The sequence below is a fragment of the Mauremys mutica genome, chromosome 15 (genome assembly GCF_020497125.1).
Source record: "Mauremys mutica isolate MM-2020 ecotype Southern chromosome 15, ASM2049712v1, whole genome shotgun sequence".
NCBI classification, from domain to species: domain Eukaryota; kingdom Metazoa; phylum Chordata; order Testudines; family Geoemydidae; genus Mauremys; species Mauremys mutica.
The window spans coordinates 26,690,110-26,762,198 of record NC_059086.1 but is presented as its reverse complement, the minus strand read 5'-3'; the positions used below and the strand labels follow the sequence as shown (position 1 = coordinate 26,762,198).

The following is a 72,089-nucleotide window of genomic DNA, read 5'->3' as shown; positions in this document are numbered from 1 at the left end:
CATGGGTTAGGCATCAAAACTGGTTTGCTGTTGTCACCTGGTTCTTAATCTCTCTCTGGAGCATTCACAGCCATCCAACTAATAATGTGTGTACCGTGACCTAGTGATTTATGACTCTGTTGTTGTGTCATAGGGATTGTATTGCACAATGAGCCAATCTCCAGCTGGTGGAAATCCATGCAGGCCCCCTGATGTCAGAGTGGTGTGGCATTTACACCAGTTGAGGTTCAGGTATTATATTGTTATATCTGTATTGACATTGGCCTCATTTGTGCAACAGTATCTACACAGCTGTGTGGGGTCCAATTGCAGGGTTAGGGCCAACTAAGTGACTGATCTTTTAATCAATCCACATGGATCCTATTGTGGGATCGGGACCTACGACTTTTGCCATATCCTTAATTTGGGATTAACTGTCAGTGTTAACACTGCCCCAGCATTGCCGTGTGTATTGTCAGAGCTGCTGTGTCTGCCACTCACCCCTCTCTTGCTGTCTGGTGCAGGTGCTGGGATCACAGGCCAGGAGCCCTGCAGCTCCCCAGGTGAGTGAGGGCACAAGCGATGTGGAAGAAGGGGAGACACAGAAAGGAGTGAAACCCCCAGACAATTGCAATGGGAGGTGTAGGAGGGGGATGCATGGGGAATGCCTCTTGAATGATTCCTGCCTAAAATCCTCTTAATCAAACAGTAACGTAACTTCTTACAGTGCCAGACCATAAACATTAATGAAAATTAAAGACACTTGGAACAGATCCTCTGCAAGTGTAAGCAGAGTCAGGATGAGCTCTACCCTGACATCTGGTGGTGAATTGTGGAGAGTTTTGGAAAAGAACTTCAGGGGCTGATCTTGTTTGCATAGGCACACCCACCTCACCTAGCATGAGCCCACAGCAGCACAAATGGTCACTTTGGCTGCTGTGGGATCCCCAGTTTCTCTGTTATTGGGGCAGGATGAATAAAATGTTGCTACCCTGATTATGTGAACCAAGGGCAGTGGAACTGTTTTATGACAGAGGGACTCACCATCATGGGTTCCAAAATCCAGTGACTTGAGAGAGGCTGGGGACAAGTACCTGATGGTACAGGCCCCTTTTGAAGGCCACGGCCACGGCATGTCAGAGCTAATTTTGATTCCATTAGGAATCTAGTTACAGGCTGCTGAGCTGAATTCACTTTGGGCCAATGGTACACCAGCACTGGGGCTCCCCTACTACAAGCTGAAATCACTAAAAAACTAAAATTGCTGAGTGCTGTGTGGGGCCCTGAAGATATATTGCTGAGTGGCTGGTGGAGCAGAGCTTGTTTGCGGGATGGCTGGAGCGGCTCACGGGATGGCTGGTGGAGTGGAACGGCTCATGGTGAAGGCTGCAGCAGAACTCCACAGAGAGGCAGGTCTGGGGCTGGATTGCCTAATAGGCAGATTAAGCACATGTTTAGGGCACCAGCAAAGCAGGGGGCAAAAAAAAAGAGATTTTTTGGGAGGGGAATTGATATTTGATATTTCAAAAATAGCATTGAAGTAGTCATCATGGGAAAAATCAGAACTTTGTTAGACTTCCTTAGACTCCACTACACACTCTTCCCCTGTTTTTCTGTTCTCTTTTTATTACTTATCCCCACCTAACCAGGGGGGCGTCCTACTAAAGTAGATCGAAATAATGCAAGGAAATCAAATCCTGTCATGTATTGCAATAAATTTATGTTTTATTATTGATATATTCTTCCGAGTTATACGTACTTGATTCCTTTTTTCTTTCTTATATATATATATATACATAAAAATAGTGTACGTTGTGTAATTTGTTGGTTTTTTTTTAGTTCAGATAACTGAGATAAGGGGCAGGATGAAACGTAATCAACTGAGTGGAGCACAGAAACATAAACTGGTGGAAGAAAAGAAATAAAAAGCTAGTTATAGTCAAGAGCAGAGGATGGAAGAGGATAATGTAAGGGCCGGATCAGATGATAAATAGTCACATAAAAAAGAATCTGGCACATCAGAAAAGGGCAGACAAATAAACAGGGACAAGTTTTTAAAGTGCTTGTACACAAATGCTAGAAGTCTAAATAATAAGATGGGTGAACTAGAGTGCCTTGTGATAAAGGAGGATAGTGATATAATAGGCATCACAGAAACCTGGTGGACTGAGAGCAATCAATGGGACACAATCATTCCGGGGTACAAAATATATCGAAAGGACAGAACAGGTCGTACAGGGGGAGGACTGGCACTATATGTGAAAGAAAATGTAGATTCAAATGAAGTAAAAATCTTAAGCAAATCCACATGTTCCATAGAATCTCTATGGATAGAAATTTCATGCTCTAATAAAAATATAACATTAGGGATCTATTATCGACCACCTGACCAGGACAGTAATAGTGATGATGAAATGCTAAGGGAAATTAGAGAGGCTATCAAAATTAAGAACCCAATAATAGTGGGGGATTTCAGTTATCCCCATATTGACTGGGAACATTTCACTTCAGGACAAAATGCAGAGATAAAATTTCTTGATACTTTAAATGACTGCTTCATGGACCAGCTGGTACGGGAACCCACAAGGGGAGAGGCAACTCTAGATTTAATCCTGAGTGGAGCGCAGGAGCTGGTCCAAGAGGTAACTATAGCAGGACCGCTTGGAAATAGTGACCATAATACAATAGCATTCAAGATCCCTGTGGTGGGAAGAACACCTCAACAGCCCAACACTGTGGCATTTAATTTTCAAAAATGAGGGGGTTAGTTAAACAAAAGTTAAAAGGTACAGTGACTAAAGTGAAATCCCTGCAAGTTGCATGAGCCCTTTTAAAAGACACCATAATAGAGGCCCAACTTCAATGTATACCCCAAATTAAGAAACACAGTAAAAGAACTAAAAAAGAGCCACCGTGGCTTAACAACCATGTAAAAGAAGCAGTGAGAGATAAAAAGACTTCCTTTAAAAAGTGGAAGTCAAATCCTAGGGAGGCAAATAGAAAGGAGCACAAACACTACCAACTTAAGTGCAAGAGTGTAATAAGAAAAGCCAAAGAGGAGTTTGAAGAACGGCTAGCCAAAAACTCCAAAGTTAATAACAAAATGTTTTTTAAGTACATCAGAAGCAGGAAGCCTGCTAAACAACCAGTGGGGCCCCTTGACGATCAAAATACAAAAGGAGCACTTAAAGACGATAAAGTCATTGTGGAGAAACTAAATGGATTCTTTGCTTCAGTCTTCACGGCTGAGGATGTTAGGGAGATTCCCAAACCTGAGCTGGTTTTGTACATGACAAATCTGAGGAACTGTCACAGATTGAAGTGTCACTAGAGGAGGTTTTGGAATTAGTTGATAAACTCAACATTAACAAGTCACCGGGACCAGATGGCATTCACCCAAGAGTTCTGAAAGAACTCAAATGTGAAGTTGCGGGACTATTAACTAAGGTTTGTAACCTGTCCTTTAAATCGGCTTCGGTATCCAATGACTGGAAGTTAGCTAATGTAACGCCAATATTTAAAAAGGGCTCTAGAGGTGATCCCGGCAATTACAGACCGGTAAGTCTAACGTTGGTACCGGGCAAATTAGTCGAAACAATAGTTAAAAATAAAATTGTCAGACACATAGAAAAACATAAACTGTTGAGCAATAGTCAACATGGTTTCTGTAAAGGGAAATCGTGTCTTACTAATCTATTAGAGTTCTTTGAAGGGGTCAACAAACATGTGGACAAGGGGGATCCGGTGGACATAGTGTACTTAGATTTCCAGAAAGCCCTTGACAAGGTCCCTCACCAAAGGTTCTTACGTAAGTTAAGCTGTCCTGGGATAAAAGGGAAGGTCCTTTCATGGACTGAGAACTGGTTAAAAGACAGGGAACAAAGGATAGGAATTAATGGTAAATTCTCAGAATGGAGAGGGGTAACTAGTGGTGTTCCCCAAGGGTCAGTCCTGGGACCAATCCTATTCAACTTATTTATAAATGATCTGGAGAAAGGGGTAAACAGTGAGATGGCAAAGTTTGCAGATGATACTAAATTACTCAAGATAGTTAAGACCAAAGCAGGCTGTGAAGAACTTCAAAAAGAGCTCACAAAACTAAGTGATTGGGCAACAAAATGGCAAATGAAATATAATGTGGATAAATGTAAAGTAATGCACATTGGAAAAAATAACCCCAACTATACATACGATATGATGGGGGCTAATTTAGCTACAATGAGTCAGGAAAAAGATCTTGGAGTCATCGTGGATAGTTCTCTGAAAATGTCCACGCAGTGTGCAGAGGCGGTCAAAAAAGCAAACAGGATGTTAGGAATCATTGAAAAGGGGATAGAAAATAAGACTGAGAATATATTATTGCCCTTATATAAATCCATGGTATGCCCACACCTCGAATACTGTGTACAGATGTGGTCTCCTCACCTCAAAAAAGATATTCTAGCACTAGAAAAGGTTCAGAAAAAGGCAACTAAAATCATTAGGGGTTTGGAGAGGGTCCCATACGAGGAAAGATTAAAGAGGCTAGGACTCTTCAGCTTGGAAAAGAGAAGACTAAGGGGGGATATGATAGAGGTATATAAAATCACGAGAGATGTTGAGAAAGTGGATAAGGAAAAGTTATTTACTTATTCCCATAATACAAGAACTAGGGGTCACCAAATGAAATTAATAGGCAGCAGGTTTAAAACAAATAAAAGGAAGTTCTTCTTCACGCAGCGCACAGTCAACTTGTGGAACTCCCTACCTGAGGAGGTTGTGAAGGCTAGGACTATAACAATGTTTAAAAGGGAACTGGATAAATTCATGGTGGCTAAGTCCATAAATGGCTATTAGTCAGGATGGGTAAGAATAGTGTCCCTAACCTCTGTTCATCAGAGGATGGAGATGGATGGCAGGAGAGAGATCACTTGATCATTGCTTGTTAGGTTCACTCCCTTTGGGGCACCTGGCATTGGCCACTGTCGGTAGACAGATACTTGGCTAGATGGACCTTTGGTCTGATCCGGTACGGCCATTCTTATGTTCTTAGTGACATTTTCCAAAATCTTCCAAAGCTGACATCATTTTTCAAAGCAAATCCATCAGAAGCAACATCTTCTTTCAGTAGCACAGACATCGTTCCAAAACCTCTAGGTGTTTCAGAGACTGACCTTTCTTCTATTGGTGAAACAAACACCGTTCCAGAACATGTGGATGTGTCAGACACTGTAACTGATCATCCTACTCCTGGTGGTAAACAGACATTGTTCTAGAAGGTGTGGCTGTGTCAGAAACTGAACCAGCTCATGCTGTAAATAATAGGAGAAAAGATCCTGGTATGTGGGTTGATTTCAGTACCGATGATGTAACTTACTGGATAGATTGTGGACCAAATGACTGTCGACACCACACTGGGCCATTTGAGAAAACACATCAGATTTTTACCAATGGCAAACAAACAAGATATTGTCCACAAAAAATATTTTTCAGCATGAAAGTGAATGGTAAGAAGTACACTCGAGAATGGCTACTGTATTCACCATCAACAGGGTCTGTGTACTGTTTTGTTTGCAAACTTTTTGCATATAAACCTTCAACATCCCAGTTTGCTGCAGATGGATTTAGTGACTAGCAGAATACTGTTTTAATTGAACAACATGAAAATAGCACTACTCACAGAGATTCAATGTTGACATATTTAAACCAAAGACAGGGCTTTGGATTGCCACAAAACTTGGAAGAACAAATTAAAGGGGAGTGTGAATACTGGCAACATGTCTTGCAGCGTGTTATAGCTTTATTCAAACATTTGCTGAACATGGTCTGCTTTTCCGGGGATCAAATGACACATTTGGATCACTGCAGAATGGAAATTTCTTGGGATTGTTGGAGCTTGTGGCTCAGTTTGACCCATTTTTGCAGGCCATATCTCAAAATATGGGAATGCTGGCAAAGGTAACCCATCATACTTATCCAAGACAATTTGTGATGAACTCATTGGTTTAACGAATGACAAAGTTCGTTCAGCTATTGTGGATGAAATAAGTACTGCTGGGTACTTCAGTTTATCTGTCGACTCTACCCCTGATCTTTCACATATTGATCAATTGAGTATTGTACTAAGATATGTGTCTCCCACAGATGGAAAACCAGTTGAACGATTTATAACATTCCTCAATTTGAAAAGCCACACTGGTGAAGAAATGGCAAATCAAGTACTGCATTATCTGTGCCAAGTTTGCAAATTAGATTTCTCAAAGTGCAGAGGTCAATCTTATGACAACACTGTCAACATGTCAGGGCGTTATCAAGGAATGCAGAAGAAGCTTTTAGAACAGAACAAATATGCTATATTCATACCATATGCTGTACACTCTCTCAATCTTGTTAACCGCAGTGTTGTTGATTGTTGTCTGGTGGCAGTAAAGTTTTTCTCAACAGTCCAGTTACTTTATACATTTTTCTCTGCCTCAGCACACCAATGGGTAGTTCTTAAAACATATTTGAGCAATGGTCGAGTGTTGAAATCTCTTTCTAATACTCGCTGGGAGGCACATGCAGTGGCAACAAGTGCAATTCTGGAGTCCTACTCAAAGATTGTGGATGCATTAGAAAGTATAGCTGAAGACCAATCACAAAGGGGAGAAACTATATGAGAGGCAGAAAACATTGCAAACAAGATGCAAGAACTAGAGTTTGTATTCATGTTGACCATGTGGAATGAATTTTTACAACACTTTTAGCACACAAGTCAAGCTCTCCAAGAAAAAGAATTGGATTTGAAAACATGTGCAGACCTCTGTCAATCATTAGCAGACCACTTACACACTTTGAGGAATAATTTTGAAAGATTTGAAGACATATAAAAAGATATCTTGCCTGATACTAACTACAAAGAAGCTCAGTCCTGCAAGCAAATCAGAAAAAAAACAAGCAAATGATGGCAGTGCAACAGAAACAGCATTGAATCCTAGAGACAAATTTCGCGTATCTACTTATTATGCTATAATTGATACACTTGAAGCTCATATGAAGAGGAGAGGTGAAGTGTACAAAGAAGTATCAAGTAGATTTTCTTTTCTAAACGATATGGACTTATCTGATGAGCAATATTCACAAGGTTCCCAAAAGCTAGTTGACTCATACCCTGTTGACTTGAACATGAATCTCTGTGCAAAGTTTAATGAAACAGGAAAAATGAAATTCAGTCATATTGATCTTCATGACACAATATTGAAAGATGGAATACAATGTGTATTTCCAAATGTAGAGATGATTACTAACTGCTCTGCAGAACGCTCTTTTTCTCAGCTGAAAAGAATAAAAAACCCTCAGAGAACAGCGTGTCAGGACAGACTTGATTCACTTTCCCTATTGTGTATGGAAGCGGACATGCTTCGTCAAGTCAGCTTCAATGAACTTATCCAGAATTTTGCAATCAGAAAATCTAGAAAGAAGCTATTTTAATTTCAGCATACATGTAAGTTTTGTGTCATTTCAGAAAATAAAATGTTATTTTATGGTATAGTATTGTTTTTATTTTGAATTACATACGGGGGGCACCATAATCTTTTCAGTGTTTAGGGCCTCTAAAGGTCTTAATATGACCCTGAGCAGGGCAGTCATCCTCACTGCAGTTAAGTTATCACACTCCAGGGATTCCTCTTGAGTTAGCCGAGCTTGCATGAAAACAGCCATGCCACTGTGCCCACACTGGCTCAGCACTGATTTGCGTGTGGGGCTACGGCTACTGGGGGCACATCCCATGGCTCTGAGAGTTGAATAGTGGGAGAACTCAAGCGGCACATGTCTGGATCCACACCACAGAGGGGTTGTGTTTACAATTGATGAGTTGTTCTCACTGAGTTTTAGCCTATGCCACCTCTTGGGCTGGCCAGCTCCAGTTAACAGCACCATTGCACCAGGAGTTGTATTGGGGTGGGACTTGAGCTAGGGGCAACATCTGAGTTATAACTCAAGTTAATGCTTCAGTGAAGACAAGCCCTTAGTCTCCTCTCAGAGATGTGTTTTAAACATTTCCTTTTTGTTGCAGGAGACTTCCCTTCTCCTGAATTGTCCCTGAGCTCCTCTTCAGCTCAGGTGGGGGATCTCGTTTCTGTTCAGTGTGCACTTCGTCCCAACATTTTAGCTGATGCAGTTATTTTCTGTCAGGATGGTAAGGAAATCTCAAGTCAGTTGGCCATGCCAGGCCAGTCACTGTATCAATATAACATCTCTGTGCGGAGCTCAGGCCGGTTTCGATGTATGTACCAGTACAGGATCAACCAGAACAAAGTGAACAATTCTTGTCTGAGTCTCCCCCGGACCTTGAATGCAACAGGTGAGTTGCTGGACTCCAACACAATGTGAGGAGGGGGAAGGGAACAGCTGGCTGGTGTCAGGCATTTTTAAACTATGTGGGCTTCAGCCATGGGAACCTGGTAATGATGAGGCAGCTAGTGGGCTGTGATTGCTGCTGAACTTGTGGAAGATTGTGCACATCAGATTAAATCTGAGGAACTGTCCCAGATTGAGATGTCAATAGAGGAGATTCTGGAACAAATTGATAAGTTAAACAGTAATAAGTCACCAGCAGCAGATGGTGTTCACCCAAGAGTTCTGAAGAAATTCAAATAAGAAATTGCAGAACTAATAACTGTGATATGTAACCTATTATTTAAATCAGACACTGTACCAGATGACTGGAGGACAGTGAACGTGACACCAATTTTTTACAAGAAAGGCTTTAGAGGCAATCCTGGCAATTACAGACCTGTAAGCCTAACGTCAGTATCAGGCAAATTGGTTTAAACTATAGTAAATAACAGAGTTATCAGACACATGGATGAATAGAATATATTGGGGGAGAGTCAATGTGGCTTTTGTAGAGGGAAATCATGCCACACTAATCTATTAGAATTCTTGGAGGGGTCAGCAAGCATATGGACTAGGATGATCCTGTCTATATAGTGTAGTTGGACTTTAAGAAAGCCTTTGACAAGCTCCCCCACCAAAGACTCTTAAGTAAAGCAAGCAGTCATGGGATAAGAAGGAAAGTCCTCTCATGGATCAGTATCTGGTTAAAACATAGGAAACAAAGGATAGGAATAAATTGTCAGTTTTCAGAATGGAAAAAGGTAAATACTGGTGTCCCCCAGAGATCTGTACTGGTACCGGTGCTGTTCCACATATTCACAAATGAGCTGGGGAAAGGTGTAAAAAAGATGATGAGGTAGCAAAGTTTGCAGATGATACAAAATTACTCAACATAGTTAAGTACAAAGTTGACTGCGAAGGGTTACAAAGGAATCTAACTAAACTGGGTGACCGAGCAACACGATGGTAGATTAAATTCAATGTTCATAGATGCAAAGTAATGCGTATTGGAAAATATGATCCTAACTTTACATACAAAACGATGGGGATCAAATTAGCTGGTACCATCAGAGAAAGAGATCTTGGATAGTTTTCTCAAAACATCTGCTCAATGTGCAGCAGCAGTCAAAAAATGAACAGAATGTTAGGAACCATTAGGAAAGAGATAGAAATGAGACAGCAAATATCATAATGCCACTATATAAATCATGGTACGCTCATGCCTTGAATACTATGTGCAGTTCTGGTTACTCCATCTCAAAAAAAGATATACTAGAATTGGAAAAAGTACAAAATAGGGCAACAAAAATTATTAGGGGTATGGAACCGCGATCGGCTGAACCTGTGGACGCGGCAGATAAACAAACCGGCCCGGCCCACCAGGGGCTTTCCATGAACAAGCAGCGGACTGGCTTTGAGAACCGCTGGTCTAGACAACAGGGGACGGATCATCTTCTAATTGTCCTGTTCTGTTCATTCCCTCTGAAACATCTGGCACTGGCCGTTTTTGGAAGACAGGATACTGGACTATGTGGTCTATTGGTCTGATGCAGTATGGCCACTCTTATTAGATATGTAATCCTATTTTCACCCCATTAACACCAATGAAGCTATGGCTGATTTACACCAACTGGGGATCTGGACCCATGGACTTCAGTGGAGCAGGGCTGATCTACACCAGCTGGGATCTGGCCCAGTGTGTTTGAAGCTCCTCTGGAAAGACATGATATAGGGATTCATAGCAGCTCTGTCTCTGGGATGATCTCTGTTTGGTCGGCCACTGAATGTCCCTGATATTGTCTGTCTTTAGTGCCCAGGCCAGAAGCTGATCACAAACACCATCCCCAGCCCTGAGGATCCAACATCTCAGGAAGGTAAGTGACTGTGTTCAGGCATGAATCCCACAATGCTCAGCATAGAATCATAGAATCATAGAATATCAGGGTTGGAAGGGATCTCAGGAGGTATCTAGTCCAACCCCCTGCTCAAAGCAGGACCAATCCCCAATTAAATCATCCCAGCCAGGGCTTTGTCAAGCATGACCTTCAAAACCTCGAAGGAAGGAGATTCCACCACCTCCCTAGGTAACCCATTCCAGTGCTTCACCACTCTCCGAGTGAAAAAGTTTTTCCTAATATCCAACCTAAACCTCCCCCACTGCAACTTGACACCATTACTCCTTGTTCTGTCATCAGGTACCACTGAGAACAGTCTAGATCCATCCTCTTTGGAACCCCCTTTCAGGTAGTTGAAAGCAGCTATCAAATCCCCCCTCATTCTTCTCTTCTGCAGACTAAACAATCCCAGTTTCCTCAGCCTCTCCTCATATGTCATGTGCTCCAGCCCCCTAATCATTTTTGTTGCCCTCCACTGGACTCTTTCCAATTTTTCCACATCCTTCTTGTAGTGCAGGGCCCAAAACTGGACACAGAACTCCAGATGAGGCCTCACCAATGTCGAATAGAGGGGAATGAACACGTCCCTTAATCTGCTGGCAATGCCCCTACTTATACAGCCCAAAATGCGTTAGTCTTCTTGGCAACAAGGGCACAAGGTTGACTCATATCCAGCTTCTCATCCACTGTAACCCCAAGTCCTTTTCTTATGTTCTTATATTACCCTCCTTTAATTCTAGCCACTCCATCAGACTGACAGGGCTATAATTATGTGGGGTCATCTGTATACACTTTTAAAATATTGGCACAACATTAGCTTTCTGATGCTAAGGTCCTGTGCCCAGCCAATCCCTGGCCTTTGTATGACCCCCAGCCAAAGGGAGTACTGTACAGAGACCACATCCTGGTGTTACTGGCGTAATCCCCATATTCTGCGTCATGCCAGTGTCCCAGGTTCCCTTCACTTGAACACCTGGGACATGCTGGGTTTTCATTCCTTCCCTCTCCATGTCTGGTTGTTCTACAGCTACAGCATCTGCCTGAGCCATATGCCTGCGCCGAGCAGGCCTGGGTCAGTGTGACAGGGTCACAGAGCCCCAGGAGGCATGGGCTGAGTGTGCGCAGTGAAGTGGCCAGTGGAGTGAAAGCTGACATTACCAGAGCAGGCGGGGAGCTCAGAACAGATGTTAACGACCCTTGTGCATCATTTTGTGATAAATTCACTCCCCCACACAACTCCCGCCCCGGCAGTGATGCATGTGGCGGGCTGTGGAGGGTGGAGATGCCAAGACAGACACTAGCTCATGTCAAGAACATTCCCTTTTGTCTCCTGTTCCAGGGGAGACCAGCAGCTGGAGCTAGTGGGAAAATGGTGGAAATTGTCACAAGGAATTTGCCCTTTTCCTGGGAACGGTTTAGAAATTCACTAGTTTTGGCTCAGTGGGACTGAGCCTGTCACAGGGAGGTTTCTGTGGGAAACCAGGGGGTCCAGCTCTCCCTGATGTAGAGACCAGACACGGGGGTGGTGGTGTTGAATAATGTTTCCATTCTCATCTCATGGGGGGAGGGTCCGTCTGGCCACAGACACATCAGGGCCTCTCTCAGACACACTACAAGAGCCCAGAGCCTGTCCGGGTCGGAAGAAGGAGGGGAAAAGGAGGGACCTGGGGCACAGAGTCCCGGTGGCTGCTCATCAGAGACCTAGACTAGATGCTGCTGTGGGATATTCAGGCTGAGTCGCCGGCTCTCAATCCCCTCATGATCCTGCTGTGGCTGCTCTGTGAGTGTGTAGTGAGCTGTCCGCCTAGGGGCTTGGGGGGGCGGCAGGTTTATGGCTCTGTCTGGGCTCTGGGGGATGTGGGGACTAGCCTGGTGGGAGGGGAATTTATGGTAAAAATGGTTTAAATGAACAGCTGCACGTGAATATTATACTGAGCTCTAAACAGTTATTTCATGTTGGGGTTAAAAGCTGGTTTGAAATTTGTGGGCCAAAGTTTCTTACCAATTTCTGAACATTGTTTTGATAACTAGCTATTCTACTTTATATATAATGTCCCTCTGTGTGTGTATTGTACTCACAGATATACTATACCCTGTGGTTGAGATTTTTAAAGCTGCCTAAGGGCAGGGGCGGCTCCAGACTCCAGCACACCAAGCGTGTGCTTGGGGCGGCATGCCGCGGGGGGTGCTCTGCCAGTCCCTGGGAGGGCGGCAGGCGGCTCCGGTGGACCTCCCGCAGGCGTGCCTGCAGAGGGTCCGCTGGAGCCGCGGGACCAGCGGACTGTCCGCAGGCACGCCTGCGAGAGGTCCACCGGAGCCGCGGGACTGGCGACTGGCAGAGCGCCCCCTGCGGCGTGCCACCCTGCTTGGGGTGGCAAAATGTCTAGAGCCGCCCCTGCCTAAGGGATTTGGACACCATGTTCAAATTCATGGCAACTGAGCATACAAATCACCTACAGAGCTTTGAAAGCTTGAGCCAGTGAGCAGATCTTTAATAGTACATAGAATGGACCTGCATTAAAAAGATGATATTGAGGGTACAAGTCAGGAAATGACTGGGTTAGGGTTCGCTGTGTGGAGCTCATTTCAGAGACAAGGAGAAAGAGTCAAAGCTGATTAGGAAAGTAGAGACAGTAAAAAAATGTTGTGAAGATCATTAATGTTTGTGTTCTATGTTTTCAGCAAGTTACATGGGTGAGGAGTGTTATACTATTAGAACAAATTTCTTAAACTTTAATGGAGACTTTAATCTGCCTTGCAAATATCCAAACTTTGTATGATTCCCAATTGGGGCCTTCCATCGATAGCCATGGTGAGACCCAGGGCACACAAATGGTGTCCCTGATGTAACCAGATATTTAATCAAGTCAGGGAAAAACACAGGACTGAGAGCTGCTCAAAATTTCCAGGAAATTTCAAAATTTACAAATAAAATCAGGATAATTTTCCCACTGAATTTCCCCACACTCCTGTTTTTTGATCAATTACAGAACTGGTTGAAATGTTTCAAATTTCCAAATTCTGAAGTAAAAAAATGAGGCTAATGATGAGCTAGGCAAGGAGGCTGATTTATTGATTTTACTTGCTTCAGCATTTCTCTTAGTAGCATCCACTGCAATCCAGGCAATAATGCAGATGACATGGGCTGGCAATGTATGCCGGTTTTGGTGTCATAGGAATCATGTGGTACAATGGGCCAGATCCTCAGCTGGTATAAAACAGCTCCACTGATGTCGGCGGAGAATTCCAACGTATGCCTGCTGAGGATCAGGCTCTATATTGTTATTGAGGTAGCCTGAGCCCTACAGCTGGATCTGCCTGGGCACCAGGAGTTCAGCTGCAGGACTAGAGCCAATGGCACTTATTCATGGCAGGTTTATTAACCCATTATAACCCTCAGACACTTGCTTTTGTCTTTGTCTTTAAAGCTCTAGACAATTCATATTATTTGCTTGATTGGGATATAAAAGCCTCAGTTTAGACTCCAGATGTGTTTGAAATAATAATAAATACTTTAGACACATACATTTCTCACTGAGGAACTTACATTAGGATTTGTTAGAACAAATAATGCAAATACTGGGTGAACTTTAAAACGTCAGACTTAGCATGTAGCTTAAGCCCATATGGAGCAGCAGTTCTGTTAGTTTGGAAGACAGACACCAAGAAATACTAAAGCTTTTTGCTGGCATAAAGTCCTATAACTCAAGTGAATTTAATGGAGCTATACCAATTTACACCAGCTCTGGCTATTCCCTTAAAATCCCAATCTTGTACATGCACAACTTTGCTCATGTGAGCTGAAACATTGAAGTCAACAGCGCTACTCTCACAAATACAGTTGTGTGTGTGTTTAATTGTTTGCAAGATCAGGATCTAAGGTTATACATTATTAAACACTCCATTTTGATCATGTAGAATACTGATATTACTATAAATTCCAGTTCAAACTCCTCCTTACGCAAGCCACGTTCCTTTCCATAGTGCAGACATTGCACAATATGTCCTCACTCCATCCAGTCACAGACAGAGCGTAACTCTGAGAACAGCAACATTTTATTATCTAATACAATATTTTTGTCAGAAATATGATGTTAGCATGGACTAAGTGGCTGTGGGTGGGATTTTCAAAACCGCCTGAGTGATGTAGGAGCAGAAAGGCCATTGAAAGTCCCTGGGGTTTATGTTCCAAAATGGAGCTGTATAAAAACACGCAAAAACACTGTTATGATACATTATTAAATTTCAGAGTTGTTGCCATTTCATGGGGTTCCAGATGAAAGGAATGTTTGCTTTTGTTAAAAAAAAAAAAGAAAGGAATATTTTTGAAAGCTTTTGAAATTTAGAATTTTTTTTTTAAAATTTTCATTTAACCCAGTTTTCCTTTTTTCTTCCCCCTGAATGCAACAAAATGAACAATGTCCCATTTATTATGTGCAACCCTGGTCACCCCACCTAGTTATGGTGTGTAGCCCCCTTCACCCCACCTGGGCACCATAGGCAGCCCTGGTCACCCCATCTGCAACAGAAGAAAGAGTGGCCAGGTTTTCCCCTCTTTTCTCATTTTTATATTTTTCATGTTTCCTTTGGCCACTCTGTAATTTTTCTGAGCTTTCTCAACATTGAGGATTAAATAACCAGGGCAGCACATGGTACCCAGGTGAGGTGACCAGGGCAGCACATGGCACCCAAGTGGGGTGATCGGGACTGCACGTGGTATCCAGGTGAGGTGACTCAGGCTACACAGTGACCAGGTGGGTGACCGGGGCTATACACGATACCCAGATGAAGCCTTACCATTGATACCAAAACTTTTCATTTTCTAAAATAAAGCTTTTTTTAAAAAAAAGAACACTTTTTTTCTTTCCAGTTCTGTCTCTTAGGCACTTACAAAAGTCCCGCCAGGCATTGCCACAGACACGCACTGGGGCAGTGCTCAGATTGTGCATTCCACTTTAGCCCCACATGCTCTGGGTCCAGGGTGACTGTGCAAGCTCCCGGGGGAAGGGGAGTGAACCCCGGCATTTGGAATCTTTAGAACACCTGGGGCTGAAAGCAGAGGCTGGTTTTGTGACTAAGGTGCTGGAATTGGTCTCAAAGGGCCCTAGCCCCAGTCCCAGTTCTGACTTCCAGAGGGACACCACTCAGTCTGTGCCTCGCTTCCCCACCTGGGAAATGGGGATAATAACCCTCCCCTGCCCTCTGGGAGCTCTGGAAGGCTAAATTCATGGCTGTGTGGGAGGTGCTCAGGTACCCCAGTAACGGGAATCTTACAAGGACCTATAAGATGATAAGAAGCACTAGAAAATATTCTGTGTTGGCGTGTCAGAGAGATGGGCTGATCTAATAGGGGATGTCTTGTAACTTCTGGGATTAGCATGGCACCTTGTAAATTGCACAGTAACTGATGGGTAGAGTGAAGGGTCTTGATCTTGGGCTTGAATCTACACAGATCCAATTGAGGGATCGGAGCCTAGGGCTCTTGCATTTACCCCTAACATGGGATTTCCTGGCTTGCTTTGGCTTAATTATCAAGGTTAATGTCACCCCGGTGTAGCTGTTTGTATAGTTAGAGCTGCTGTGTCTGCCACTCACCCCTCTCTTGCTGTCTGGTGCAGGTGCCGGTGTCACAGGCCAGGAGCCCTGCAGCTCCCCAGGTGAGTGAGAGCACAAGGAACATGGATGAAGAGGAGACACAGAAAGGAGTGAAACCCCCAGACAATGGCAATGGGAGGGTGGATGGGGAGGTGTAGGAGGGGGTTGGGTGGGGAATGCCTCTTGCATGATTCCTGCCTGAAATCCTAGTAATGACACTGTAAATGGAATTTCTCACAGTGACAGACCATAAACATTAATGAAAATTAAAGACACTTGGACAAGATCCTTTGCAAGTATAAATCAGCCTAGCTCTGTTGATTCTAATGGAGCAGGGCTGATTTACACGAGCCGGGGATCTGTCGCTGCGATAGATGTTTAACAAACTTTCCATGTGTGAATCTTGGCAGACTTGGTGCTAATACAGGAGTGTGTTAATGAGACCCGGGCACTGCACTAGAATGAATTTGTCTTAAATCTCCTGCATTGCACCGTATTTAGTTTTATTCCAACGTGAAGACAGATGGCTCGTTCCATCAGCCAAGTGTATTTCTCATTAATTCATCACTAATGCTTAGTTCCCTGCCTGGCTCTGCCTTCACTGCAGAACTAACTTGAGTTATCTGCACTTCAGTGACTCCTCTCGAGTTAGCCGAGCTCATGTGAGAACAGCCATGCTGGCACTGCTGTGCCCACGCTGGCCTGCGCTCCCCCAAGTGTGGGGCTAAGGCTTCTGGGGGCCTGTCCCATGGCTCTGAGAGATGAATAGTAGGAGAACTTGTCTGTCCTTTCTGAGCACACTAGGGGAACTGTGGGAAGGCACTGGAGGACTATTGGTACTTGAGTGCTAGCCTGTGTCCACACTACAGTGGTTGTGGTAACAGCTGAAGCTTTGTGCTCACTCACATTTTAGCATATACCCCTCTTGGGCTGGCCAGCTCCCGATAAGAGCATCACCACACTTGAGTTAAGGGATTTGTACGTGGACGGGACTCAAGTTAGGAGCAACCTTTGAGTCATAACTCGAGTTTAACGCTGCAGTGAAGAGAGGCTCTTAGTCTCCTCTCAGAGGCATGTTTTTAGAGCACATCTACACTGCAAAAAACTCCCACAACAGTGAGTCTCAGAGCCTAGCTCAACTGGCTCAGGCTTGTGGGCCTTGAGCTACGGGGCTAAAAAGAGCAGTGTAGATGTTCCCACTTTGGCTGGAGCCCAGGCTCTGAGGCCCTCCCCGCTTGCTGGGTCTCTGAGCCTGAGGTCCAGTCTAAGCGGAAATGTCTACACTGCAATTTTTAGACCCCTAACGTGTCCCCACCAGTCTGAGCCAGTTGACCTGGTCTCTGAGACTTGCTGCTGTGTCAGGGTTGTGTGGTGTAGTCGTACCCTTCGTCTCTCTTTCTTGTTGCAGGTGACTTTCCTTCTCCTACATTGTCCCTGAGCACCTCTTCAGCTCAGGTCGGGGACTCCGTTTCGGCTCAGTGTTCCCTTCGTCCCAACAGTTTAGCTGCTCTAGTTATTTTCTGTCAGGATGGCAAAGAAATCTCCAGCCAATTGACCACACCAGGCCAGTCACTGTATCAATATAAAATCTCTGTGCAGAACTCAGGCCAATTTAGATTTATGTACCAGTACAGGATCAACCAGAACCAGGTGAACAATTCTCGTCTGAGTCTCCCCTGGACCTTGAATGTAACAGGTGAGATGCTGGACTCCAACACAATGCAAGGATGGGGAAGGGAGCAGCTGGCTGGTGTCAGGCATTTTAAAATGATGTGGGTTTCAGCCATGGGAACCAGGTAATGATGAGGCAGGAGTGAGCCATGATCACAGCTGAAGCGGCTCAGGATTGTGCACAGCCTATTAGGTTCATTACCCCATTTTCCAATCCCATCCCTTGGCCCATTTGTCTGTCTGATCCACCATGATGTTTTCAGTTTGGAGCACGGACTGACATTTATCATGTCTGTAAAGCTCCCAACACAATGAGACCTAGAGTTGGCCTCCAGGTGCTAGTGCATTCTAATTGATTGTTATTATTATTACATCAGCTGGAATCTGGCCTATTGACTCCAGGGGAATGACATTGATTTACACCAGATCGGGATCAGGCCCATTGACACAAGTGCAGTGATGCTGATTTACACCAGCTCATTGATGTTAAAGTTCCACCAGACCCAGAGTGATCAGCTCTGGGAGTTATCGCATATCTGATGCACAGTGTCTGCAGATTTGGCTAAAAGGGGCTAACATGGTGTGATTCTTTGTGTGTTTATTTCCCAGACAGGAGTGTTCACTCTGGTGATGCTGATCACAGCAGTAGCGGCAGCTCTGAGAAAAAATCAATTCCTGATGGTAAATAATTTGTATTCACTAATGGCCAGATTCCCAACTCACAGGAGGAAGTGGGAAGATTTCCACTGAGTGCTTTGGGCTATGCATGAGGCACTAATTCAGTGTTTCTCCAACATGCTAAGCTAGAAAGGGGCATCCTTGAGGAGTCCCAGCTGAGCGTCTTCCTCCAACCTACCCCACTTCAGAGAGTTTGGGGGAGTCCAGGGCAAAGGCAGCTGGCCAAGGGTACAGGAGATTATCAGTTTGTCTCCCCACAGTTCATCTTGCAGCTCCCAGCTGGCATTATCTCCCAGGGCTGGCGTAAGGGGTGGGCTGCACAGGAGAACTATTAGGAATTCTGTCAACACTTTTTTCCAATGAAAAATTGAGGCTTTGATTAAATGAAGAGTTCTGTGGCAAAATTCAAATTTCCTTTGAAATTCAAAACCAAACTTTTTTTTTCATTTTCTTCACAATTTTCTGCAGAGAACAAAAATAAATAAATAACAATAAAAAATTTCTAACCAGCTTTGGGACCAAAGTTTTCAGGCCTGTTCCTACCCAGCTGATGTTTCCACCAGCCAGGGCAGCTCCGGAGCATGGCCCCCCTAAACACTCCTCATTATGGGGATATAGCAATGAGAGCTGGGTTAAGAGATGCATCAAGTGCTGCTCCAGCCCAGTCCCTCCCCCTACTAGCCACAGAAGACTTTATCGGGAATGTAATAACAGAGTCATAGAAATGTGGGGCTGGAAGGGACCTTGACAGGTCACCTTGTTCAGCCCCCAGCACTGAAGCAGGACTGAAACCATCCCTGACAGGGGTTTGTCTGACCTGTTCTTAATAACTTCCCATGAGGGGGATTCCACAACCTTCCTTGGAAGCCTGTTCCAGAGCTGAACTAGCCTTAGAGTGAGCAAGGAGGGTCTACCAACCCTGCCCGAAGAGCCATGGTCCAAGACCCAGAGTACGCAGCACTGGCCAGGGAAATGGGTCTGTCTGTATTGTCCAGACTCATATTCAGCATTCCTGCTCCCATATCCTCACACTCCCCTGCCCCCAGGGAGTAGTTCCTAGCTCCTTCCCATCTCCCCTCACTCTGTCCCTCCTGGAGAACAGCCAAGGGGCGCTGGTCCTGGGAACGACAGGCCCTGCTATGTAGTTCTGTAGGTCCCCATCCCAGTGCATTAGTTTCCCTGTCTGCTCTCTGCTGAATGTGCCCCGTGTCTCTGGAAGCCCCTAGCTCTCTCTGGGGATGGTTACTCTCAGGTCTCCATCACTCCCTGGCTAGCTCTTGCAATGACTTTGCTGTCAAGAGTTGGCCTGGGCAGGAGCAGGGAGCACAGACAGGCCCGTGTGGGCCCAGCCATGGCTGGGACTGTCTTAGCCATAATCCAGGAGTGACACACAGCCAGCATGACCCCCGGTGTGGGGAGACCTGCAGCATGAACTCTTCAGTGCCGGCTCCCGCAGGATTGTTCACATTCGTCTGGTTTTCCCAGGAAGGCGATTGGGACTGGAGGCCATCTGGGGAATCGCAGGGCTCTTTGTCCTCTCTCTGGCTCCACTGATTTGTCTGCTGGTGAAGAAAGGTAGGTGACAGGGACCTCAGCCCAAGGCTGTAGGGTGACCAGATGTCCTGATTTTATAGGGGCAGTCCCGATTTTGGGGTCTTTTTCTTATATAGGCTCCTATTACCCCCCACCCCCATCCCGATTTTTCACATTTTCTGTCTGGTCAACCTACAAGGCTGTGAGCGGACAGTGGCCATGTCAGGGAGAGAACATGGGGAGCATTTTTCAGCGATCCTATGTAACAAAGGCAGCTACATTCCATGGCTTTTGATGGGACTTAAGCAGCCTGGTCACTCTGGTGCTTTCAGAAATGCTGCCCCAAATGCCTACGGGGCCATTTCAGAAGCTGCCAAGGAAAGTAGGAGCTGAATTGCCATGGCCTTACAGTGGGGTGTGAGCTCCCTAATCCCATGGGAACTTTGGCAAATACCACCCCTAGTCCATCCTAGGCCCCGGTGGAGGGATGGATACATCATACAGGAGGCAGATGCTGGCTACTGTCCTGGCTCAGCCAGAAGCCTGCTTGGCTCCAGGGGGCTATTCAGGTGAGCTATGTTAAGGCTGAGATTGCCAAAACTGGCCAGGAGATTTGGATACACTAACTTGGCAACTTGTCCTCTGAATCCCTTGGGCAGCTCTGAAAAGCCCACTGTAACCATGGCACAGAGTCCAGTCCTGACCACAGGATCATGGAGCCCATCTCTTGGTCGGGTAGGGAGCGAGGGGTGGCTGGGAACCTGCCAACAACAACTGTCTTCCTTTTTCTTTCCATTGCAGCTAAACGGAGATGTCCAAGGTAGGAAGGAGGATACCTTCGCCTGGGGTTGTGATTCTGGTCGTGTCCCCAGGGTGTGATGCAGGGAGGTGTGGGGGATGGGGAACTGAGTTCCCAGCCACCCTGGAATGTTCCCTGGTGAGTGGGACAGGGACTGAATGTGGGCAGATCCCCTAAGGATCCATTGGGATTGCCCGGCCTCTCTCTCTGTATCAGTTCTAATGCACTATTTCAGTGGCAGCGTGTGCACCATAAACACAGAGCAATATCCCGCCACACTGACATGTTCCACACTTGTTTTCGACAGGGAACAGCTCCCAAACTGCAGCACTGAGAACACACCCACGGAGGAGCAGATCCAGTGTAAGGACCTATACTTCCCCCTTACTACTTGTGTGTGGGTAAGGCCTGGTGCTCTGCATGCCTGGGGAATGGTGCCCCAGGTGCTGAACAGACAGTCAAAAGACAGCCCCTGCCCCAACTCTCAGAGTTTATTTAGGGTCCTAACTTTAGTTCAGTGTAAATTCAGAGCCTCGATACCTTTGAAGATCTGGGCGTAAGGGTTTGATCACTGAACACAGCTGGAAAAACAAGCCGAAGGAGGAAGGGTGTGACAAGCAGCAGACACACAAACTGACTCCTGCTGATGTCCCAAAAGCTGCATTGCTGAGCTGTGACTCACCTCAACATACTCCCCCTATGCAGTGCCCACACCGGGCTCTCTGCTCCAGCCCATGTCTGATCTGGCTGTGTTTCCACTGGCCCCAATTCACTGCCCGAGGTCTGACGAATGGGGAGGGCTACACATCTGAAAAGTGAGAACAGAGGATTATAGAGCTGGAGGGCTGGAACGGGCCTCAAGGGGTTGTTGAGTCCAGTTCCCTGCACTGAGGGAGGGTTAAAACTACCCCTGTGCTATAATTCATAGCTCCTAAGGCCTGTGATTCTCTAGTCTGATCTCCTGTACAGCACAGGCCAGAGACTTCCCTGTGTGTTACACCAACCTCCAGCGCCTGGCACTGGGGGACCCGACCTGCTGTGATCTATAGGCACTACCCCCATAGACATGTTAAATAATAATAACAATAACTGGCATCCACATCTCTGCTCTCACTCACACCCTTGCAGCTGCAATAACACAATTAGAGCTGACACCTCAGTGAAACCCTGATGTGGTCCCCCAGCCCCAGCCTGTGCTTATTTTGGGCTGTCTCAGGCTTCTGGTGCTGCCGCTGTGTTTATTTCACAGCAGTTTCCATTTCACACCCAGCCCCAGATAGACCAAACCGCCCCAGTGAAATGTGTCCATTTAAAGAACCGGTCAGGTCTGGGAGGGGAATTTCTCACGTTCAGCAGGAGAGCAGGTGCTGTGACCACAAGCCAGCGCTGCGCTGGTTGTGCTGGGGGAGTGGGGAGTGAATAGACCCCATGGTGTATAGTCTAAGGCTGTGACCGGACATTGGGGTCAGTGCTAGGCTGTGTTATTATTGAACACCTAGATCAAGCAATAGATAAATCTCTGTGGGGGGCTCTCCCAGGGAACAGCGCTTACCCTTCTGCTCTCTGCTAACTCTCTCCCCAGATGCTGCCATCAGAGAGTTTGGAGCAGCCAGGGTGAGTCGCGGTGTCGGTTGAATCCTGGCTCAGGATCTGGGACGTCCCAGCGAGAATATGCCCCATGTCAAGTGGTAGAGTACAGTAGGGGTGACCTCAGCGCTGGGGGTGTGAGCCAAGACTTAAATTCCTTTCTCTGCCCTGCCGGGTGTAGGGAGCAGCCTCAGATACTGTAATGGACCCCTGTGATGGTCTGGTCTGTGCTCCTGCAGCGTCTCAGCCAGCGATTCCTGCATCTCACCCAGAACTTCGGCCACAGCAATTATTGCTTTTAATTACACATGGAAAAGACAAGATTTCTCTCTCTTTTTGCCCAGTTTTCTGTCTCTACCGACTCCTGCCTCTGTACTTGAGCTGATTGAAAATTTTTGAAAAGATTTTTTGTAGAAAAAAGAGTTTTTTCTAAAATTAAAATTTTTACAAAATCCTGCAGGAATCTTTTGAAATTTTCTATTCTGTTTGCAAAAATTTGATGAACATTTATATCAAAGTGGTTGCTAAAACTGTTTACTGAGAACTGGGCTTTCAGTAAATAAATAAAAAGTATAATGATTTTGATGACATTTGTTGAGAATGATGATAAAAAAAATAAATGGCAAATTGTACAAAAATAAAAAAATTGATTCTATCTTGAACTAATGAGATGCAAAAAAATACATGTATTTTTTGCAAAACTGTTTCTCCATATTCTGACCAGCTGCCTGTAACTCCCTTCAAGCGGTATTCTGCTGCGGTGTCATTTTCTAGATGTTGGGGTTTGGGAGTTAGCAGAGGAATAACAAGATTTTATTTTTGTTTTAAAGCTTCCTCGGGTGCAGGAAAACAAGACTTCAACATACGCCGTCATAGGGAAAGTCCGTGGCAGGCCCAGCTAACGCTCCAGCTTCTGAAACACAGCACAGCCTGCACCTACTGCCTGCATTGACTCTGAAATGGTGGGCAGAGGCCAGGGGCTCCTAATGGGCTAGTTGCTGAGTAGCCACAGAACTTTGTCAAGTTTTAGGGAAAATCTTTCTGCTCCGTGTCTCTGTCTTCAGATCCTTCTGTGCTCTTACCCGCTCCCCAACATGTCGTTGCTGTCTGAATGCATTTCTCTTAGCCTTCCCCATCCCTGCTCCCCTTCGTTGTTTGGAATTTTCTGGACACTAGGGCAGATATCAGCATGTTTTTTCCCATTGTAATAAAGCTGCAGTGTGAATTTGTGCAATGCTGATTCCTTCTTGGATGCTCAGGAGCTCGGCTCCCCTCGAGAACTATGGAGTTCTGCCAAGCCATGGACCCTGCGCTCCCCACAGGCCTGGGCCGGCCAGATGGGGGCTGGGTACAGGCACAGGGGGGAGATGAATTTATCTAAACACCTCCTGATCCTCATTGTGTGAAACTCAAACACACAGGCCCAAGCATTTGTCCTCCCGCAGTACTGCCCGGCTGGCCGCACATGGACAGCAGGGACCTAATCTCAGAGATTTCATCCGCCCAACCGGAAACTTCCTCATGGGACCCAGAGCAGAGCCATCCTGGACTGAAGCAAGCCAGGAGCAGGCTCCATAGGCAGGGATGCTGCACAGCCCAGCAGCCTGGCAATAACAGGGAGCAGCAGCCTGTCCCCTCAGTCTCTCTCCCTGGCCCTGCAGCTGGGGTTAATTCCCCCTTCCTGGGCCCAGGCAGCCCCTCATCACTTCCTTTCCCTCCATAAGCCAGGGCTGCAGCTCCCCCAATCCCTGACCTGCCTAAGTGGGGTGTGTGTGCAGCAGGGGGAGCCGCTGATCCCCTGCCCAGGTCTAGGCTGTGAGTTTGCTGGGGAACCTCCCAGGACATTTCTGGGGTTAAGGCCATTGGCTCCCAACTGGGCTTCCCTCTCCCCTCTAGATGGTGCCAGAGCCCCACTGCCCTCCTACTGCCTGTTTGTTCTGACCATCTCCTTCCCCCTCTGGGTTCTCTGTCAGGGCTTGTCTGAATCTCCTGTGTGAAGGGTTACCATATATCCATATTTTCCCAGACATGTCTTGCTTTTTAATTGCTGTCCAGGAGGAATTTTTAAATATCTAAAAATGTCTGGGATTTTGCCATTATTATTTTTCCCCAAAGGAGAGTTGATCTTTCAAGAAAGAGAGTGAATGTTGATCACTCGAGAGAGCACCTGCTTCCCCCACCCCCAGCTCCCAGTGCTTGCGCAGCGAAACAGCTGTTTCATGCGGCTGGGAAGGAGGGGAACACAGCGCGCTCGGGGAGGAGGTGGGGATTTGGGGAAGGGGTCCAATGGGGCAGGGAGGGGGCGGAGTTGGGTCAGGACTTTGGCAAAGGGGTTGGAATGGGGGCAGGGAAGTGACGGAATTTGGTGGGGCTGGAGGGGTGCGAGCAAATCCCCCCGGCCCCGTGGAGTGTCCTCTTTTTTGAATGTTCAAATATGGTAACCCTAGTTGTGTGGTTTGTCCTTTGTATCATGGGATGATTCTCTGCCTGGAGAGGCACCTCTCAACCCTGGCCAGAGATCTTAGCTCTGAGCTTTCACCTTAGGCTCATAGACCCCACTCCCCTCCCAGAGCTGGGGTAGAACCTAGGAGTCCTGACTCCCAGCCTCCCCACTCTAACCACCAGACCCCACTTCCTGGCAAGACCCAGAACTAGAGTTAGGGGCTGACCATAAATTACATAACACATTTTTTGGTGATTTTCAAGGTTCAAAAAAAGAACAGGAGTACTTGTGGCACCTTAAAGACTAACACATTTATTTTAGCATGAGCTTTCGTGAGCTGCAGCTCACTTCTTCGGATGCATAGAATGGAACACACAGACAGGAGATATTTATACATACAGAGAACATGAAAAGGTGGAAGTATGCATACCACAGGAAGAGTCTAATCAATTGAGATGAGCTATCATCAGCAGGAGGAAAAAAAACTTTTTGAAGTGATAATTAAGATGGCCCCATAGAAGGTGTGAGGAGAACTTAACATAGGGAAATAGATTCAATTACACTAATAATTACACTGCATACAGTCCTGGCCCACCTCTTCTACATCAGGTGCTTGCACCAGGTGCCCAAAGCATTGCAGGAACTGTGCTTCGTGAGACACCACTGAAGGCTCCCCGACCCCCCGCCCTTTGCAGACCATAAGCTCCGACTCCCGGCCGCAGGTACTGCTCTTTCTCACTGTGCTGGGGGTGAAGGGCTGGGGGGTGCGGCCATAGAGCCCACAGCACTGAGAGAAACCCAGGCTGATCACCTCGCTCTCACCACCCTTCCCCACCTCGACCCCTGGAGCTAGGGCCAGGCCAGATACTGTCCCTGCCTCCATGCCCAGAGGCCAGTTTCAGAAGCATCAGGCTGTCAGGGCCATGGGGATGTCCCCAAAATGAGAGCATCCGCAGAACCAGGGTTTATTCTCCATAACCATTGCAGTCTGGGAGTGGTGGCCTGACGTGGACTCCCGCTTCTGCCGTCACTGCTCAGACCTTCCCATGGCCTGTGTCACCCCTGACACAGTGAATGTCTGACCATCCCCCACCTGGGGCCCAATCCACCCACCTGGTATCTGAACCCTTCCCAGCCAGGAATGAAACTCTCCCACTGGCACCCTGGGGCAGGGAAGGATCCTCCCCATCTGAGACACAGAGCAAGGACTGTGATCCGGGTCACACAATCCTGGGTGTAGATCTGGGAACTGGACTGGGTCCCAGGCTAGTGCCTTTCCCCCAGGGCACCTTCACTTTCTGCCCTTTATTCTCCCCTCCTGCTGGGGATCTCTGAGTGTGAAATGAACAGGGAGGGTGACGGGGTCCTGGCACACAGCCTGGATGGGAGCTCCCCTTGGCTTGGACCCCAGGGTCAGAGACATCTTTGTCATCCTGCTGTCCTTCTGTTATTGCTAGGAAGGGAGTCCCCCGATGAGGGGTCTCCAGGCTCCAGGTGGGCAGTGCCTAGGAGTACCTATAAGCCATCCTGGTTCCCGCCTGCATGCCCCACCCTGCCCTGCCTTGTGCTCCGGTTCCTTGCTATTGACTCTGGCTTGACCCTTGGCTCCGGTCTCTGTCTGTGACTTTGGTGTGACCCTGAGCTCTAGATGTAGGCTATCAACACTGGCTCAGTATTCTCCTTGCCCTTCTCTAGCCTCGCTCCATGTCCTCCACCAACCCACTCCAGCATCGCCTCCTCCTCCTGATGTTCCCCAAGCCCTCAGATTTTGACAACCCAGCTTTGATCTTCAGCATGTATCTGGGCTCTGGCTTGACATTGACTTGGCTGATCTTTGGTCTCTCACCTCCTGGCTTCGACCTCTGGCCTGGACTTGGACTCTGGCTCTGCTTCTGCTTCTGCTTTGTCGATGGACTCTGGTCTTGGTTTTAATCCTGCTGTGTCCCTGGACCTTGATTCTAGCACCACTCTTAGCCTAGGCACAATCCTGCATCTCGCTACGACCTACGCTCCAACCATGGAACCTAATTATCAGATGCAACATGCGACATCAGGTGGTGCAACTTTTTGCAGAAAAGCAGGCTCTCCGCAAATAAGTGGCCTGTATACTACAGGGGACACATCACACCAGGTGTGAACCATGGCCTCACTACATGAGCCTGGCCTGGTAATGCCCCTTCTGGAGTTGTGCAATGGAAATGACTGAAAATGTAGGGGCTTCTTTAACCAACCTCCGCCCCTGGACCTACTCCACCATTCTTGGCTCGGACATCTGGCATTCCTGATAAACACCTAGATTTGAAAGAAATGTGGACTCGTTGACTCTGCACTGGGACTATGACTGCCCTATTGATCTACAACCTTGGTTGAAAGTTGCCTTTGGCTGTATTTACATGTTGTTGGAACAAGAATTTGTGGCTCTCCCTGCATACAGTCATTAAAAACGGTCCAAATGGTTTATTAGCTACAAAGTGTTTCCCATGGGTGCCCAGGCCCTTTTTGGGAAGAAGAAATGTGGGACTCCACTATGCTTCTGTTTAGACAATCAGCCCCTGAACAAAGTGATAGTTTGGAACCATTATCCCCTGCTGTGAATCCCACATTACTCAGTGTTGGATAACTAAGGGCCTGTTGGACTGCAGAATGACCAGCAAATTAAACAGGAGGTGATCTTTTAAAAATAAATTACCCTAGGTAAAACCCAATATATTGAGGCCATCTAATCTGGTCTTTTCAAAGGAATTTTTGAAAGTTCAATGTACTGATCCATTTGAAATTAGGTGAGAGCTGGGCATCCACCTATCTATGGCATTCACCTGCTCCTCAGTATCATGTCAATGGCGCACCTCACAACCTTTAATGCATTTAGCCTCACTACACCCCTGTGAGGTTGGGAATTACTACCGTCCCCATTTCACAATTGGGGAACTGAGGCACAATGAGATAAAGCAAGTTCTGAAGGTAACTCAGGAAGTCTTTGGCAGAACAAGTAGTTGAATATGGGTCTACCAAATCCAGAATTAGCACCTTGTCCTAATTTAGGCGTTTTCCACTGCCGTTTCCTGTGCTGCCCATATGTTAGTCATCGTCTTAAGACTTTAAAGATGTAAAAGACATCTGTGTCAGCTTTAGATGAGTAGAAACACAGATCTACGGATGAGTAGAAACACAATCCCCAATAAAACAGCAAAAGAAAGTGCAGTGGCCATCTCAGCCAACACAAAACACATCCAGACACAAGCTTACCCTCATCTGATCTCCTGCAAAAGATGTAGATCTCTTGTAATCAGAACTGGTGGAGCTAGATACAGAGATGGTATAAACTGGAATAGCTTGAGGATCTGTAAATCAAACACTTTAATACTTTGAGTGTGTACACCTCTACCTCGATATAACGTGACCCGATATAACATTAATTCAGATATAATGCGGTAAAGCAGTGCTCCAGGGGGGTGGGCTATGCACTCCGGTGGATCAAAGCAAGTTCGATATAATGCGGTAAGATTTTTTGGCTCCTGAACACAGTAGTATATTAAGGTCAGAGGTGTATTTTGTTTTAAGTCTTTGACAAATAAAGAAACTTCATGCTGACCAATCTATGTGCATGAATAGTCTTTCATTTCTTCTGGGATGTGTCTTTTGCTCAAAATGGGCAACTCCTTGTTACTTTCTGATTCAGGCTACATTTGTTCACCAAAGGCTATGCAGATCGCTGGCCCTTTGGAGAGCTGTCTCTGAAATCCAGGACTGTACACATGCACAAACTCCAGCACCCTTTTTGAGGTTGTTACCCTGTGTTTCCCCCTTCCAGACACTGTGTCCTTCCCTGCCCCCTTTTCCTCAAGGCCTGTGGTCTGCGCTCTCTGGGCTGAGAGTGTCTACTCTTTGATCAGAGGCACCTTTCCGCAGCAGTTTCCCCTCCCCTATGAACACAGTAAAGAGAGAGTTACTATAGGCATTATCCTCTCACCAGAGAACATTGCTCATAGAGAGAAATATGGAGCCCTAGCTCATTCTGTGCAGAAGGAAAGCTTGGGACGGCAGTCAAAGATAGATGGTATGAATGTAATTCAAGAGGTGCAGTTCCTCTTTATAAAACACACACATAAAATGATACCTGAAATAAATGTGTCTTCAGGGGGCATTTTTCAAAAAGCAGCAAGAATGGTACAGAATGGGAACATCCATTTTTGAGTTACATAGGACAAAAAAGTTTGTCAAACCAGTATGTTTCATAGGAGGGGTTGCTCAGTGGTTTGCGCACTGGCCTGCTAAACCCAGCATTGTGAGCCCAATCCTTTACAGGCCACTTAGGGATTGGGGGCAAAATCAGTACTTGGCCCTGCTGGCTCTATGAGATATATATAGAAACATTTCAGTTTAGACTGACTGGTATTTTTCAACAGAAAATAGTTTAGTCAATTTTTTCAACCAGTTCTACACATTAACTTTCCTGTTAGATTTCTCCATTCTCCCCTCCCCTCCCCCTGTATCACAGGCTATAGGTGCTCTTCTTAATTTGAAACACATACATAAAAACTGAAGATCTGAAAGACAAATCCTAGGTTAGAGAATTGTCTTTTGTAACTATAAAAGTAACCTGCAAGCTATTATTTTAGCATGAGCTTTCGTGAGCTGCAGCTCACTTCTTCGGATGCATAGAATGGAACACACAGACAGGAGATATTTATACATACAGAGAACATGAAAAGGTGGAAGTATGGCAGTTCCCTCTAGATTGTTACTCTACAGGGCATACTACGAGAAAGTGCCTCTTGGCAATGGACTCGGCTCAGTCAGTGGCGGGACTTTCCACTGCCCACTCGGCCGGACAAAGACACCGCCCCAGGGATGCATTCTTATACACAGGTACAAACAAGCTACACATCACTCCTGACGTATGAGATGCAACCCTTCTACGTAGCAAAGTACAACCCCTCTACGTAGTAAGGTGCCGCCTCTCACCATGTACATGTTGGTTTGAATAAAATAACTCTATCCATTATATTACCCTTTTGGCCCTGTCATTGGGATGGGTCAGCCTGTTCCTTGTTATCTGTGGAATGTTCCAGTATAGTGTGTTCTAGTACCATGTTTATACTTTACTACACTAGGTGAATATATGTTTATGCAACATCAGCCCTTTCCTTGCCAACTTCTGTGAACAGGGCCTGCCTCTGGCTCACAGCTTAACTTTGCTTTATGTTAGCAAAGTCTGGACCATACTTTAGTTCAGGCCTCAGGCCTCAACTGGGCCTTTATCAGGGCCTGTACTTACTACACTCCTTGCCATAGATCAGGCAGCTGTGGCCTGGCTTTTTAGTTTCATAATAAGAAAGTTATATTTGCAATTGCCAACGTTGCATTGTTCATGGCTGACATTTCAAAAATGCTGACTTGGAAAAAAAATTGCAATCGTCAATCGCTTCCAAGCAAGCAGAGTTTTGAAATTCCAAAATGCTCACCCTCCTTCTTTTTTAACTAATTCTTTTTCTCTGCCATTGTCTTTCAATTCAGTTTCTCAAAATAGCTACAGTATTAGTGTGGTTCACTTAGAATTTTTTTTACTTTACTAGCAATTTTGGCTCTTTCTACCTGTAAATGATTCTTGAATTAATTTATTTTCTATCCCACATTAGATCACAGTTAAGAGGGAACACAGCATTTGAAAATGTTCTGGATATTGTGTTGTTATAACAAGGTAAGAGCTGATGAAGTTTTAGGAACATAATCCTAAACTAACTAACAACACTACAAACAATAACATTCCCATAGGAATAATATAATGGGGTTGTTGTACAGTTTTGGTTACAAAGCACAATACATCATACTTAGTACATAAAGTAGGTACTGTCGTGGAAAAATTGACCACACCGTTGATTTTGGGTCAGACACACACTGAGGCACCTTTATTAGGGTACACAATACAATTATGCATAAAGGGAAGGTCGGCGTATCCCCAAGCAAGGGGAGTCAGCCGCCTTGCATAAACCACACAGCTTTAAGCTTATAAAGGTAAAAACCGCAACGCGTAATCATGCATTACAAATCTTATCAGCCTTATTTGGTATTTTTATCAGCAAGCCAATCAGAGCCCCTCTGGGGCCGTGACTTGGACCCCCTACCATCTAGGGGTTTTCCTGTTTTTGTCTCTAGGGGCCCCTGTCTTTCGCCACTTCCCCCCCTTCTTGCGATACCTTCTCTTGCGTTATCTTGAGCACTAACTTACCTAATACAATTATTTTCCATTAGAGTTGTACACTAAGCACTTTCCTAATTGTATGCACACCTATTTGCGGTTTCCATTGTACAAGACTCTTCTGCAATTATTAATTTTTCATAGCTAACAAGCTGTTATTTTAGGTCAGGTTACCCAATTACCAGTAGGCGTGGGTTTCCCTTTTTCTCCTGTTGGCCTTTTGATTATGCCATACAGGCTTCTAATTGTGTCACACAAGCTCTTACAAATCTTATGCCTTAAGGTCAAATTGGCCTGCAGTGGCCTTCTGTTACCTATGTTTAGCTAACTTAGCTTGGGGCAGACAAGACACAGTTTCAGGGTAAACTCAATCTGGGGTACAGGGGGTCCCTGAAAATCCCCATCAGTACTCTATAAGCTGTATGAAAGGCATTCTTTTCAGCTTGATATATATTCTGAAGCATGTGAATTTGCCCTTGCAATTCAGAGATTCTTTGAACCTCTGGTAACAATGAAAGCAAATTGTGAAATCGACCAGGCACTACTCTAGTCCAATTAAAATTCCCTTCAAATCCTTGTTAATTCTTTCCCTGCTTCCACACTCCCCCCTTTTGTACTTCTAGTACAACAGATATTTTCAAATCGCTATTTGCATTAAACCACGGAGTTCAGCATTCTACAGGGGAGGGATTACGAGTACATCACCCTGTAATGGTTTTGCTTCTTTTAGAAAAATTCAAAGGCACAGTAGATTTGTCCGTGAACAAGGGAGAGGTTTAACCAGCACGTCACCTTGTCCTTTTTCCCTGCTGTCCAGAAGGCACAGTAAAACTAGAAAAAGGAATAGGCTAATCATCAGTAGGAGAATTCTCCTGATGTGGAGGGGTCTTTTTGCAGTGAGAATCATGGGTGCAGGCAGTCAGTCTTTGGCACTTCACAGCGGTGTTGGTGGTTAACAGGACTTGGAAAGGGCCTTTCCAGCGTGGAGCCAAGGCAGTCTTTCGTTGATGGATCTTTATGTAGACCCAGTCTCCTGGTTCCAACGAGTGGCAAGGTTGCACAGGATCCTTCGGTAATGCTTCCTTCACCTGTGTATAAAAAACTCAACACATTTCATTAGTGCCTGACAATACTTAAGCATTATGTCATCCATCAAATGAATGTCCATCTGAGCTAGGGTTAGTGGGGGTGCAGCTGGTAGTCGCATTGGGCGTCCTGTCAAAATCTCATGAGGGCTGAGTCCAGTCTTTCGATTGGGAATGGCTCTCATACTCATCAGTGCCAAAGGAAGGGCATCTGGCCACTTTAAGTTTGTCTCAGCACAAATCTTGGCCAGTTTATTCTTTAAAATCCGGTTCTGGCATTCCACTGTCCCAGCAGACTGTGGGTGGTGAGGGCAGTGAGCTGCACATAATTCCTTTACAATCTGTCCAGTAAAATGAGTTCCACGATCACTGTTGATACTCACAGGGATGCCAAAACGTGTATAAAAATCTTTAAGCAGAAGTTTCACAACAGTCCTGGCATCTGCTTTCCTGCAAGGAAAAGCTTCAACCCAATTGGTAAATACATCAACTAAAACTAATACATATTCATAACCACAACATTTAGACATTTGAATAAAATCAATCTGAATATTTACAAAAGGTCCCCAAGGAGGAGGGTGGGCTGCCCGCTGCACACCAATCTGGTTTAACTGCAGCAACCATCCCCCCCCCTTCCTTGGTAGTCAGCCAAGTCTTAGCTGTGAGCGGTGTCCTTGACTGGGGCCAGCGCCTTATCCTTAGACTGAGCATGTTAGCTTTTTTTTTTCTTAGTTAACTTGTTCTTTTTCCTTTTCCCCTTTTTGGCTTCTTTTAACCTACAAAGGAAACTTTTACTTTTTACTTATACACCTTTTGTTAACAATGAACACATACACATTGCCGTTATACAGTACATTAATCTTATTATTTAATGTATGCCACATATACCCTTTCACTAAATTAACCTTATTACAGAGCCGTGGAACAATAAGTCAGGACAAGCACACCCACTTTGAGGAGTTCACTTAATATAACCTCTAGTCCAATAGTTTCCCACCATCCCCAGCCCTCTGGCTAGAAATCTGAGGTAGCCAGAAGGATCCCATGTACAATATGGGGAGTGGGTTAACTTTCCATGTCCTTGCTTTTAAAGACTGTTGGTATGCAAATTTTAATAACACTTCTCAATTAAAAGATTTGGCCAATGAAGTTTCTTTCTCTTACTTAAGAAAATGTATTAGACTTCAGTATATCACATTTTTCTGATGTATCCAAACACTTTGTATTTTAAGTGGAACAAAACAAGTATCTGCATTTCAATCCAACACTTCCGCTTGATTTTAAATCAGACCATCCCATAAAAATATTAAACACATCAATTCTGGCTGCAAGACAAACACCACAAGACAGAACATAGAACACAAAACATAATTTTTACTCTGTCAGTAGATACATGGTATGTTGAATGCTGTTTCAGCTGGCATTAGTTTTCTTTGATTATCTGAAAGACAAAAACAGAGGTCTACCCCTTCTGGGCAGTCAATCATTACTTAAAATATACAAAAAGAACAGGAGTACTTGTGGCACCTTAAAGACTAACAAATTTATTGAAGCATGAGCTTTCGTGAGCTACAGCTCACTTCTTCGGATGCATAGAATGGAACACACAGACAGGAGATATTTATACATACAGAGAACATGAAATGGTGGAAGTATGCATACCAACAGGAAGAGTCTAATCAATTGAGATGAGCTATCGTCAGCAGGAGGAAAAAAACTGTTTGAAGTGATAATTAAGATGGCCCATAGAAGGTGTGAGGAGAACTTAACATAGGGAAATAGATTCAATTAATGTAATGACCCAACCATTCCCAGTCGGGTCATTACATTAATTGAATCTATTTCCCTATGTTAAGTTCTCCTCACACCTTCTATGGGCCATCTTAATTATCACTTCAAACAGTTTTTTTCCTCCTGCTGACGATAGCTCATCTCAATTGATTAGACTCTTCCTGTTGGTATGCATACTTCCACCATTTCATGTTCTCTGTATGTATAAATATCTCCTGTCTGTGTGTTCCATTCTATGCATCCGAAGAAGTGAGCTGTAGCTCACGAAAGCTCATGCTTCAATAAATTTGTTAGTCTTTAAGGTGCCACAAGTACTCCTGTTCTTTTTGCGGATACAGACTAACACGGCTGCTACTCTGAAACCTTAAAATATACAAATACTCTTGTTGATTTCAGGCAAAACAGGGGAATTACCCCATATTTTCTTGTATGTGTTTTATAGGAAGCCCAGGTTTCAGTGGCTTTTACCTTATCAGTTAGATAATTTGCATTAACACAGATGTTTTCTGGCTTGCTTTTTACTTCTAACTCCTGCTTTTAAACACTGAAAGAAAACATCACAACTTATAGTGCCTTTAGAGCCTAATAAAATTTCAACTACATAGCACTGTATACATTCTTCAGCTAAATCAACAAAATTGTTCATAGCCAAATGATTGCAATCTAATAATTTCTTTGCCTGAATTTATTTACAAACATTTTAAAGACACCAAGAACTTTTCTCTTTAGCATTTTTACAAAGTTCAACTGCTGTTCCCTCCAGCAACTACAGAGTCAACTTTTCACCTTCCCTTAAAAATCACTTGCTTTGTCTTCCAACAGCCACTTGCCACTTACCAATTCAAATCACCATTCCAAATATCCTCCTGAGTATTTGAAATCCCCATGCTTATACTCACTTACTTCTTCTTTTCCACTACCCTCAAAAGTTTCCAACCTGTTCTCCAATCTCTGTCTGTTGCCTGCCCGCCTGGGCCCGATCCTGCTTTTCTCGCTGAACCGTCCCTTTCATGGGCACAAACTTGTTCCACTACCAGTTTAGCTACGAGGGTGGGCTTCTCAACTAGCCCCCACCCTTCTGGTCTTTTCCCTAAAACATTTTTACTCACAAGACTACCCGAGTCCTCCCTTGTGAGGCTTGCCACCTGGGCAAAAATACATGGCCATTGGGTAAAGGCCATTTACTTAACATATAATCCAAACCACTTTAGGGGGTCTACCCAGAGACCCACCCATTTGACTGCTGACACTTAAACAGAAAAGAAAATTACACAGAGAGCAGAAAAAATTACAGTCTAAGCCAGATTTTCCTACTTCTATTACATTGTCCGTTACAGAGGGCGGGACAGAAGGATCACAATACAACCTCAGAGCTTCATCGCACACATGGCTTCCACTCCGAGGAATTACGAACGAGAAGTTCAGTTCCGCCCACACACCCAACGCCCAAATGAACAGAGCAGAAAAACAACAGTAACCGGTTAAACAGAACAGAACCAAAACTAGATAGTGCACCAAAACCAAATAGTGTTTCCTTATTCTATTAGGGCTCACCTTTAATCATGCAATTCTTAACATATAACACCAACAGTACCAAACAAAGCAAACATAAAATAACAAAAGTAAAACAGATAGAGGGTGTAAATTCTGCAGGGCTCCCCCATTTAATTGCTCACCAAACTGTGACAAATTTCTGTTACCAATTTATCCCTCATGTCAGGTGATCAAACTGACACTGCAGAACGACGTAGGGGGAGGGTAAAGAAAACACACCATATAACCAAATTTTAAAGCTTCATTAAAAATAATAAAACAACAATGGAGCGTGTTGGGAACGCTCCCACATCACTCAGGAAAAATATGAATGCTCCAAGCCTTAAGCCACTTTAATACTCACAAATGTCCAGACTGGCCACGTCTGTGTATAACGTTCAGAGAAGGGGAATAGGTGGATGGGAGATTATCCTGTATACAGCCTGTTCAGAATTTCCAACATGCTTCCACTCTTGGGATGGCTGTTCTTTTACACTGTTCTGTAACTTGTATTGCCTTTGCTTTGCCTCTGTCTCTATTTTCCACAGCCAGCTGAGGCTGAAAGCAGTTTTTCTTTGTACTTAGCATGGTCTGCATTGATTCTTGATCTTGAACGTAGAGCAACTTTAGCTTTATCTCTAAGCCAAGCTGAATTTCAAATTAATCCGTTCCTAGACAAATTGCTCACACTGTGTCAGAGGCTTTTCTTTGGTGATTAAAAGCTCCTCTGAGATGTATGATCTTATCTAGATTGAAGGTACCTTCTAATGGGCATTGTTTAGATGGATTTTCACGCATGTACAGATTCCAATCATTTAAATACTTGCAGGTTTTAGGACCATAATGTACGTACATGTAATATGCTGGGGTACCCTTAGGGGGTAAGGTGGAATGTTTAGACTGTCCCTCCCCCATTTTCCAATTACACAAACTGAGGGGGGTGCCCTGTCCGCGCTAGCGGACATAAACTGAGGATCTCTCCCTACAGGGTACTCACACAGGAGAGACTAACAAGGAAGACTACGACTCTCCTACACCTCCCTTCAGCAAAGAGCGTCGGCTAGTCTCTGGGAGATGGCGCCGCTTACTCTAATTGCCTCCAGTGAGATGATCAGACTGTCAGTAGCCCACACGGAAGGGAAAGGGGAGGGAAGATGGGTTCACACACTCCTAGACCCAGGTAGCGTCCTCGCCGGACTATGCCAGGCCGAGTAAGCCCACCGTGGGTCGGATCTCCTAAAGATCCACTAGTTACCGGGCTTGCGTTAGAGTAGTCCTGATCACTAGCTTTCGCTTCACAGGGTACTCTGGGCGTCTTCCGATAACGATCACTCACACTGGTGTACACACACACACACACACCAAGGCCTCTTTTTTTTCCCCTTTTTCTACCTTTTTATCTCTTTTTAATTTTTTTTTTTAACCACGATGCATCTTTACCTGGTCCGGACCAATACCATGAGGCAGTATGACAACCCCTCTTGAGGCGGTAAAAACCCCTCAGCACCGGTGCATTCTAATGCATTTACCTTATGCATTACCTTATGCATTTACCTAGTTGGCCAACTCAGCAGTTCCCAGTACTGCTATAAACTAACCTTATTGGGGCCTTTCCCCAATACCACTCTGCATCTGATCTTGCTGCACAGTCAATAAGTTCAGATGGCGTGAGCCCAACAGAGACAGACGTCCCCACAGACAGTCCTCCTCCGATACCCCAATAGAGATTTCAAAAGGTCTCATACCTCTCATGTGGCGCCGTGGGGTTTGAAGGGGAATGATCCGTAGTAGCCGTCTGTGGGTCCGTGGGCGTTGCCATCCCGGACGAGCCCCCAAATTGTCGGAGAAAAACTCAGTTCTCGCTTTTTCTTTGGGTGCAGCAAAATCAAATACTTTATTATTTCTCCAGTAATTACAATGGAGGGAGAGAGTGCCATAGGACACAGGGTCGCCCCAGTCCCGGACAGGTCTCTCAACTGGTAAACAATTACAGCAAGCCTTTATACTTTTGTTACAGACAATAACTAGCAATAATACAGACGATAAAGAGCAACACTACATTTTGTTTATACATAAGCCTTTCTGCTATCTTATTTGTCTCACCCCTAGAAGACACTGGCCTGCATATTTGGTTATCTATTGCAAGGTCGTAATAACTTTTCACACAGTTCTTTCTCTGCCTCACACTATCTTCGCTTCTACAAATCTCATGTCATTAGGGTCACAGCTAGCCTAACTCTTGCTAACTGACTGACATGCATTAAAATTCCCTTCAAATCCTTGTTAATTCTTTCCCTGCTTCCACACCACTGTACATCAGATTTATGTTTGTGGTACCCATTGCTTCTATCCCCTTCTCTGCCTCTTCTTTTAACACAGCAACAGGATAAATGGCTCCAGGGAACTGCACCAGAGTGACTGGCTTCATTTTCCAGGGAATAACAGACTGTCCAAAGCTACAAAACATCCTCTTTGTGTTCTTCTTTGACATTTATTTCTGCATCCTGGTGGGGAACGTTGGGATGATTATGCTGATTAAGGTTGACTCCCAACTTCCAACTCCACAGTTTCATGTACTTTTTCCTCAGCAATTTGTCACTCTTTGATGCTGTCTACTCCTCTGTGATTCCTCACAAGGTGATGGTCATTTCTCTAGTGAAGAGTAAAGACATTTCTTTCCCTGGGTGTGTGGTTCAGTATTTCCTCTTCTCCTTCTGTGCCAACAATGAGTTTGCCTCCTCGCTGTGATGACCTACGATTGCTTCATGGACATCTGCAACCCATTGCCTTATAATGTCATCATGTCCAAGAGAGTCTGCTTCCAGCTGATGGCTGGCTCTTACCTATGCGCCTGTGTCAATGCCATTGTGCATATGTGTACTGTATTCAGTCTGTCCTTCAGCCACTCCAATGTCCTCAGTCATTTTTTCAGCGATATTCACCTACTCCAAGAAATATCATGCTCTGATTTTAGCATCAATAAGCTTGTGCATTTCATCTTTGCAGCCATACAAACAATTGGCACCATTCTCATCATCCTCATCTCCTACATTTACATCATCTTTGCCATCCTGAGGATCTGTTCCACGGCAGGAAGGCACAAGGCCTTCTCCACTTGTGCCTCTCACCTGACTGTCTTTTACATCTTATATGGGACCCTGATCTTTACATATTTACGACACTCATCTGGCAGCTCAGTGGACTTGGAGAAAATGGTGCTTGTGTTCTATACCCTTGTGATCCCCATGCTGAACCCCCTGATCTACAGCTTGAGGAACAAGGAGGTGAAGGACGCCCTGAGGCAGAGGCGGATTTACAGTAAAACACAGGGTTCCACCACCAGCAGTCAAGCTCCCCCCTCCCCCGCCTCTTCCCCGCCTCTTCCCCCGAGCTTGCCATGTTCCCACCCCTTCCCTCCCTGCCAGCACTGCTCTCACTGCCGAACAGCTGTTTGCCGGTGCTCAGGTCGCTCCAGGACAGAGGGGGAGGAGCAGGGCCTCAGCGCACTCAGGGAAGGAGGTGGAGAAGAGGTGGGGGTTGGGCCTTGAGGAAGGGGTGGAATCGAGACAGAGCAGAGCAAAGGCGGAGCCTCCGCACTCCCCCTACACATACCCCCCGTCCCCCTGCCATGAGCCGCTCAGGGCAGAGGGCTGGGGTGGGGCAGGGAGCTGGGAGTACCCCCACAACCTCAGCTCACACCCCTAGGCTCCTGCCCTGACTCCTGCACCCCCCTAACACACCCTCAGCCCCCTTCCCTCCCTGACTCCTGCATCCCCCACATATACCCAGCCCCTCACCTCATGCCCTGACTCCTGCACCCACCCCCCATCACCACCTGCACCTCTTGTACCAAATGGGAGCTGCCCCAGGTAAGTGCTCCACACTCCAACCCCCAGCCCTGAGCCCCCTCCCGCATCCTAACTCCTGGCCAGACCCTGCAACTTCATCCCAGATCCTAAACCTCCAGCCCTGAGCCCCTCCCACACCCTAAGTTCTGGCCAGACCCCACACCCCAATGTTTTTTTACATTTTTTTAATAAAGCACTCTTATCCAAAGTGCTTCAAAATAGTTAGCTAAGGGTACAAATAATATTTGGAAAGATCATTAAATGGTCTGCCAAGACGCTCAGCGATTTTCAAGTGGTCTTGGAAAAATAAGTTAGACTACAAAACAATTAAGGTACCTCACTTTATTTTCATTTACTTCCTATTACTTATAGGAGGAGGATGAAGAAAAAGACAATGAAAAATGGGGATGGAAGGGGAGATAAGAGAGAATGTTCTTTTTCTTGGCTGAGTCCCAAGGAGCGGCCCCAAAAATGAAGCTGAGCACAGGGTCCTGTAAAAGTAGAATGAATTATATTGTAAAAATAAAAAAGGATTAAAGAAATGTTGTATGTATCTTTAAGCAGAAATAAGCAATGTTAAAATACAGGTGCCAGGAAAAGAAACATTAGGCATAAACAATGGTGTTAATGGTGAAACATTAACAGAAGATCGGTAATAGTAAGAAAATAAGACATACATGTCTAGCCCAGGTAAACTTATCAGATTCTGCTTCCCTTGTTATCTTGTTAAGTGCTTGCCCTTTTATCTGTATAAATAAGATAGTTTGTGTCTTGCATGGTGCTCACATTATCTGGGTGTTATTAGCAGAGCGCTGTGCTAATAAAACAGAGTGGTCTGACAAACTGTGAGTCCTGAGTCTAATTTTGACAGTCCCATTAACTCTAAATCCACCACTGATTACCGACGATTTGTACCCAGGCTGCCTGGGGGGAGGGGGGGCAAGTGGGGCAATTTGCCCCAGGCCCTGAAGGGGCCCCCACAAGAGTTTTTCAGGACCCCTGGAGCAGGCTGGCCAGCACCATCTGTGATTTGGGAGGCATGTGATAGATGAAGGTGGGGGTAGCTCCCTTTTATGGACACCCAGCCAGCCAGTTAGGTATAAAATCCCTCTTAGTAGTTGTTCTCTACTTGCTTTACCTGTAAAGGGTTAAAAAGTCCATAGGTAAAAGGAAGGGAGTGTGCACCTGACCAAAAGAGCCAATGGGAAGGCTAGAACTTTTTAAAATTGGGAAAAAACTGTCCCTTTGTCTCTGTGTTGTTCTTCCGGAGAGGAGAGACAGGGCTGGAACTATGCTGTAAGAGCTTGCGCCAGGTATGAAAAATGATCAAATCATACCTAGAAACTACTCATTTGAAACCCCAGAGATGTAAGTAGATCAGGAAATGTCTAGGAAGACACGATTAGGTTTATCTCTTTTATTTCTTTATGGCTTGTGGACTCCTCTGTGTTAACCCCCAAACACTTTTGTTTTGCTTGTAACCTTTAAGCTGGACCTCAAGAAAACCATTCTTAATGCTTAATTATTCTATTTCCTCTTTTTGAATCTAGCAATAGACTAAGTTCCAGATGTATTTTCTTTCTTTTTGGTTTTAATAAAATTTACCTTTCTAAAGAACAGGATTGGGTTCCAGATGTATTTTCTTTCTTTTTGGTTTTAATAAAATTTACCTTATTAAAGAACAGGATTGGGTTTTTGTGTCCCAAGAGGTTTGTGCACATGTTATTTAATTAGCTGGTGGCAACAGCTGATTTCCTTTGTTTTTCTTTCTCAGCTCTTCGCCGGGGGGTGGGGCGGGTGTTAAAGGGCTTGAGGGTACCCCACAGGAAGGAATTCCTAAATTCACCTTCCTGGGTTTTAAAAGTGTATTTTTGCACTTGGGTGGTGGCAGCATCTACCCATCCAAGGTCACCCAGAGGTAGTTCACCTTGAAACAGTTTCCACCAGGCAGCAGGTGGGAGAGGCTTATCTCCCTAGCTGATTATTGTGTATTGTGTGTTTTAATTTTTTTCTAATGTCCAACCTAAACTGTTCTAGCTACAATTTAAGCCCATTGCTTCTTGTCCTATCCTCAGAAGTGAGTGAGACCAGCCTTGACCTGTGGCTAGTAGTCTGTGCTGCAAAATGTAAATGGAAACCAGCGTACTCAGCCATCGCAGACAGAGAGACATGGTTGGGGGGGAAATGTTTCCACTCACATCTCAAGGCGGGAGGGCCCCTCTGGCCACACACACATCAGGGCTGCTCCCAGACATACTACAAGAGACCACAACCCACCAGTTCCTCTTCTGCTCCTGGGTTCTCCTCGGAGGCCCAGACGCTGCTGCAGAGTCCCCTGGCTTGGTCACCGGCTCCCACTCCCCATGATCCTGCTGTGGCTGCTCTGTAAGTTTTGGGGAGCTCTCTGCCAATGGGCTCGGGGAGGGGGTATCTCTGGGCTGTAGAGAGCAAGGAGAGAGGTAGGTTTGTGGGTCTGCCTGGGCTGAGGGGATGTGGGGACTAGCGTGGGGTAAGAATTGTTAAAAATATTTGAAATGGTGGCTACATGTGGCTATTTCACTGGGATCCGGATGGTTATTTCATCTCAGATTGAAAATTTGGTCATAAATTTAGGGCACAATTTTTTTACGTCTGACATGTTTTTCATTCTTCTTCCAATGTTGTAACCTCCTTCTCTACATGCCTTTGTGAAGGCATCATAGGATCATATATATAATGTACCTTCAGAGCAGTCTAGCGGTTGAAACATCAATTTCCCATTAAAAATTATGCAATTTGGATCCAAATCCATAGACAGCTTTGAAAATTAGAACCTCTGATTTTATTTGGATTGTACAATCTTTGGGGTAGGGGCCATCGTTTTGTTTGTACAGACCCTAGCACAATAGGGTCTGGTTTGTAACAGGAGCTCCTAGGTGCTAATACTAATAATACATACACAGAAACTACATTAAAAGGAAGATATTGAGGTTTCAAACTCTGATGTTAGGAAATGACAGTAGTTAGGTTTAGAAATATTGGAAAATGATCCCATGCTCCATGTTCTTAGTTTCCCAGGGAATTGTGGTGGATTCTTTCTTATTAAAGGTAATTTGTTTACAATTTGATCATTGACGTCAAGGAGAGGTTTTTTCCATCAACTTCAACCGACTTCTTGACAAACCCTCAAACTCTATTGGAGACTTTATAATCCTCCCCTGTAATTGTATCAAATTTGTCATATTCCTAACTTGGCCTTTCCACCCATATCCGCATTGAGACCTATCACACATGCACTGATTGTTCCTTGTTTATTATCAAACATTCTGGGAAGATTAATTAATCAAATCTGCAGAAAAGGTCATTAGAGAGAGTCAAAAAAATCAAAAATATTTTAAACCTTGCAAATAAATGGGAAAATTTTAGATAAAATGTTTGCTCGTTCCCCCTGCCCCCTCCCCCAATTTTTCATCCAACCTTTGTTTTCCCATCTGTCCAATGGGGATATGGACACTGACCTACAGTGGTAAGACTATGATATTGAAAACTAATCTGGGAATATTCTACATCAACTAGGAGACTTTGCAAAGAGTCCCCCTAATTAGTATTACAAGGCTGTTCAACTGGTTTAGAGACAGGCAAGAAGGGAAAAACTGTATTTCTCACCTCGAAAAATATTGTTACAATGAAGTTTTAGTGCTTAAATGGATAAAGTTTAAAATATCAAACCCCAATGAGGAACCCTGGCTTTGCTAGTTTGGAAGGAAAACACCTCTTAACTACTGAGACCCTGTGCCTGCGATCACTTGTGCACATACATAATTTTACTCTTGTGAGTAATCCCATTGACGATAACAGGGCTACTCCCATGAATAAAGTTATGCACGTACTTAACTGTGTGAAGGACCAGGGGCTAAAGTTATGTGCCATTTACTTAAGCTGTAAGCTCACCAAGGCAGTGACTGTCTTTTTATTATGACTAGGCTTGGAAGGATTAGATATTTATCAGTATCTGCCAATACATGTCAATTTCACTGCACACAGAAACTGATGAATAAATCTTTCCATCGGTAATAATACAAATGTCTAGCTGGGCACAGTAAAAAAAGTGCTGCCTGAGACCTTACTGAGTTTGATATAAGCATGTTTACTCGCTATATTTTGACATGTGCTGTTGACAATTTGTCCTTAAATAGCTCTAAAGCTTTCATTTTTTGAGTCTCAGCATTGATTGTCATTAAATAATTATTCGCTGACCCTCCGCTTGTCTGCCCCCATAATTTCCTACAACTGTGAACTTTTAAATAGATAAAATTGAAAAATAAAATGCTTAAAACATTGATATTATCCATAAATTATAAATAAATAAAGATTGCATTCTGCCAACTCAGTTATGACTGTGTTCAGCATCTGGCACAATGAGCTGGTGGTACCTCAATGCTAATATTACTTAATAATTACAATAACAATTCTTAAAATGTGTCTGTTGTGCAAGAATATGAAATGTCTGCAAAAGTCCAAGTCCTTCAAACTCTAAGTAGCGCATGCTCATTGTTCTATTCAAATAATGGAGGTTTTCAGCATTCGGCCTTTAGGTCTGTAGTTGCACGTGGCTGTGACACCATCACTTGGGCTTTTTTGAAATTATTTGGAGAAAGGGGAGGCAGATGGGGTGGCTGTTAACACCCAGCCTGGGATTCTGAGAGATCTGGGTTGAAATTCAGGCTTTGCCACTGAGTCCCATTATGTGACCTCAGATTGCTCTGTGTTTCAGTCCCCACCTGTAACAGCAGGGATAATTATACTTCCCCATCTCACCAGACTCAATACATTAATTTTTGGTGCTTAGATGTTATGGTGATGGGGCAGAAAGAGAAAGAGAGAATGAGAGATGCCCAAACCTTAGAGAATATTTTGCTTTGGCCATGGGCGGGGGTGTTGGATTGGATGGTGTAACCTTGCACGTCTCTTACTGCTGTGAGCATTGTGTGCTCCTGTAAGCATGATGTGGTGAGTGTATGCAAGATGCAGTTAAGGCTCCGATCCTGGAGTCAGATCGGGTGTAAGTACCACGCGCCAGCATGGACCTCACTGCAGTGTGGGGGCCTCTGATTGCTTGGATTTTCTTTTATTTGCTTAAATGTCAATGTTAGCATTTCCCCAATGCAGGCTAGTTATTGTTAGAGACACCCTGTGTGCTACTCACCATCTCTGCTGTTTGGTGCAGGTGCTGGGGTCACAAGCCAGGACTTCTGCAGCTCCCCAGGTGAGTGAGAGCACAAGAGACAAGGAAGGAAAGGAACGGCAGAGCAAGGAACAAAATGCCCAGGCCCTGCAATGGGGGGAGATGGGAGGGGAGAAACCTTCTGTGCAATTCCTGCCTGAAATCCTGTTAATGACACAGTTAATTAAGCAATTAATTCTCACAGTGGTCGGCCAGACATATTAACGAAAAGGAAATGTGCTTGGGGCAGATTCTCAGATGGTGTAAGCTGGAGTAGCTTTGTTGACTCCAATGGAGTGGGGCCAATTTAAACCAGCTGGGTATTTTCCCCATTGACTCCAGTGGAGCTAAGGCTGAGTTACACAGGCTGTGGCTCCGGCCCTATTGACTCTAATGGAGATGTGGCTGATTTACACCAGCTGGGATCTGGCCCATTGACTCCAGTGGAACAATGCCAGTTTATAGCTGCTGGGGATCTGGCCCAGTGTAGCAGGAATTCACACCCACCCAAAATAAAACAGACTAACTAAGCAAGTCTGATATGTGTCTTGATGTATGACTGTGAATTCCCAAGTGAACAAACAGACCCTTCTCCTTTCACCAGTCACTGCATTGCTCATCTCAGTGATCGCTTAGGCTCAGCAGCCTGTCATTCCCCTCTCAGGCACACGCGTCCGTGTCTCTTGTTGTTCCAGGAGATCTCCCCGCGCCTCGGTTGTTCCTGAATACGACATCAGCTCTGGAGGGGGTCCCAGTTTCAGCCCGATGTGCAGATCTTCCAAACGCTCTTGTTACCAAAGTTATTTTCTGCAAAGATGGGGTGGAGCTTTCCAGCCAAAGATTCGAACCAGGACAAGTTAGTTCTACACTGCTCCTCAACACCTCCATGATGAGTGCAGGGCACTACTCCTGTGGGTATCAACACAGGGATGAGAAAAACCAGGTGGCCAATTCCAATCTCAGTGCCCCCTTGCAACTGAAGGTTACAGGTGAGCAGCTGTCAGCTACACACTGTGGGCAGGGGAAAGGGCTCAAATGGCAGGTGTCAGGCATTTAGTTATTCTGTGCTACCCCTCCCCGTCCAGCCACCTCACATGTGTTTGTATCATTTTCTGCCCCAAAGCTGTGCCTTCAATGGGAAAACAGTTGTGTTCTCTGCTAGAATTAACTAACTCGAGTTAAAACTGTAGTGAAGACAAGGCAGTTTGGAGATGTTATGTGTGTTAACAGGCCAAGTTATGGCTACAGGGGAACCAGGAGCCAGACGTGTAAAAGTATTCAGACATAGTAAGATCATAGAATATCAGGGTTGGAAGGGACCTCAGCAGGTCATTGAGTCCAACTCCCTGCTCAAAGCAGGACCCATTCCCAGACAGATTTTTGCCCCAGATCCCTAAATGGCCCCCTCAGGAGTTGAACTCACAACCTTGGGTTTAGCAGACCCCCAGTTTCACTCATTCATAGCTAAGACACTGACATTTCCTGTGTTTATTGCCCAGACAGAAAGGCTCCCCCTAATGACAGCCCAGTCACTGGACAGCCTGAGAAAAATCTACCTCCGGAAGGTGAGTGACTGTGTTCACCACAGGCTTCATTTCCACAGTGCTGAGCACGCTGAGAGCATGTTGGGTTCAGAGCTTTTCAAAATCTCCCCCTCAGTGTCCGAGCCACTGAGAAGCCTGGTACTCGGTCCAGTGGGCTGTGGATCAGGCCCAAATGCCAGGTGTGTCCCATGTTCAGTGCGAGGTCATATCCCCTTCTACGCCTGTCCCTGAGCACCCCGGCTCCAACCTTCCCCACAGGAGGGCATGTGGGGAGAGCAGCACACACATCAGTGGCTTGACTGGACCCAGCAGCTCCCCACTCTCACCCTGCTGCTGGCAGCATCTCCCAGGGCTAACGTGAGGGGCAGGGTGCACAGGGTAATGTTTTTTGAGGGGCTGTGGCTGCACAGCTCCCCATTACCACCAGCAATGTGCGGGCGACATGATCCATCATGGTTCTGTATCAGATATGGAATGGATACAGAGCTTGATTCTTAGTGAGGTATCTACTACATGTGTTTATCAAAAGATATTTTAATGCCCTGCCAACATGGCTGAGGTTGGCTTAAATAAGGTATTTTACACACAGAGCCACTGAATAGCTGAACAGTATCATACAGTTTAACATCCATTATGTCTAAACTCTTACCATGTACGATATTCACATTATCACTCTGTCTTTGAAGTTCAGTACTGATCAGTCTATCAAGTGTCTCTGAATCGTGCTGGATTTTTAAAGACACAATCCCAATCCATAACAGCTTAGCCATCTGGCTGTCCATTAGTTTCAATAACTGGCTTTGGTCGGTTTGGAATCCTTGAGTTGTCTTCTTGTTCTGCGTCCGCTATCATAAAATCATAGAATCACAGGACTGGAAGGGACCTCTAGAGGCCATCAAGTCCAGTCCCCTGCACTCATGGCAGGACCAAGCACCTTCTAGTCCATCCCTGACAGGTGTTTGTCTAACCTGCTCTTAAAAATCTCCAATAGTGGAGATTCCACAATGTCCCTAGGCAATTTATTCCAGTGCTTAACCACCCTGACAGTTAGGAAGTTTTTTCTAATGTCCAACTTAAACCTCCCATGCTGCAATTTAAACCCATTGCTTCTTGTCCTATCATCAGAGGTTAAGGAAAATAATTTTTCTCCCTCCTCCTTGTAACAACCTTTTAGGTACTTGAAAACTGTTAAAATGTCCCCTCTCAGTCTTCTCTTCTCCAGACAAACAAACCCAGTTCTTTCAATCTTCCCTCACGAATAGAGTTTGCTGTGTTGATTGTTCTTTCTCAGGAACAAACTGTAGATGTTGGCAATTTCTGTTGAACTCCCCACTGTCAGTCTTGATCGCATCTCTGCAGAATTATTTTTCTTTATAACAGCTGGAGTTGTCCAGCCTTTTTCTCCATCCAATTTCACACAAACAGCCACCAGGTTCTAGAATTGACAGTTCTCTAACTGAGTGACAGGTGTTGTAAAAAGGCCCATATGTTGTTTTACCCTTTTAATCTGATTTGGCCTACTCACTTCATGTCTGGTCACTTTGGAGATAGATTCTTTTTCAAAGCTGGAGCAGTAATTCTGAGTTGTCTTCCCATCAGGAGTTGTGCTCGACTATATCCAGTAGCTGCTATTGGTGTTGATCTGTAACTCAGAAGGGCAAGGAATGGATCTTCCTGCTGTCGGATTTTCTTGACTGTCTGTACAGCTCTCTCAGCCTCTCCATTCACTTGTGGATAATGTGGGCTGCTGGTAATATGATCAAAATCATATTTTGTTTGCAATGATTTTAATTCTGCTGCAGTGAAATGTGTTCCTTTGTCCATTAGTTGCTCTGGAATAGTGAAATGAACAAAAGTGCTCTTGATTTTCCGCTAACATTGCAACATGTTCTGTCTTAGAAGTACATTATTGATTGTACTTTCTCAGGGCTAGGACAGATTCCATCTTTGTTTATTGTCTGTCTCAAATACATGATTCGGGGTGGGTGGAAAATAAACTTTTCCTTGTTTAGCTTCAGTCCAGACTGACTGATTAGACTTAGGACTTCACCAAAGTTTCTGTTGAATTCTTTTACAGAAGACCCGTATATCAGAACCTCGTCCATAAAAACTAAAACTCTATTTGTGTTCATTAATAATTCTACCATCTTTCTTTGGAAAATTTCAGGTGAACAGGTAACCCCACGAGGTAAACATCTAAAGCAAAATCTCCCAAAGGGTATGATAAAATGTAGTCAGTTTAGCGCTTTTGTCTTAGTAAGTTGTATCTGTGGTGAACTGGCCCATGCAATTTAGAATATCTCCAGGGCTAGTCAGAGCTCTGTTGGGTGAGTTCAGCTCTGGGAAGGGTTGAAGGTGATTGCAAGTCCCTTCTGAGATGCCTGTGACATCTACTCAGGAGTCAATTTAAAGTTAATAGTCTTGCCATGAATATTCAGATTCACTCTCTAGGCAGGCTGTGTGTTATGATAAATTAGATAAACTAGAACGAATGGCTCCTGATCGTCTATAACATGAGTCACCTCCCTGACTGCTTTGGTGCAGAAAACAGCTTCAAAATATCCATATTTCATATGTGTATTACACCATGTGCCTCTTGCTGGACATTCATCATCTCTTGAGATATGACTTTTTCCACACCTTGTGCATGTAGGTTAGAATTTGTCCTGTTTAGTCTCAGAGTTCTCTCTCCTTGCCTCAGGGGATTATGGCACTTAGCGCTCCTGCTACACCTGTTAACAGATTCTATGCTAGTTTCTTTTTCCTTTCAAGTGTAGCAACTTGCTCTTGCTTTTGCGGTCTCACCAGGCTGCTTTACTTTCTGTATATCTGTGGGCTGTATCTCTTGTTCAAGGTTATTATCTGTTAACCCAGTTACCAGACAGTCTCTGATATTTGCATGTTTTGCATTCCCAAAGTCACAGTTCTCAGCCAATGTATTCAGAGCTCTTATCAAACAGTCAACATTCCCCCCTGCTTCTTGAATTCTCTGATGGAAACATGCTCTTTCATAAACCACATTTCTCTGAGGTATCAAACATAGCCAGAATCCTTTCACAGTCATCTTTGTGAGTGTCTTCGGTAAAGTCACAGGATTTACAGATGTTCTCTGCTGGCTTCCCCAGAGCAAACGTTACAGAAGATACCCAAATATTTCCAGTTCGTTTTTGGAGCCTGTTCACAATTCAATATCTTGCAAAATATTGTTGCCATTGTGAAGGTTTGTCACAGGTGTAGTTCTCAGAGTCATTGAAGAGTAATGTTGATGAAATCCTGCAACCTATGTTGTTTTGTTCCTTCTATCTGCAACATTTCTTGCTGTTTTCCTTCTGTTTCTGTTCTCCTCTGGCTCTAGTTTACTTTTGACACCATGTCATATTTTGATACCAGATACAAACTGGCTACAGAGCTTCTTTCTTAGATATGCTCACCATAAGATCCTGTGATGCTCTGCCAGGTATGGCTGAGGTTAGCTTAAATAACATGTTTTACATACAGTGCTAATTATTGGATGAATAGTATAATACAGTTCAGCATTCCATTCCCTGATCTGCAAAATCCTTCCCTTCCACGGAGCAGCAACCAGGGCTCAGAGCATCCATCAGTGGCTTGGGTGTGTCTAGGGCAGGGAGACTGGTTTGTAACCTAGGGGAGTAATGTGTGAGAATCATACGGAGATAGGTGTAGAGTCTGGTTATCCCCCGAGTACTATCCTGATGCATAGCTCCTGTCCGCCATCCCCCTCCAGGAGAACACTCAAGGGGAGTGCTTGTCCTGGTATCACAGTCCCTGCATGGGGTCCCTTTGGGTCTCTATCCAAGTGCATTAGTTCCCTGTGTCCCCTCAGTGCTAAACATACTGCACAGCTCTAAACTGTCCCAGCCCCTCTGGGGGATTTACTCTGAGGTCTCATGACACTGGGCTTCATCTTCTCAGAGCATGGCCCCCTGGGAGTTCTGGGGGGGACGACAGCTGCCCATTCTAGAGCCCTTTGCCTTCCTCCCAGACACCCTTCAAATGTCCCCTTGTGTGTTTCAGGCCTGGCAGTGTCTCTCTGCATCTGGATACTCCGGTCTGCTCTGGTCCTTCTCCTCCTGGTGTCTGCCCCAATCATCACCATTGTCCTGGAGAGAACAAGCCATCGCTCATCCTGAGCCATCAGATCAGAGTCCCGAGGGGATGTGTCATGGCCCCATCCCTTCCTCCAGCCTGTGCCCCCAGCTTTGTCTATCCAGCTCCCAGTTCCCCAACACAGTCCTCATTCTACTGCCTCTCATACATCTTCTTTGCTCTGTGCTCATCCCCACAGCCCTCCTCTCTCCATGTGTCAGTCTCTCTGAGCACTCCCATTGCTCCATCTGCCTAGAGTAAATCATGGGGACTTGCACAGAAACTCCTCGTCTTGTTCCCTGCCCCCTATTCTGTCTGTCTGTCCATCACTGGACTGTGAGCTCCACAGGGATTGTCCCCTCTGCAGGGCCTGGGAGGCATCTGGCACATTGTGGCACTGCCCCGAATAACCAATAGTAACAATGACTCAGGTGGGCTGAGAGAGTCCAACCAACAGGCTAAGGTAGCTGAGCTCTGGGTTCTCACCGGGATGTACGGCCCAAGGAAGATGAGGGACTCATGTGTAATATGGTCATTCCCTTCCCCTATGCTTCTCTTTGATAGGTAACCATTTGTTTCCAATATTCTTACTTACTGTTACTCGAATCTCTCATCTTTGATAATAAATCTATCCTTGTTTTCACTATAAATCTATCTCAGCGCTGTGTGTGAAGCAGAGAGGTGATCCTGAGTGGAACTGTGTAGGCTGGTATGTGCTGTTCCTTTGGGAATGATGTATTTGAGAGCTCTGTGCATGTCCATTGGAACAGGGACAATCGGAGGACTTGGGGGTTGGTGGATGCCCATCACTAGCCTATACAGAGATAGTGAGGCCTGCTGAGGCCTGGTAGGCCGTGATTGTGCTGCCAGAAGCTGGTGGACTCAGGGAGCTGGACCACAGCAGATACAGACAAGAGTCCCTCTCACAAAGGTGTGACACTTAGGACACCTCCATGCCACCTAGCAAAGGGGTCTCTGTTCTGTCCTTGTAGCCCTTGAGAGGCCTGAATAACTCACTACACGCAATACATTGTGGTCATAATATTTACCTATAAAGTGTGTCATATGGGAACTTAAATGAAAGTCAGGATCACACTGCTCCTCAGAATGGTTGGATGACATATGTAGGGATGATACTGAAGAAGCTGTGTCTATGTACTAAACACATGGTTTAATGTCTAACTCCAGGCAAAGAGGGGCTGAGTCAGACAAAGGAAGCTGATTCCCCACATTGCCCTCAATGGTGTAAATCAAGCTTTGTGAGCCAACACGAAGGAAGCCAAATCTGCATACGGAATAAATAGGAAAATGGAAAGACCCCGCAGATAAAACTGCAGGGGCTTGTTCTGACTCTGTGGACCAAGCAACGAATGGGGGAATACAAGAAGTCAAAAGGTCTTATCTTTATCCATCGCTGATGAAGCAAAATGGACAGTGCTTTCTGCATTTATGAAAGGTGGATCCCAGCTGTGTTGGCCGGTAATGCTGGGAGATTACTTTGGGAGAAAAGACTTTAGACAAGATTTTAGCCTGTGAAAGTTAAATTTATGTTCTAAGAAGCCTGTTATACTTTTTGTTCTATATTTTATCATTTCTGTGTCCATTCTCCTTACTCAGTATCTCTTACATCTTTATCTTTGATAAAAGCCTTACTCTTTTACTTATTGTTTTCACTCAAACTCAGTCTCCATGCTGTGATGTTTTAAATGGCTGCCCCGAGTTTTACCAGCCAGGCTGTGTGTGCTCTGTTCCCTTGGAGACAGTAAAGTTGGTAATTTCTGTGAGTGTCCAGTGGCACAGGCTGGATACTACAGGGGGAGGCTTTCTGAGGGGCTTAGGTCTGGAATGCACCTATTGTTCTCCTGCAAGGCCAAGTAAGGGCTGGCAGAGCCCAGAAGAGATTGTGAGGGTGTCTGTCGGGCTTGAGGGGTCGGGGGAGCTGATACCCAGCTTAGCACCAGGAAGTTTTCCTCTAGCTGGAAATGAGAGTAACACGGTGGCTCACAGCCTTGGACACCCCAAGAAAGTGTTACATAATGTCAGGTGGTAGCAAGATGCCTCACAACAGTAAAAGTTTGGAGGCTCGGTACCTTTGAGGATCTGCGCCTAAGGGTGGATGACCTAGCAAAGCCTGAAAAAAAACAAGCCGAAGGAGGATATGGTGTGACAAGAAGCAGACACACAAACCACCCAGACATTGTCCCCTGCTGATATCACAAAATGTGCATGGCTGAGCTGTGAGTCATCCTGACATAGTCCCCCTACATAGTGCCCATGCCTGGCTCCCTGCTGTGCCTGTGTCTGATCTGGCTGTGTTTCCATGGCCCCAATTCACTGCCCAAGGTCTGAATAACGGGGAGGGCTACACGTCTGAAAGGCTGGAAGGGGCCTCTAAGGGTGGTTGAGTGCAGCCCCCTGTGCTAAAGGAGGGTTAAAACAACCCCTTTACTATAATTCACAGACCAGCAGGGACCCTTGTGATCATCTAGTCTGACTTCCTGTATAGCTTAGGCAAGCAACTTCCCCTGGGCCTTACACTATCCTCCCGCGCCTGGCACCCGGGGACCTGACCTGCTGTGGTCTATAGGAGCTACCCCCATAGACATGTTAAATAGTAATAACAATGACTGGTGTCCACATCTCAGCTCTCACTCACACCCCTGCAGCAGCAATGACACAATTAGAGCTGACACCTCAGTGAAACCCTGACGTGCTTCCCCAGCCCAGCCCTTGCTTATTTTGGGCTGTGTCAGGCTGCTGGTGCTGCTGCGGTGTTTATTTCACTGCAGTTTCCATTTCACACCCAGCCTCAGATAGAACAAACCACCCCAGTGAAATGTGTCCATTTAAAGCATCGGTCAGGCCTGGGAGGGGAATATCTCATGTTCAGCAGTGTGACCGTGAGCCAGCACTGCGCTGGTCATAGAATAGAATAGAATAGAATAGGATATCAGGGTTGGAAGGGACCTCAGGAGGTATCTAGTCCAACCCCCTGCTCAAAGCAGGACCAATTCCCAACTAAATCATTCCAGCCAGGGCTTTGTCAAGCCTGACCTTAAAAAACTCTAAGGAAGGAGATTCCACCACCTCCCTAGGTAACCCATTCCAGTGCTTCACCACCCTCCCAGTGAAAAAGTTTTTCCTAATATCCAACCTAAACCTCCCCCACTGCAACGTCAGACTCCTTGTTCTGTCATCAGGTACCACTGAGAACAGTCTAGAACCATCCTCTTTAGAACGTCCTGTCAGGTAGTTGAAAGCAGCTATCAAATCCCCCCTCATTCTTCTCTTCTGCAGACTAAATAATCCCAGTTCCCTCAGCATGTAGCTCCCTTCAAAGAGCTATTCTGCTGCAGTGTCTGTCTCTAGCTGTTGGGAGTTGGAGTTAACAGATGAATGAAAAGTTTTATTTTTGGTTTAATGCATAGGTGTGCACAGCACTTTTCATTAGGGTGTGCACTCAGGGAATTTTATTTATTTATTTTTTTAAAGGCAAACATCATAAAGGTTGGGGTGCGGGAGGGAGTGCGGTGTGTGGGAGTGGGTGCAGTGTGCAGGAAGGGGTTGAGGGCAAGGTATTGGGACAGAGGAGGTGTTTGGGGTATATGAGGGGGCTCAGGGAAGGGGTTGGGGTGCAGGGGGGTGTGGAGTGCCGTAGGGGGCTCAGGGCAGGGAGTTGGGGGGTGGGGTGCAGGAATGGGCTCAGGGCAGAGGGTTGGGGCACGAGGTGCAGGCAGGGGGCTTAGGGCAGGGAGTTGGGATGCAGGACAAGGTGCAGCAGGGGCCTCAGGACAGGGAGTTGGGGTGCAGGAGGGATGCAGCAGGGAGCTCAGGACAGGGAGTTGGGGTGCAGGAGGGATGCAGCAGGGAGCTCAGGACAGGGAGTTGGGGTGCAGGAGGGATATGGGGTGCAGGCAGGGGGCTCAGGGCAGGGGGTTGGGGTGCAGGAGGGGTGTGAGGTGCAGGCAGGGGGTTCAGGGCAGGGAGTTGGGGGTGTGTAGGAAGAGTTCAGACTCCGGCCTGGCGCTGCTTACCTGCAGCAGCGCGCTCCCTGCCTGCCTGTCCTGGCCCCATGCTGCACCGCTCACCACATCCCTGTGCGGCCCCAGGAAGGGCGGGGAGGGCTCTGCGTACTGCCCTTGCCACACCTCCAGGTACCTCCCCCGAAGCTCCCATTGGCCGCGGTTCCCCATTTCCGGCCAATGGGAGCTGTGGGGGGTGGTGCCTGGAGCAACACACGAAGCTCTCTCCCCCCCCCCAGGGGCGTGGTGCCATGCCATCTGGTTCTCAGAGTGGCGCAGGGCCTGCGACACCATGAGGGGCAAATCCTGCAGGCCGGATCCAAAGCCCTGAGGGGCCGGATCCATCCCACGGGCAGGGTACACCCGGCACACCCCATGCACATGCCTATGTTTTAATGCTTCCTCGGGTGCAGGAAAAAAGACTTCAACATATGCTGTCGTAGGGAAAGTCCATGGCAGGCCCCGCTAACACTCCGGCTCCTGAAACACATGGCTCAGACTGCACCTGCCACCTGTATTAACTCTGAAACGGTGAGCGCCAAAGAGGCCAGTGAGCTAATCACTTCAAACTTTTGGAAAAGTCTTTCTGCTTCATCTCATTCTTCAGACCCCTCCCTGCTCTTACCTGCTCTCCAACATCTCAGCGCACTCTGTGTGCATTTCTCTTAGCCTCCCCCATCCCTGCTCCCCTCGACTGTCTGCAGTTTTACAGACACCAGAGCAGATATCAGCATATTTATTTCCACTGCAATAAACCTGCAGCGTAAATTGTGCTGATTTCTTCTTGGATGCTCAGGAGTTCAGCTCCCCTCGAGAACAATGCAGTTCTGACAAGCCATGGACCCTGCGCTCCCCACAGGCCTGGGCTGGCCAGGATGGGGCTGAGCATAGAGCACATGGGGGAGATGAAGGTCTCCAAGGCAAACACCTCCTTATCCTCAGGGCATGAGACTCAAACACGCGGACCCTAGTGTTTGTCCACCCTCAGTACTGCCCGGCCGGCCGCACATGGGCAGCAGGGGCCTAATTTCAGAGATCTCATCTGCCAACCCAACCGGGAACTTCCTCAAGGGACCAGAATCCCAGCCCAAGAGCAGAGCCAGCCTGGACTGAAGTCTGGCCAGGAGCAGGCCCCATAGGCAGGGATGCCGTATGGTCCAGCAGTCTGGCAACAACAGGGCGCAGCAGTTTCTCCTTATCGCTGCCCCCCAGTTGGTGTGTCCCTAGGGCCTCTGAGCTTCAGCTGGGGTCAGTTCCCCTCTTCCTGGGCTCACACAGCCCCGTCAGTGCCTGTCCCCCTCAGCCAGGGCTGCATCTCACCATCCCATCTCTGCAGGGCATGTGTGCAGCGGGGGTTGGAGGTGGGGGGTCACTGATCACCTGTCCAGGGCCCAGCTCTGAGTTTTCTGGGGAACCTCCCAGGACATTTCTATCCAAGGCCCAGCCACCCCAGGACTGGGTTTTAGAGCCATGCTGGCTCCCAACTAGGCTTCCCTCTCCCCTGCAGATGGCACCTGAGCCCCACTGCGCTCCCCCAAGCTGTTTGTTCTGACCCTCGCCTCCCTCTCTGGGTTCATGGTCAGGGCATGTCTGAATCTCCTGTGTGGTTTGGCTGCTTTCCCTCCCTTTGTGTCACAGGGCTCTGCGTGGACAGGCGCCTCTCAACCCCCGGCCAGAGATCTTAGCTCTGAGCTTTCACCTCAGACCCACCGACCTTCTCTCCTCCCAGATCTGGGGGTAGAACCCAGGAGTCCTGGCCCCTTTGGCCATTAGACTCTACTTCTCTCCCAAAGCTGGGAATGGAGCCCAGCCAGCCGGCCGCCTCATCTTATCATCCCACTCCCTGACCAGGCTTTTTCTGTTTCCCTTTTGAATTAGCTGCAGCAGTGACAGCAGTGCTGTGCAAAAGAGGGGCTCTAGCAGTCAGCTGAGCACAGCACAGCCCCGTGCTCTAGGTAGCTCTGATAATGTAACCGAAAGGCCAGGCATGAGTAAAAGTGAAATACTATTTAGCCTAATGCTTAATTTCCTGGTTCAAAACTAGACAGCCCTGCCATTCGGCTGCACAGTCATTGAAACCAGCCATTCCATCGCCCTCAAAACCTGAGACTGTCAAGGTTCCTCCCCCACTCTGAACTTTAGGGTACAGACATGGGGACCTGCATGGAAACTTCTAAGCTTAATTACTAGCTTAGATCTGGTAACACTGCCACCATCCAGAAATTTCAGTGTCTGGATCACTTTCTGTCCCCCCAAAACCTTCCCCTCCCTGGGCAGACTTGAGAGGCTTTTTCACCAAGTTCCTGGTGAACACCGACCCAACCCCTTGGATCTTAACACAAGGAGGATTTAACCATTCCCCCTCCCTTCCCCCACCAATTCCTGGTGAGTCCAGATCCAATCCCCTTGGATCTTAACACAAGGAAAAAAATCAATCAGGTTCTTAAAAAGAAAGCTTTTAATTAAAGAAAGAAAGGTAAAAATTATCTCTGTAAAATCAGGATGGAAAATACTTTACAAGGTAATCAGATTCATATAGACCAGAGGAACCCCCTCTAGCCTTAGGTTCAAAGTTACAGCAAACAGAGGTAAAATCCTCTCAGCAAAAAGGAACATTTACAAGTTGAGAAAACAAAAATAAGACTAACACGCCTTGCCTGGCTATTACTTACAAGTTTGAAACATGAGAGACTGATTCAGAAAGATTTGGAGAGCCTGGATTGATGTCTGGTCCCTCTTAGTCCCAAGAGCGAACAACCCCCCAAACAAAGAGCACAAACAAAAGACTTCCCTCCACCAAGATTTGAAAGTATCTTGTCCCCTTATTGGTCCTCTGGTCAGGTGTCAGCCAGGTTTACTGAGCTTCTTAACCCTTTACAGGTATTAGAGACATTAACCCTTAACTATCTGTTTATGACAGAGACGTTCAGCCACACAGTGCTAAGGGAACAATAAAATCAGAATGTGAAACATACATGTCCCCCGAGGGCAGGACTATGCTTAAAACCCTGCAGCTGTGGTGCTGTAGTACTTCAGTGAGGACACACTGTGCCAATGGGAGGGCTTTTACCATTGGCGTCGTTAATCCACCTCCAGTCCACTTAGCACTATCTATACAGGGGTTAGTTTGGTTTAATTGCATCGCTCAGAGGTGTCAGTTTTTACCTTCCCTCCCCCTTGAGTGACTTAGCTCTGGTCTACACTACAAGTTTAGGTCAAATTTACCAGTGTTACATCGATTTAACTCTGCACCCGTCCACATGACGAAGCAATTTTTTTCGACTTACAGGGTTCATAAAATTGATTTCTGTACTCCTCGCCAATGAGGGGATTCGTGCTGAAATCTGCCTTGCTGGGTTGAATTTGGGGTAGTGTGGTCGCAATTCGACAGTATTGGCCTCCATGGAACTATTCCGGAGTGCTCCATTGTGAGTGCTCTGGACAGCACTTTCAACTCAGATGCACTGGCCAGGTAGACAGGAAAAGGCCTGCGAACTTTTGAATCTCATTTCCTATTTGGCCAGTGTGGCAATCTGCAAGTGAGTGCAGATCTCATCAGCAGAGGAGACCATAATGGAGTCCCAGAATCGCAAAAGACCTCCAGCATGGACCGAACGGGAGGTACAGGATCTGCTCGCTGTGTGGGGAGATTAATCTGTGCTATCAGAACTCCCTTCCAAAAGACGAAATGCCCAAACATTTGAAAAAATCTCCAAGGGCATGAAGGACAGTGGCTATAATAGGGACCCACAGCAGTGCTGCGTGAAACAGTAATGAGCCGAGGCAAGCCTGCCAAAAAACCAGAGAGGCAAACAGCTGCTCTGGGTCAGAGCCCCAGACATGCCGCTTCTATGATGAGCTGCATGCCATTCTAGGAGGTGCAGTCACCACTACCCCAACCCTGTGCTTTGACTCCGTCAATGGAGTAGCACGCAACAGGGATGCGGGTTTTGGGGACGAGGAAGATGAGGAGGAGGAGGTTGAAGATACCTCACAGGAAGCAAGTGGAGAAACCGTTTTCCCCGACAGCCAGGAACTGTTTCTCACCCTGGACCTGGAGCCAGTACCCCCCGAACCCACCCAAGGCTGCCTCCCAGACCCGCCAGGTGGAGAAGGGGCCTCTGGTGAGTGTACCTTTGTAAATATTATACACAGTTTAAAAGCAAGTGTGTTTAATGATTAATTTCACGGCAAGTACAGCTACTGGAAAAGTCTGATAACGTGTCGGGATGGAGCGGAAATCCTCCAGGGACATCTCCATGAAGCTCTCCTGGATGTACTCCCAAAGTCTTTGCAAAAGGTTTCAGGGGAGGGCAGCCTTATTCCATCCTCCATGGTAGGACACTTTACCACGTCAGGCCAGTAACACATAGTTTGGAATCATTGCATAACACAGCATATGCTCCCCGTGTTTGCTGGCATTCAAATAACATGCATTCTTTATCTCTGTGTTATCCTCAGGAGAGTGATATCATTCATGGTCACCTGGTTGAAATAGGGTGATTTTATTAAAGGGACATTCAGAGGTGTCCGTTCCTGCTCGGCTGAACAGAAATGTTCCCCGCAGTTAGCCATGTAGTGGGGGGAGGGGTGAAGCAATCATCCCAGAGAATTGTGGGTGGGGGTGGGGGGTTAGTTGGGTTTGTGCTTCATGTTAACCCAAAAACCGCAGTCTCTCCTTTTAAATTGCCAACCCATTTTAAATAGCCAACCCAATGGCTGCTTGGTATGGGAAATGAGGGTGCTGCTGTTTGAAACCATTCCCACATGTTATGAAGGTTAAAGAAGCCAAAAGACTGTGTCTTACCATGGCTGCCTGCAAGCCAAATTCTGTTGCCCGGCCCTGTGTGAGTGATCTCTCACACCAAACTGGCATACCCTCAATAAGAGGCAAAATGTGACCTTGTATCGAAAGCACATGTGTCATGTAATGTTAACAGCAAGATTTACCATGAAAGAGTTACCCATTGTTCTCTAAAATGTGTCTTTTTAACTACCACTCTCCCTTTCTTCCCCTCCACCAGCTGCAAATGTTTCGATGCTCACACTGTTTTCTCCTTCCCAGAGGCTAGTGAAGATTAGAAGGCGAAAAAAACACACAATGAAATGTTCTCTGAGCTCCTGCAGTCCTCCCACACTGAAAGAGCACAGCAGAATGCATGGAGGCAGACACTGTCAGAGTCCAGGAAAGCACAATATGAACGTTAGGACAGGTGGTGGGCTGAAGATGATAGGTGGCATCAGCTTGGTGACAGAAGGCAAGAGGCTATGGTGAGGCTACTGGAGGAACAAAGTGATATGCTCCAACATATGGTTGACATTCAGGAAAGGCAGCACGAGCCCAGACCACCACTACAGCCCCTGTGTAACCAACCACCCTCCTCCCCAAGTTCCATAGCCTCCTCACCCAGACGCCCAAGAACGCAGTGCGGGGGGGCCCTCCAGGCACCCAACCACTCCACCCCAGAGGACTGCCCAAACAACAGAAAGCTGGCATTCAATAAGTTTTAAAGTGCAGTATTCCCTTGTCTTTCCCTCCTCCCCAACCCGACCTGGTGCTTCCCTCCTCCCCCACGCCTCCTGGGCTACCTTGGCAGTTATCCCCCTATTTGTGTGATGAATTAATAAAGAATGCATGAATGTGAAGCAACAATGACTTTATTGCCTCTGCAAGCAGTGATCGAAGGTGGGAGGGGAGGGTGGTTAGCTAACAGGGAAGTAGAGTGAACTGGGGTAGGGGGGTTCATCAAGGAGAAACAAACAGAACTTTCATACCGTAGCCTGGCCAGTCATGAAACTGATTTTCAAAGCTTCTCTGATGCGCACCGCACCCTCCTGCACTCTGCTGGTGTCTGGCTGCACGTAGTCAGCTGCCAGGCGATTTGCCTCAACCTCCCACCCCACCATAAATGTCTCCCCCCTTACTCTCACAGATAGTGTGGAGTGCACAGATAGCAGTAATAACAATGGGAATATTTGTTTCACTGAGGTCTATCTGAGTCAGTAAACTGCGCCAGCGCGCTTTTAAATGTCCAAATGCACATTCTACCACCATTCTGCACTTGCTCAGCCTATAGTTAAACAGCTCCTGACTACTGTTCAGGCTGCCTGTGTATGGATTCATGAGCCATGGCATTAAGGGGTAGGCTGGGTTCCCAAGGATAACTATACGCATTTACCGAAAACCTACCGACCGCTATGCCTACCTTCATGCCTCCAGCTTCCATCCCGGACACACCACAAGATCCATTGTCTACAGCCAAGCACTGAGGTACAACCGAATCTGCTCTAACTCCGCAGACAGAGACCAACACCTACAAAATCTCCACCAAGCATTCTCAAAACTACAGTACCCGCACGAGGAAATAAGGAAACAGATCAACAGAGCCAGATGTGTACCCAGAAGCCTCCTACTGCAAGACAAACCCAAGAAAGAAACCAACAGGACTCCACTGGCCATCACATACAGTCCCCAGCTCAAACCCCTCCAACGCATCATCAGGGATCTACAAGCCATCCTGGACAATGATCCCATACTTTCACAGGCCTTGGGTGGCAGGCCAGTCCTCGCCCACAGACAACCTGCCAACCTGAAGCATAGTCTCACCAGTAACTGCACACCGCATCATAGTAACTCTAGCTCAGGAACCAATCCATGCAACAAACCTCGATGCCAACTCTGCCCACATATCTACACCAGCGACACCATCACAGGACCTAACCAGATCAGCTATACCATCACCGGTTCATTCACCTGCACGTCCACCAATGTAATATATGCCATCATATGCCAGCAATGCCCCTCTGCTATGTACATCGGCTAAACTGGACAGTTTCTACGGAAAAGGATAAATGGACAAATCAGATATTAGGAATGGCAATATACAAAAACCTGTAGGAGAACACTTCAACCTCCCTGGCCACACAATAGCAGATCTTAAGGTGGCCATCCTGCAGCAAAAAAACTTCAGGACCAGACTTCAAAGAGAAACTGCTGAGCTTCAGTTCATCTGCAAATTTGACACCATCAGCTCAGGATTAAACAAAGACTGTGAATGGCTTGCCAACTACAGAACCAGTTTCTTCTCCCTTGGTTTTCACACCTCTACTGCTAGAACAGGGCCTCATCCTCCCTGATTGAACTAACCTCGTTATTTCTAGCTTGCTTCTTGCTTGCATATATATACCTGCCCCTGGAAATTTCCACTACTTGCATCCGACGAAGTGGGTATTCACCCACGAAAGCTCATGCTGCAAAACATCTGTTAGTCTATAAGGTGCCACAGGATTCTTTGCTGCTTTTACAGATTCAGACTAACACGGCTACCCCTCTGATATAGGCATTTTGACATTCCCAATGGTTATATTCTGGTCTGGGAAGAAAGTCCCTTGCTGCAGCTTTTGAAGCAGACCAGAGTTCCTGAAGATGCGAGTGTCATGTACCTTTCCCAGCCATCCCATGCTGATGTTGGTGAAATGTCCCTTGTGATCCACCAGTGCTTGCAGCATCATTGAAAAGTACCCCTTTCGGTTTATATACTGCCTGCCTTGGTGCTCTAGTGCCAAGATAGGGATATGGGTTCCGTCTAGCACCCCACCACAGTTAGGGAATCCCCTTGCAGCAAAGCCATCAACTATGACCTGCACATTTCCCAGAGTCACTAGCCTTGATATCAGCAGCTCTTTGATTGCATTGGCTACTTGGATCGCAGCAGCCCCCACAGTAGATTTATCCACTCCAAATTGATGCCCAACTGACCGGTAGCTGTCTGGCATTGCAAGCTTCCACAGGGCTATCGCCACTCGCTTGTGAACTGTGAGGGCTGCTCTCATCTTGGTATTCTGGGGTTTCAGGGCAGGGGAAAGCAAGTCACAAAGTTCCATAAAAGTGCCCTTACGCATGCGAAAGTTTCACAGCCACTGGAAATCGTCCCACACCTGTAACACTATGCGGTCCCACCAGTCTGTGCCTGTTTCGTGGGCTCATAACACTGGTCTACAATTTTTGAGAAGTCGTCTGCTTCAGTGATAAAATGTCCTTTTTATTATGTATTTTGATGTGCTGAATTCAAATATGACAATTAAAACAACTGTTTGGCTACTGTTTCTAAGATATTTAAGTTTTTACATTTGATGTCTATGTATATTGTGTAGATAGTAGAGTTTTAATCATAAATTGTAAACCTAGGTCTTTTCATGTGTTTATGGTTGCTTTACATGATAATATTTCACCTGTCCTGTTTATGTAACACTTTAAAAATCAGCAAAAGGGTTATATAAATAAAATTTATTATGAAACAAAAGGCAAAAAACTATTATGTACATAGTTTAGTCCTATTCAGTGTCTACTCGGCGCTTCTTGGCTTGTCTCTTGTATTCATTAAATGGAGCATCTCTTGTCACTGTCCAGCAACAGTCTGCAAGCATTGATGGGCTCCATTTGCCCTGATAGCATTTCTCCATTGTTGCAATGTCCTGGTGAAATCGCTTGCCGTGCTCGTCGCTCACTGCTCCGCAGTTTGGTGGAAAAAAATCTAGATGAGAGTGCAAAAAATGTATCTTTAGTGACATGTTGCAACCAAGGCTTTTGTATGCCTTGAGGAGGTTTTCCACCAACAACCTGTAGTTGTCTGCCTTGTTGTTTCTGAGAAAATTTATTGCCACTAACTGGAAGGCTTTCCATGCCGTCTTTTCCTTGCCACGCAGTGCATGGTCAAATGCATCATCTCAAAGAAGTTCGCGAATCTGAGGACCAACAAAGACACCTTCCTTTATCTTAGCTTCACTTAACCTTGGAAATTTTCCACGGAGGTACTTGAAAGCTGTTTGTGTTTTGTCAATGGCCTTGACAAAGTTCTTCATCAGACCCAGCTTGATGTGTAAGGGTGGTAACAAAATCTTCCTTGATTCAACAAGTGGTGGATGCTGAACACTTTTCCTCCCAGGCTCCAATGACTGTCGGAGTGGCCAATCTTTCTTGATGTAGTGGGAATGTCTTGCCCGACTATCCCATTCGCAGAGAAAACAGCAGTACTTTGTGTATCCAGTCTGCAGACCAAGCAAGAGAGCAACAACCTTCAAATCGCCACAAAGCTGCCACTGATGTTGGTCATAGTTTATGCACCTCAAAAGTTGTTTCATGTTGTCATAGGTTTCCTTCATATGGACTGCATGACCAACTGGAATTGATGGCAAAAGATTGCCATTATGCAGTAAAACAGCTTTAAGACTCGTCTTCGATGGAATGTTTGGATAATGCACCGTACACTTTTTCTTCTTTGACACACCTTTCCCAACTGGAGGCACCATGCAGAAGTAACAATTGCTGGTATGATCTGTTGGCTCTTTCCAAATCATTGGCACTGCAAAAGGCATAGATTTCCTTTTCCTGTTCAACCACTGGTGAAGATTTGTTGCACAAGTGTTGCAGCATATGTGTGAGGCCCACCTCTTGTTCTGATCTCCAATATTGCAGCCAAAATAAAGGTGATAGGCTTTCTTAACCATAGTGGTTATACTGCACTTTTGTGATGCAAAAGTCACTTCACCACAAACATAGCAGAAGTTATCTGCACTGTTCACACAAGTACGAGGCATCTCTGCTCACTTCGGCTAAACAGAAATGTGTCCCTTTGCAAAATCAAACACTGACAAATAAGAGAGCATGACACTGTATGATTTCTAGAGCTGATATAGGGCAATTTGTTCAGCAGAGTGATGTAAGCTTCGTTATGATTGCATCATCCATGACTTCTAGGAATAACATGATGCAATTCATATCATGTATGACGCAATACCAGCTTCAGATTGCATCATTCATTGTTTTGCCTAAAAAGCAAGTACTGTCCAAACCCAGTCATAGATTTATTCATAGATCCAGTCAAAGATGTATTTTAGTCATTTCTGGTTTAAATTGAGATCCTTTCCCTTTATAACTCACTTATCCTCCGCTATTCCCAAGTCAAGGGTCATATATACTGACCCAATAGCATAACTTGAAAACTAGAGCCAATCAACAATTTTAAGCATCATTTTCATTCTCAGTGACCCAGAATTAGTAAAGTTTGACTACATTTATTTCAGAAGCATTTTGGCTGTAGAGCAGTGGCATTCCACAGCATGAACTTGCCCCATTAATACCATGATGTCCATATTGCTGGGGCCCGTACTTTGAGAGATGTCTGTGTCCATGTCCTCATCACTCTTGTCACCGCGCTGCCATCGCCTCCTTGCCTAGTTTTGCTTTTGCAGGTTTTGGTTCTGCATATAGTGTAGGATAATGCACATGGTGTTCACAGTGCTCATAATTGCCACGGTGATCTGAGTGGGCTCCATGCTTGCCGTGCTATTGTCTCTGCACTGAAAAAAAGGCGCAAAACGATTGTCTGTTGTTGCTCTGACGGAGGGAGGAGTGACTGACAACATGGCTTACAGGGAATTAAAATCAACCAAAGGCATGGGTTTGCATTAAGGAAAAACACACTCAGTGGTCACACAGAATGGCCCACTCAAGGATTGAACTCAAAACCCTTAGTTTAGCAGGCCAATACTCAAATCACTGAACTATCTCGCCCCACGCTAGTCACAGAGGGAGGGAGTGAGGGGGGAGCAAATGAATACAAAACAAATCTGGTCTCTTTCTTGTTTTGATCCACTCCATCTCTCTTATACATCTTAGGCTGGCAGCAGACAGAGCAGTACGACTGCTAGCCATCATCATCTCCTGGGTTCTCGCTAGAAGATGGTGCAGTACGACTGCTATGCAGTATGATTGCTAGCCATTGTCGTCTCCTGGCTGCTCGTCAGAAGACGGTGCAGTACTACTGCAGGCAGGACTGAATCTCCATGAGATGAAACTTAAAAAGAGAATGATCTGGAGTTACTCCCATTTATGTCTAGGCGCCCCTGACAGACCTCACCGAGATCACCTAAAAGAGCACCCAGGAGACGACGAGGACGGCTACCAGTTGTAATGCACCATTTGCTGCCAAAAGGCAATGAGCTGCTGCTGTGTAGCACTGCAGTACCATGTCTGCCAGCAGCACCCAGAAGACATATAGTGACGGCGAGCTGAGCAGGCTCCATGCTTGCCGTGGTATGTCGTCTGCATGGGTAACTCAGGAAAAAAGGCTCAAAACAATTGTCTGCCGTTGCTTTCACGGGGGCGGGGGGCTGACGACGTGTACCCAGAACCACCTGCGACAATGTTTTAACCCATCAGGCACTGGGAGTGCAACCCAGAATTCCAGTGGGCGGTGGAAACTGCAGGAACTGTGGGATAGTTACCACAGTGCAACGCTCTGGAGTCGATGCTAGCCTCGATACTGTGGGCGCACTCCGTCGAGTTAATGGTCTTAAGTGGGGACACACACAATCGACTGTATAAAAACAATTTCTAAAAAAATCGACTTCTATAAATTCAACCTAATTTCGTAGTGTAGACATACCCTAAGTCATACCAACCTAATTTCCTATGACTGGATTCAGAGCCGGAGTACTAACCGTTGCACCATGGGACTGCACAGCTGGCTTTCACTTTGTCCTGTCTAGAGTCTGTGGATCAGTTGCAACTTTTGATTGCCAGTTAACTGGAGTTAGCTAAAACACTTTTGCAAATGTTCATCTAGACACCCCACAAATGGTTGCTTCAGACACATGGAGACTCTATGGTTGCATTAGGGTCACCCATAAATGTGTGTAGGGCATCTGGACTAGACTTCCAATGTTGTAGTTAAGTTGAATTAATTGGCAATGAGTATACTTGAGTTACCACAGGGCCACAAACTAGACAAACCCACTGGGAATACCTAGATTTGATCAGAACTGAGGTCCATCTAGTGCAGTAGCCTGTCTTTGATTGCAGCCAGAACCAAATACTCCAGACAAAGTGGTAAGAGTTCTGCAACAGACAGTGATGAGTGAACCTGATGGTCCCATCATGAACCCAGGTATTCAGACATTGGTTTAAGTGCTGAAGCATGAGCTATGATATCTCTTCCATATGCTTTGATTTAGCAGTAACTATTATAAACTCTGGACCTTCTTGTTACCCATAACAAAGTCCAATCCCTCTTTGCGTCATGGTAAAATGGGTCAGAATTCTACTCCACCTTGGAAAATGTAAACTTTTCATTAAAAAAATACAAACAGAAAACTCCCAAACTAAAATCAAACAGTTTTGGCCAAAAACTGCAGATGAGAAAAAACAATTGGCTGCAAGCTGCTGAAAACCAAAACATTTTGTGCTATTTTGTTTTTGGTTGGAAATATTTGGTTTTCTGGCTCTCAGTTTTCCAACAAAGAATTGAAAATGTTGGCGGAATCATAGAATATCAGGGTTGGAAGGGACCTCAGGAGGTCATCTAGTCCAACCCCCTGCTCAAAGCAGGACCAATCTCCAACTAAATCATCCCAGCCAGGGCTTTGTCAAACCTAATATCCAACCTAAACCTCCCCCACTACAACTTGAGACCATTACTCCTCCATTAATCCATAGGAAAGCAGACACTTTTTTGCAAAAGTTTTTGTTTAGTTGAAAATCCAATTTTCTGACAAGCAAAAATTTAGATGGAAAAATTTCAATAAATGCATAACTATTAGCCAACAGAAGAGATCTCGTGAGCTCTGGAAACAGTAATCAGCCTCCAATGAGTGAGCGTGAAGAAACTCAAACCTGTCTACTTGCTAGCTCATCCACAGGCTTCTGGAAGTTGGCTCTTAGAGAAGACTATTTCTCTACTCCGCAGGGGACTCACTGGATGGAATTCTCTGGCCTGTGCTGTGCAAGTCAGACCAGAGGGTCATAATGATTCCTTCTGGCCTTATTACAGCTGTGAATCTCCTCTCAAAAATCAATCTCATGAGTCTGGCCCATGCAAGAAGAAAAATAGAATTAGGGCATAGAAAAGCCAGGCCTCACTGAGATTTGAAGCAGGGCTAACTGCAATACCATGGGACCAAGCTCAGCATATGTCCTAGTGGCTTCTCTGAGGCCAGGCTATGAGGAGGAGGGTGAGGAAAGGGCTACGAGCCGCACACTGTTGTCAGAAATAGAAAAGAGAGTATGAAACGATTCCTGTGTTAGAACAAACAGAATAAAATATGAACAACCAACCAACCAACCAACAAATGTAAATGAAAACTTCCTAAATATTTTCCAAGTGTTTTTGGTTGTAATTTCAGATCAGCTTTATGCAGAGATTTCCAGGGCAGACACGATGCCACCTAGGCCATGTCTGTATCATCCCTGCCTGAACACTGGTGCACGCCTACCGCTGGTATGACAAAGCCTCCAGAATAGGGACTGATCCTTGCCTCCCATGCAAAAACTCCAGGGGGAGGCTTTTTGCCAGGACATTTCCTTGAGGATTTCTCCATGGAGATTCCCTCCTTGCCCCTGCACTGGAGCTGTGCAGTCTGAATCCATGCAGAAAAGTCACCCCAAACCTGGCCTCTTCAGTTCTGTACCTGTAATCTCGGCCCTGGCAGCCCCTCCCCCTACTCTGGGTCAGTCCAGGTGTCCCTCCCTGCATGGATAAGCTCCCACAGTCTCTATGGTGGGGGACGGTGCCACTGAGGGACTTGGGCCCCTTCCCCTGTATGCAAGGAGGACTCCTACATATGTGGATCTAAAGGAACATAGTCTAGCTAGGGGTATCAATGTCAGAGGGCCAGAGACCCAGCTGGTGTCAATCCACATCATTCCATTGGTGTTGTTAGGTGCTTATTCCTTCACCCGCTTACTTCCCTGGTCCTTCTTGAATGAGCAGAGAGCAACAATACCCAAAGTCCAAAGGTGCAAACAATTCAATGTTTATTGGGATGAACTTCCAGCAAGCAGTGATTCCTGTTCCCTTCCTTAGTGTCCCCCTTCCCAGCTCTGACACCACAGAGCTTTCCCTGTGTCCCTGTTCCCATTCCCCTTTAGCAAAACATAATTCCAATTTCCGCAACCCCCATTCCCTGTTCCCATTAACCCCCACACTTACTGATTAACGGCAGACTATATAGTAAAACTTGAGTTCTGCTTAGCCAGACTTTAACCAATCATTTTACTGATATTTAACTAACCAATCCTGATATATTGTAACATGATTATCTAACCAATTATATCCCACCACCTTATTTAGTTTACACCCAGCAAAATTAATTATACAGCAGACAGAAACAATCACAGAACCAGACAGAGATTATACAGACAAACAATAGGGAAATGGGGACTACAGTGATAGAACAACAAAGAAATGAGGATTTCACACCCCAGCTATTGAGACGTGAGTTCTTGCCAGACAGGATGCTATCAAACTAAGTTTCCTTTTGCATCTTGTAGACACTTCTCTTTCTCTGGAGGTGATAGATCAGGGGTCAGCAACCTTTCAGAAGTGGTGTGCTGAGTCTTCATTTATTCACTCTAATTTACGGTTTCGCGTGCTGGTAACATATGTTTACGTTTTTAGAAGGTCTCTTTCTATAAGTCTATAATATATAACTAAGCTATTGTTGTATGTAAAGTAAATAAGGTTTGTAAAATGTTTAAGAAGCTTCATTTAAAATTAAATTAAAATGCAGAGCCCCCCAGATCGGTGGCCAGGACCTGGGCAGTGTGAGGAACACTGGCCTGGGGGTGGGGAGGGGGTGACTGCTCCATGTGAGTGAGACCAGCCTTGACCTGTGGCTAGTTGGCTGTGTGCTGAGAAATGTAAATGGGAAACTAGTGTGTTCAGCCATCACAGATACAGAGACCAGTCTGTGGTGCAGGGGAATGGTGGAAAATGTTTCCACTCACATCTGAAGTGGGGAGGGCCCGTCTGGCCACACACACGTCAGGGCTGCTCCCAGACATGCTACAAGAGACCACAACACACCAGTTTCTCTTCTGCTCCCCCGGGGAGGAGGTGACTGGAGGCATTGAGCCTCGGGGGGGGGGGTCTCTTCGGAGGCCCAGACACTGCTGCAGAATCTCCTGGATTGGTCACCGGCTCCCACTCTCATGATCCTGCTGTGGCTACTCTGTAAGTTTGGGGAACTCTCTGCTAATGGGCTCGGGCAGGGGGTGTCTCTGGGTGTGGGAAGCAGGGTGATAGGTAGGTTTATGGATCTGCCTGGACTGAGGGGATGCGAGGATCAGCCTGGGGTCAGAATTATGTTAACAATATTTGAAATGGGGGCTACTCATGGCTATTTCGCCAGGATTTGGACAGTTATTTCATCCTAGATATCCGCGTTGAGACCTATCACACATGTACTGATCGTGTCTTGTTTGTTATCAAACATTTTGGGAAGATTAATGAATCAAGTCTGCAGAAAACAAGGGGGATTAGACATGGTCAAAAAATTGAGAATATTTTAAACTTTGCAAATAAATTGGAAAATTTTAGACAAAATGTTCATTTCCCCTGCTCCCTTCTCCTAGTTTTTCATCCAACCTTTGTTTCCCCATCTGTACAATGGGGATATGGATATTGACCTACAGTGGTAAGGCTATGATATTGAAAAGTAATCTGAGAATATTCTACATCAACTAGGCCATGCAATTGTTTTAGAGACAGGTGAGAAGGGAAAGCTATATTTCTCACTTCAAAAAACATTGTTACAAGGAAGTTTGTGCTTAAATAGATGAAGTTTAAAATATCAAACTTTCTATATGGCCATACCACAGTGAGGAATCCTGGCTTTGCTAGTTTGGAAGGAAAACACCCCCTAACAACCGAGACCCTGCACCTGCTATCACTTGTGCACGTACATAACTTTACTCCTGTGAGTAATCCCATTGAAGATAACAGAGCTACTCCCATGAATAAAGTTATACATGTATTTAACTGTGTGAAGGACCAGGGGCTAAATTATGCACCATTTATTTAAGCTATAAACTCTTAAGTGCAGTGACTATTTTTTTTATTACAATTTAGGCTTAGAAGGATTAGATTTTTATCAGTACATGACAATTAATGTAGATTTTACTATACAAACACAGAAACTGATAAATCAATATTTCCATCTGTAATAATGCAAATGTCTAGCTGGGCACAGAAAAAAAGTGCTGCCTGAGACCTTATTGAGTTTGATTTACGGATGTTTACTCGTTATATTTTGACATCTGCTGTTGACAATTTGTCCTTTAATAGCTCTGAAGCTTTCATTTTTTTGAGTCTCAGCATTGATTGTCATTAAATAATTATTGGCTGACCCTCCGGTTGCCTGCCCCCATAATTTCCTACAACTGTGAACATTTAAATTGATAAAACTGAAAGAAAATGCTTAAAACATTGATATTATCCATTGAAATTATAAAAAATAAAGATTGCATTCTGCTGAACCCAGTTATGACTGTGTTCAGCACCAGGCACAATGAGGTGGAATCTTCAGGTGCTACCTCAATACAGTACTAATATTACTTAATAATTAGAATAACAATTATTAAAATTCCTGTGTTGTGCAAGCAGAACATGAAATGTCTACAAAAGTCCAAGTCCTTCAAACTCTAAGTAGTGAGTGGTCATTGATCTAGTCGCTGCACATGGCTGTGACCCCATTGGTTGAGACTTTTCAAAATTGTTCGGAGAAAGGGGAGGTTGTTGTTAATGCCCATTCTGGGATCCCGAGAGATCTGGGGTGAAATTGGGGCTCTGCCACTGAGTCCCAGTGTGACCCCAGATCGCTCTGTGATTTAGGTGCCACCTGGAACAGGAAGGATAATTATACTTCCCCATCTCACCGGACTCAATCCATTAATGTTTGGTGCTTACATGCTATGGTAATGGGGCAGAGAGAGAGAGAGAGATGGCCAAAACCCTAGAGAATATTCTGCTCTGGCCATGGGCCAGAGGGGTGGGGGAGAGGGGGAAGGAGAGTTGGACAGGATGGTGTAACCCTGCACCTCTCTTACTGCTGTGAGCATTGTATGATACTGTGAGCCAAGGTGTGGTGAGTGTATGCAAAACGCAGTTAAGGCCCCGATCCTGGAGTCAGATCGGGTGTGAGGAACCTGCGCCAGCATGAATCTCACTGCAGTGTGGGAGCCTCTGATTGCTTGGATTTTCTGACTGTTATTTGTTTAAATATCACTGTTAGCATTTCCCCAGCGCAGGCTAGTTATTGTTAGAGACGCTCTGTCTGCTACTCACCATCTCTGCTGTCTGGTGCAGGTGCTGGGGTCACAGGCCAGGACTTCTGCAACTCCCCAGGTGAGTAAGAGCACAAGAGACAAGGAAGGAAAGGAACGGCAGAGCAAGGAATAAAATGCTCAGGCCCTTGCAATGGGGGAGATGGGAGGGGAGAAACCTTCTGTGCAATTCCTGCCTGAAATCCTGTTACTGACACAGTTAATTAAACAATTAATTCTAACAGTGATCGGCCAGACATATTAACAAAAAGGAAATGTGTTTGGGGCAGATTCTCAGATGGTGTAAGCTGGAGTAGCTTTGTTAACTCCAATGGAGTGGGGCCAATTTACACCAGCTGGGCATTTTCCCCATTGACTCCAGTGGAGCTAAGGCTGAGTTACACAGGCTGTGGCTCCGGCCCTATTGACTCTAATGGAGATGTGGCTGATTTACACCAGCTGGGATCTGGCCCATTGACTCCAGTGGAACAATGCCAGTTTATAGCAGCTGGGGATCTGGCCCAGTGTAGCAGGAATTCACACCCACCCAAAATAAAACAGACTAAATAAGCAAGTCTGATACGTGTCTTGATGTATGAATGTGAATTCCCAAGTGAACAGACCCTTCTCCTTTCACCAGTCACTGCATTTCTCATCTCAGTGATCGCTAACGCTCTGCTCCCTGTCATTCCCCTCTCAGGCACACGCGTCCGTGTCTCTTTGTTGTTCCAGGTGATCTCCCCGCTCCTAGGTTGTTCCTGAATACGACATCAGCTCAGGATGGGGACCCAGTTTCAGCCCGATGTGCAGATCTTCCAAACGCTCTTGTTACCAAAATTGTTTTCTGCAAAGACGGGGTGGAGCTTTCCAGCCAAAAATTCGAACCAGGACAAGTTAGTTCTACATTGTTCCTTAACACCTCCATGATGAGTGCAGGGCACTACTCCTGTGGGTATCAGCACAAGGATGAGAAAAACCAGGTGGCCAATTCCAATCTCAGTGCCCCCTTGCAACTGAATGTTACAGGTGAGCAGCTGCAAGCTACACAGCGTGGGCAGGGGAAAGGGCTCAAGTGGCAGGTGTCAGGCATTTAGTAAGATATTCTGTGCTACCGC

The 72,089-nt window shown here is 45.8% G+C and overlaps 1 protein-coding gene and 1 pseudogene across 1 annotated transcript; both read left to right on the top strand.

Annotated features, from left to right (window-relative positions):
• The first annotated feature begins 11,889 nt into the window (after nucleotides 1–11,889).
• Nucleotides 11,890–20,913, top strand: LOC123350592. Its single transcript, XM_044989241.1, has 6 exons — nucleotides 11,890–12,012; nucleotides 15,851–15,889; nucleotides 17,236–17,523; nucleotides 18,108–18,179; nucleotides 19,662–19,751; nucleotides 20,816–20,913. Exons 1-6 carry the CDS (start codon nucleotides 11,943–11,945, stop codon nucleotides 20,911–20,913), a joined length of 657 nt encoding a protein of 218 aa, XP_044845176.1. The 5' UTR covers nucleotides 11,890–11,942.
• A 16,623-nt stretch (nucleotides 20,914–37,536) lies between these two features.
• Nucleotides 37,537–49,895, top strand: LOC123350591 (annotated as a pseudogene).
• Nucleotides 49,896–72,089: the final 22,194 nt, after the last annotated feature.

Excerpts from the sequence above, each read along its gene's own strand:
- LOC123350592 (XM_044989241.1), top strand. The coding sequence starts at position 11,943 with ATGCTGCTGTGGGATATTCAGGCTGAGTCGCCGGCTCTCAATCCCCTC. Across the intron at positions 15,890-17,235 it reads GGAGCCCTGCAGCTCCCCAG|GTGACTTTCCTTCTCCTACA; the intron begins GTGAGTGAGAGC and ends TTCTTGTTGCAG. Across the intron at positions 18,180-19,661 it reads GAAAAAATCAATTCCTGATG|GAAGGCGATTGGGACTGGAG; the intron begins GTAAATAATTTG and ends TGGTTTTCCCAG.